The following is a 72,089-nucleotide window of genomic DNA, read 5'->3' as shown; positions in this document are numbered from 1 at the left end:
AGAAAGTTAATCTTGGGTTCTTGGTTGATGTGATTAGATTGACTTTTCTAAGAGTGAGGTTCATCTGGCCTTGGCTTCATCTTTTTTGCAGAGTGACTGAGAGTAGTGGGGAAATGTGGTGGTGTGGTGCTACTACATTGTCCTCACATATTTTGAAGATTCTAGGAGTTTCCATATCTCATCTACATTTTTTAATAGGCTTTTGGATCCTCCATAATCACTTGTTCTAGAGCTTTGTAGGTCATCTCCTTTTGTGGCACTTTTATCACTTATGGTTTTTGCAAGGTTTGGTGATCATGGTCATATTTATAGCTCAAACTTGAAGCACAAAGATTTGTTTTCTTCAACACATTGTCTAGACCTATTTTTGAGCTACTATCGTGGCAATGCATTAACATTTTGTGACCTATTTTTTAGTTGTTTTGGACTTGCTACTATAGTAGTAATGCATTAACATTTTGTGACCAAATTTTTAGTTGTTTTGGACTTGCTACTACAATAGCACATTAAAATTTCATGCATAATCACTAATCTATCTTTAGTAGGCCAATATAGTTTCTCACTTTTTGGAGCTATTTATGATGTTTTTTAATTGAGAAAAATCTCTTTGGTAGCTATTTTAGTAGGTACAAAAGCAAAGTACTATTATTGCCTACAAAAATGGGTTTATTCACAAACTCTCTTAATAGTTCCTAGACCTACTGCTTGGAGTACAATGGATGCCTACTAATTGCATGTATTTGGATCATAAATTGCAAAAAAATTTTGGGGATTTGTTCTAATTATACTTCATTGTAGTCCATCTTACCCACATGAATTTGTCACATGAAGGTACTTGCACTCATATTTTGGTGCATTCATAGTAAACCTTTGGGTAGTGAGCTTTTGGTCTTGTTGTTCACTTTATAGTCGATGCTTGCACTTAGCTGGATAGTTGGATAGCCAATGGTTGCACTCATCTAGATAGTCAATGGTTGCACTCAGCTAGATAGTTGGCTTAAAATGCAATAAATATTTCTAGGGTGCCATCTAAGGAGGACAAGCTAGATGGTGTCAACTACTCCTTATCAATTTTTATGGTATGCAACTTATTGGTTGCCAAAAATTTGTGGGGTTGTCAAAGGGGATGATCCTTATCCTACATATTTTGCACCTAGTGCTCAAAGTAGAGGTCCTTAGCAAGCTGTAAGATGCATTGTTGTAACTCAAGGGGAAAAAATATGGGATTCATGTGATACCCAAGCCATCTCTTTGATCTTTGTTGGTCAACCACTCCTCACATTTGGTCATGCAATAAAACACAACATGCATGGGATGTTCTTAGAACCATTTATCAAGCAAATAAGGATGCAGGAATTGCATACCTCAAGAAGGACCTTGAGAAATTAGAGAATCATGCTAGTGATAGTATTGCCAATCATTGTATGTAGGTCTAGGAAGATGTTGCTAAATATTCACGAGGTCATACTGGAAAAGGAACATATATCAAAGACACTATAGTCATTACCAAAGTACTACACTTCACTTACTTTTTCTTTAAGTATTAACCAAATTCCCTTGCAATTTGAGGAGTTGGTGCGTTTTTTGTTACAAAAGGAGCAGCCAAGGAAGAATAAATCTTCCATCATGTGTGGTAGTGATCAAGCATATATTGCTAAGGATAAGGGAAAAGGCAAAGCCAAGAGTGCCTGTATCAGACTAAGGCTAATTCTAGATATCCATTTAGCAAAGGAAAAAGATGTGCATCAACTTAAGAAGAAATTTCAAATGTGATTATTGAAAAAAGACAAGGAATTACATTCTTGAATGCTAGAAGGGACTAGATGGGCATGGGCTAGTTGTAAAACTTCTAGAGAACATGTAGATTTTTGTTGCATGAACATTGTTTATGATAGTGATGAGCTAGACTCTTATGAGGCATCTCAAGAGGGCAAGCCCTAACAAGAACCCATGCAAAGAACCATAAAATAATTGCACATGGGATCTTGTGGACTTACTCATGGCAAGAATCCAATAGATAAAAAGTGGGTTGATAAGATTAAGAGAAATTCTAATGGCAGCCTTGATAGGTTAAAGGGTAGACTTGCTAGCCAAATGCTATCACAAGAAAAAAGTGTAATTCTAATGAGACTTCTACACCTACTTCATAGCTATCTACTATCAGATGTTTGTTCCCTTAGCAAGGCATCGATTGGAGATCTTTTCTCAATGGGACTTCGTAGTAAGAAATTTATGTGGATTAGCCTACTAGTTTTTTGGTGCTTGGTAAAAGGCAAAGTAAGTTTGTTTTAGAAGCTTGTATATGGTATCAAACAAGCTCCTAGAGACTAGTATGAGTAGATATACTCTTATTAGGTTTCAAAAATTGTCCAATTGAGAGAATCCAAACCCTCGCTTTTTTAGAAATAGTCCTATTAAGAGAACCCTCTTCATGATTTCAAACAAGATCCTAGATCATAATATGAGAAGCATACTCTTATTGGACAACCACAGTTTCAAAAGTAGTTCAACTAAGAGAACCATATAGTTAAAGAGAACAATGAGGATGACATTTAGAGAACCAACATCAGGCCTTTCATGTGCTCTTACTTTATGGGGATGGCATAATATTGTTGATTGGGAATGGTAAGGATAAAAATTTTTATATCAAGGCTGAGTTAAAGACCTCATTTGATATGTTAGATCTAGATCTCTTACACTATTATTTGGTCATACAGTTTCTACAAGAGGATGAAGGAATAATATTAATTTAGTCCAAGGATATTGTGAAACTCCTTCATAAGTTTCTTTTTCAATATTGTAAGCTTGTTTCTACCCCTCTAGTCTTAAATTGAGCAAGTATGATGATTTATCAAAATAGTATCTCGTTTATGCTAGCTTAATTTCTAACAGAAACCATTTCTCCATTCATGTTGGCCAACGTTGTTGAATATAAAACATAATTTCTAAGAATATAAAACAGAAACCATTTCCCCTTTTGTTTTGGAGAACAGGGTTGAATATAAGACAGGAACATAAAACAGAAACTATCTCTGAGAACTCCTTTTATTTTGTGGACAATGAGATTGAAAATTAAACGAGGCCATGTTTGCAATGAATGTACCAAGAGAAGGGATTTGATGGAGTCAAGGGCATCTTTGTCTCGGCTCTCTGTTTTGCTCAACAACACATCCAAAAAATCCTGTGTTGATGACGGTTGGCCTCCTTCTTCCCTTCTCAAACGCTCCTCCACAATTGCACTCAACGATTTGTCCAGACACTCGTGCATTCGATGCATCCTATGCTTCATCATCACATCCATCCATCCCAGCTTATGAAAGTAGTCTCCTATCAACATCGACAGTGCTATCCTGTTCGATTCCAACACTATCTCGTGTAATTCGTTGCTTGCTCCCGTCTCCCAGTCCACCAACCTTCTCGACATTACCAGCAAATGCATGAGTAATGTACAACCAAAAAATTCATTTTCTTGTATAGCTACAAAATTCATTATCTTGTATACCTATGCAACCTAGAACTAGATATTGAGTTTGATGCTTCCTAGGCCAAAAAGTTATGCACCATCCAAGTCAAAAGGATTTCCAAGAAATTATGCAATGATCTATTATCTTTAGGATAACCTTGGATCTTGGTGGATCCCCGTCTATTCTCAAATGGATTTATGCATATAGTGGTCCAGCAGACTAGGATAGAGATTATGATACTCGAAAATCCACGTGTGGGAATTGCCTTTTTCTTAGCTCTTCATGTATATCTTGTTAAATTTTTAAAAAAGCCCTCTATTCCCACATCTACTTGTGAAGTTGAATGTAGAGAAGCTTTCAATACTATGTTAGATTATGACACATAATTTGGGAACTTAATTCTAGTCACTTATTAGAGTCAAAAGAACAAGAGGGAAAGGAAAATAGACAAATCAAAGCAAGATAAAGATATAAACATCAAAGGTGAGATCATAGTTCAACATGGGAAAGAGGAAAGGTTGAGGGGAAGCATTGATTTCTGTCAAGAGTTTGGCACCGAATGTAAGAGCAAGCCTCTATTGGAAGAAAATTTTCATACTAAGAACTACATGGATGGAAGTGAAGGGCCTGAATTGGTCTGGCTCATTCTAACGTATGGGGTTGTTGGGTCGCATCATTTTGATAAAGCTCAACACAAGAGAACCCACAATTATTGGAAATAAAAATACAGCTCTACGATAGCATGGGAATAGCTCTTCCTTTGACCCTCAAAAGAACACACGCTTGTAGGGTTTGAAAATACAAGAATGTTGACATATAGTTCACAAAAAATGGAACAAGAGATGAGAAGTTAGGACCATTTTAGTAACAGACTCCAAAACTATCCCAAATCCAAGTCTACCATGTTCTACACACTGTAACATTTTCTCAATAAATCAAAACATGGAAGTAAAGACATAAATGGATAGAGCTCAAAGAGATGAATATTTTGATATAGGTTTCGACCAAAACGGAGTAGGGAGCAAAATGTTATGGTCGTTTTATGACACGGTACCAAAACAGTCCAGGAGCAACTTGAGCAATAGGAAAAGGCAATGATTTCTCTTACTGAAGGGGTTGCTTCCATAGTACATATTGGAATGAGGTCGCCCTTAAGGGCAGAGAATCCCCTCAGAACTTATCCCAAAACAAGCCATACATGAGCACCAACGGAGCTCCCGGGCGAAGAGGGAAAAAATATGAGAAAATGGGAAAAGAAGGGAAGATCTTGGTTCTGGAAGCCAGGATAGCTTCCCAATGGGAGAGAACTACAAAGAAGAGAAGGGATAAGGATCAAGGGAAAGGAGAGGCATAGAAGGATCTAGATACAAGGCAATGGCAAGGCTCCAAGGAGAAAATGAGATGCTTGAGAGAGAGGGGAGGGGCTTCTTTTATAGTGCAATTCTCACCTTCCTTCACCCTGTTACATTTGCTGGTTGTAGATTCTTTCACCTCTTCGTGACATAAGGGCATGGGTCACCATCAATTGTCCTTTTAGGAGGATTTTGACAAGTGTCCCATCAGAAGATGCTTCCTTATCCTTTTGAGTACAAAAATCAATAGTCCTCCCACATGGAGCCCAAGAGGACCCTCCTCTTTTCCACATGTCAACATCCTTCACATTCCACATAAGAATCCTAGAAGGATTCCTTTTGACTCCACACTCCTCCATACTTTTCCACATGCCCTCCAAATGTTCTCCATGTGCACTCCCTATTATTTTAGTACATTATTGAGTCAGTGTAGGCTTTTGGCCCACTCTAAATATGTGACTCATTTCTAGTTCCCAATTACAAATCAAATAACATATCTCCCAAACCATTCTATCCCTATACCAAGGTATTTATAATTCATACCCATGGTATTTACAATGATGCACTCCACTCATAATCACATTTGCAATCATTTTCACTAATTATTCTAATTAGTGTCAAACCCACATTAATGAGATTACATGAAATAAAGTAGTCGACATCAAAAGATTGACAAGCCGCAACAAGAGTAGCCCGCAAAGAGCCATCTCTCACCACCAATTTCTCCATCACGCTTCTTGGTTCTTTGTCTCTGTGGCTAGCTTTTGTCACCTTGCGGACCCCACAAATCCTCCCATAGGTTTCAAAACAAAATATCATTTTTTGTTGTCACATGTTTCCCCCCCAGCAGATCCCTGTGTTTAGCATGGGGGTCTGTTGGCCATGGTATCCGCAGATAAAGCACTTTTAACCAATACTCATTGGCACGTCCAGGGACCTCTTGACCATTTGCAACTTCCAAAAGATAAGTGTTATTTTTGAACTTTTTCTTCACCCTGAAGAGACCTTCCCAGCGCCAAAGGAGTTTCTTGTCTAGCCGCTTCTCCACACAACCATCAAACTTCATGAGCAAGCTCCCTTCTTTAAGTTCTGGCTTCTTCTTCTTCTTGGTAAGAGCATCATGCCTTGCTTTGCAACATTGTTGTGCTACCTCCAAATGTTGAAGTGCTTGAAGCCGCTTCTCATCCAAGGTCTCCAGCTATACTAGACGTTGTGCATGTGTTTCTTCTTCATTGCACAATCGAGAAAAAGTCATGCGAAGGCTTGAGATTTCCAATTCTATTGGCAAGATGGCCTCCACTCCATAAACTAGCTGAAAAGGTGTGCAACCAAGGGAGAGCTTATGAGTGGTTCATAAGCCCATAAAACCTCTGGTATATGCACATCCCACTTCCTTTTCATGGTGTCTACTAGCTTAGACAAGGACCCACAAAGCAAACCATTAGTTTTTTCCACAAGACCATTGCATTGGGGATAATATGGAGTTGATATGACATGATTTATTTTCAATTTGTGCACCAAAGATTCAAGTCATTTCTAAAAGACCTCCCTCCATCTGTAAGAATTTCCAAAGGGCAACCAAAATGGGCACATATAAACTCCTTGAGAAATGATGCCACCATCATTGCTTTGTTGTTGACAGTAGCTTTTGCTTCTGCCCATTAGTTGCATAATCAGTTGTAGCTAATATATAATACTTCCCTTGTGAAGAACGAGGAAGGGGGCCAACAAAATCCAAACCCCACCTCTCAAATGGACCATATGCTGGAATGGGATTCAAGGGCCCAGGAACCAATTGCTTGCATCCATATGCTTGGCATACCTCACAACTTCGGCACCACTCATGGACATCTTTGTTGAGTCAGCACCAATGAGTCGGGGCCAATAATACCCTGTGTTAAGGATCTTTCGAGTAGTGCTAGCTGAAGCAAAGTGACCTAAACATTCATGACATAGCTCCATAATCCTTTTACATTCTTCCAAGCTCACTACCCTCCTAAGAACCTTATCTTTACCTTGCTTGTATAGAACATCCCCAAGGATTATATAACGATGAGCCTTCCTTGTGAGCCTCTACTTTTGTTGAGGGGTCAATCCATGAGGAAAATGTCCATCTAAATAATATTGAACATCTTGGAGCTCTAGCCAACCTGTATCTATCAATGCAAGAGTAGCTTCAGTGAAAGAAGCCATAGCTTTAGTAACCATCTCATCAACTTGATGATTATCTTTTCTTTGAATATGCACAAACTTGCAAAACTCAAAAACTTCCTTTAACTCCATCGCTCTTTTATAAAGATATTGTAGATTAGGACTCCGTGCCTTATAAACACCTTTCATTTACCTAATGACTAGTTGAGAGTCCCCTTTAACCTCTACCTCTTTCACTCCTTCCTTTAGGCAATCTTCTAATCCACAAATCAATGCATTGTACTCGGCCACATTATTTGATATTGCTTCAAGAAACTACCTACCCTTGGCCCATACCTGTTCTCCTTCTGGATCAAATAGAATTATCCCCCCAGCCCCACATTTCCTAGAAGGGCTAAAGGCTCCATCAAAATGCAGCTTGAAAGCTATTAGCGGGTCTCCAACTCTTCATCTAAGTCTTCCTTTGCCTTTGTTACTTTTTCTTCCTTCTTACCTATAAGCAAATCTGCAAGAGAAGTTCTAATGGTGCTTTTTGTAATAAAAGTGAAAGAGAACTCTTGAAGCTCACAAATACACTTAGCAAACTTTCCAGTAGGATTGGGTTTGTGAACCAAAAATTGTAAAGCAGGTTGAGATGTAAGGAAGAAAAAAGGGCAAGGCAGCAAGTATGACCTAAACTTCTTCACTGCAAAGACCAAAGATAAACCTTCTTTCTCCATTTCACCATACCTCTCCTCAGCCTTCGTGAGTTGCTGGCTTGCATAATACACTGGTTGCATGCATCCTTGCTCACCCTTTTAAAGTAGTATAGCTCCCACTGAATGAGTTGACACACTTGGATTCACATAGAAATCATCCTCCCACCTAGGAGGTTGCATAATTGGCCTTTGGCTCATGCATTTCTTAAGAAAACAAAATGCCTTATCTTGCTCTAGTCCCCATTGGAAAGATACATTTTTCTTTGTCAATAAATTTATAGGATACATTTTTTCAGAAAACATATCAACAAAGCGTTGGTAATACTTTATTTTACCCAAAATGCCCCTCACCTCTCTGACATTACTAGGTGGTGAAAGGGCCATGATTGCTTGTACCTTCTCAGGATCCATTTCTATACCTTCCTCCAAGATAACATGTCCTAACAAAGCCACCTTCTTCCTAGCCAAACGGCATTTTGCAGGATTAAGGCAACCTTTTGCATCATCAATACTTTTCAATGCAATCCTCAACTTTTCCAAGTGATCCACACGGCTTGAATAAATGCAAAAATCATCCAAAAACACTCTTATGAACTTTCCCAACAAGTAGATTGCAAATACATGGCTCATAAAACATTGGAAAGTTGCTAATGCATTAGTTAAACCAAATGGCATCACCCTATATGTATACACCCCCCATGGTGTAACAAATAAATTCTTCCTTTGATCTTCCTCACAAATCCGAATTTGGAAGTATCCGAAGTACCATCACATACTGAATATATTTCATGGCCTGCAACTTGATCCAATATCTCATCCTAAAATGGTAGAGGAAAATAATCCCTCTTTGTGCATGCATTCAGAGGGCGAAAGTCCACATAAACACACCATTTCTTTCCTTTCTTGGGAGTACCCACCACTGGAGAAACCCACTCTGAATTCCCAACTGGAAAAATAAATCTATCTTGGAGCAAGTTAGTTACCTCCTTCCTGAGCACTTTTACTTGTACCACTCCCAACTATCTAAGCCATTGCACCACTGGCTTGCTTTGAGGCTTCAAGTCAATTTTGTGCTCCATCAAGGTAACTTGGCGCACCTGTGAGTAACTATTTGCAAACAGATTAGGAAACCCATCAAGCATTTCTAGGTATTCATCTCTTTTAATACCTATTATAGTGTCATCAAGAAGAATCTCATTTTGTTGGCAAAGACTAGTGTGATCCACCACTTCCTCATACATGGTTGAAGATGATTCTCCTTCTGAAGCTCCATTTCCTTGATTGTCCCCCCAATCAACACCAAGGCAAAGACCAAACACCACTCCTTCCACCTCTCCTTCTGAGATGGACTCCTTGGAGGTGCCACTTGTCTCGTGATGACTCAGACTCTGAGCTCTCAAAAGTTGAAGTTTCCTCCTTTACCACCTTCTTGTGTGGTGACTCTTGATGTTGTAGGCGGACCTTCCTATTCCCTCCTTGGAGAATAAGATCACCTGTCTCCCACTTCTGTACTGCCTTCACTTGATGGAGCCGAGGCCTTCCCAAGATCAATGGGTAAGCCCTAGCATCTGGTTTTGTAGGAATAACCTGAAATGTTGTAGGTATAGAAATTCCACACATATCCACTGCCAAATTCTTCATCACTCCTAGAGTTTTCACTCTAGTATTATCAACCAACTTAATACAATAAAGAGAGTTTAGAGAAGATAACTTTAAATCAGCATCTTTCATTGTCTTTTCACTCATGACATTTATCGATGCACCCCATCAATGTATGCATTAGAAATAGTCTAGCCATCTATGATAACATCAACAACAAGTACATCATCTATGTCTACCTTTTGTGCCATAGCTGTCCCATTATCCTTTTTCTTAGACTCCCTAGTGCTAGCCAATTTACTCCATTCCTTCCTAAGTTTTGGAGAGAGTGCCAAAAGCTGCCCAAATGTGATCTATGCAGTCTTCTCTCTAAGGTATGTCAATAGATCATAACTAAGAGTCCCTTGTCTAAGAGGAAAATCAGATTGTCCAATCTTTCTTTGGGATGACTTTTTCTTCTTATGTTTCTGTTCTTTCTCTCCCTCCTCTTCCTCGTCACTCCTAGATTTATGACTTCTTGTCATCAATGGCATCAAAGTTTCTTCCTCATCTTCCTCCTCTGAACATGTTCTTTCTAATAGTACTACACTCTTGTCTTCTTTTTTTTTCAATTTTGGACATTCAGGACGATAGTGTCCCTTCTCTTGACATTCATAACAAGTAACATTGCTTTTATCCCTAGGCTTATCCTCAGTTTGTAGAGCCCTAGGTGGCTTGGCATTCACTAAGTGCAACTTTAAATCAGCAAATTTTGCCATCAATTATGCAATATTATGATCCAGTGAGGGAGCAGATACTTGGGATGTTGAGACTACCTCTACTCGATGTGCCAGAGTCATGACACTTGTAGATGGCTAAAATGTGGACTCAATTTGATGGGCCGCCTCCTTCAAAGCAATGCGAAGAGCCTCTTTGAAATTACTGGGATTTTTGCTTAGAACCTTTCCAGACAAGGTAGAATCCAAACCATAAACAAATTTGCTCAACTTCAGATGTTCCATTGCCAATGAACCTTTAGAATCTCTCGTAGAAGATGCAGAAGACTCAACCACATGCAAAGAAGCTTGTTGGTACTTGATGAATAAATCCTTATACCTCATAGTGAAAGTCGAAACTGACTCTCCTTCCTTTTCGGAAATCTTCTCCAACTGCAATAACAAGGAATTTGGTGACTCCAATGTCCCAAATCTCTCCTTCATTGCCTTGACCAAGCTTTCCCAATCATCCTTGGTATCTTTTGGCAAGGCCTCGTACCAAGTTAAGGCCACACCCTCCAAGAAATCTGGAAGTATCTCAGCACGTTTCTTCATAGACCAACCAGTCAAGTGGCATGCTCGATTTAATTCCTGAAGGTAACTCCTCAAGTCTTCTCCTTCTGATCCACGGAACACTGGAATGTTGTACATCTTGCACAAAAAATGAGCACAAAGAAGAAAGTCTTTGCTTGTAAACAAGATGAGATCGTGACATTATGATAGGAAAATCCCAGGCAAAACCTACCCGGCATCTCCATCAAAAGATGTGACACAAAATTTGGGGGCTTACTTCTAGTCACTTCTTAGAGTCAAAAGAACAAGAGGGAAAGGAAAATAGACGAATCAAAGCAAGATAAAGATATAAACATCAAAGGTGAGATCATAGTTCAACATGGGAAAGAGGAAAGGTTGAGGGGAAGCATTGATTTCTGCCAACAAGCGTTCAGTGCCGAATGTAAGAGCAAGCCTCTGTTGGAAGAAAATTTTCATACTAAGAACTACATGGATGGAAGTGAAGGGGCTGAATTGGTAGGGCTCATTCTAACGTATGGGGTTGTTGGGTCACATCATTTTGATAAAGCTCAACACAAGAGAACCCACAATTATTGGAAATAAAAATATAGCTCTATGATAGCATGGGAATAGCTCTTCCTTTGACCCTCAAAACCCAAAACAAAGAACACATGCTTGTAGGGTTTGAAAAGACAAGAATGTTGACATATAGTTCACGAAAAATGGAACAAGAGATGAGAAGTTAGGACCATTTTAGTAACAGACTCCAAAACTATCCCAAATCCAAGTCTACCCTATTCTGCACACTAACATTTTTTCAATAAATCAGAACATGGAAATAAAGACATAAATGGATAGAGCTCAAAGAGATGAAGACTTTGATATAGTTTCGACCAAAATGGAGTAGGGAGCAAAAAGTTATGGCCATTTTACGACAGGGTACCAAAACAGTCCAGGAGTGACTTGAGCAATAGGAAAAGGCAATGATTTCTCTTACTGAAGGGGTTGCTTCCACAGTACATATTGGAATGAGGTCGCCCTAAAGGGTAGAGAATCCCCTCAGAACAGATCCCAAAACAAGCCATACATGAGCCCAACGGAGCTCCCGAGCGAAGAGGGAAAAAATATGAGAAAATGGGAAAAGAACGGAAAATCTTGGTTCTGGAAGCCAGGAAAGCTTCCCAATGGGAGAGAACTACAAAGAAGAGAGAGGCTAAGGCTCAAGGGAAAGGAGAGGCATAGAAAGAGCTAAATACAAGGCAACGGCAAGGCTCCAAGGAGAAAATGAGATGCTTGAGAGAGAGGGGAGAGGCTTCTTTTATAGTGAAATTCTCACGTTCCTTCACCCTATTACATTTGCTGGTAGTAGATTCTTTCACTTCTTCATGACATAAGGGCATGGGTCACCATCAATTGTCCTTTTAGGAGGATTTTGACAAGTGTCCCATCACAAGATGCTTCTTTATCCTTCTAAGTAGAAAAATCAATAGTCCTCCCACATGGAGCCCAAGAGGACCCTCCTCTTTTCCACATGTCAACATCCTCCACATTCCACATAAGAATCCTAGAAGGATTCCTTTTGACTCCACACTCCTCCACACTTTTCCACATGCCCTCCACATGCTCTCCATGTGCACTCCCTATTATTTTAGTACATTATTGAGTCCATGTAGCTTTTTGCCCACTCTAATTATTTCTATTTCCCAATTACAAAGCAAATAATATATCTCTCAAACCATTCTATCCCTATACCAAGTATTTATAATTCATACCCATGGTATTTACAATGATGCACTCCACTCACAATCACATTTGTAATCATTTTCACTAATTATTCTAATTAGTGTCAAACCCACATTAATGATTACATGAAATAAAGTAGTTGACATCAAAAGATTGACAAGCAGCAATGAGAGTAACCGCAAAGAGCCATCCCTCGCCACCAACTTCTCCATCACGCTTCTTGGTTTGTTGTCTCCATGGCTAGCTTTTGTCACCTTGTAGGCTTTACAAATCCTCCCACAGGTTTCAAAACAAAATATCATTTTTTGTTGTCACAATAGTGGCACAACATTGATTCTTTCATTCCTACACCAATCACATAGAGATATGTTATCATTATGTTAAAGAGAGATTGTGTGTCAGGGATATTAGTTTATCTTGTTTCCCTACATAGGATAATGTTGTAGATTTTTTTACAAAGGCATTGCCTTGAGATAAAAGCCTTTTGCAAAGCTTTAGTCTTACTTCTTTAGAGAGAGTGATTGGCTATGTTATAAAATCTCACACTAGAAGGGGGAATTTGATGGTGTGTGGATATTATAGTAGTGCTTAGTGTTAACAAGAGCTTATAAAGGGCCCTTTTTCCATAAGATCTTTACTTTTGGACATCAAAGGTATAAGATACCTTATCTTATTTTTATTTTTGGCCAAGGGACACATAACACATCTTGGTTGACCTCTACCTTCATTTAGGACTTCTACCATGTCTTCTTTCCCCAACAATTGTGACAATGAATTGTCTTGGTAACAAGAGCTTATCCAAAGAATAAGGATAGTTTTAGGCTATGGAAGGGATGTATGTAGTACGACAAGCATATTGTGAGAAAACATGTGTGCCTCAGCATCGATGGAGTGCTCTAAGGTGGATGGAACCTATGTGGAGACATAATGAAGAGAGTGCTCATGACATGTACCTCAAGTCAATTAGGTTCCAAGATAGAGTAGCTTGGACTCATAAACAGAATCTTGAGTGCATTTCTCCCTACTCAACAATACATGATAGGCCTCTTATATAGAGTGCCCTTTGAATAGTCAACATCTGTGGGATCCTCTGATCCACATCTCTCCTTATGGATATCCTCAATCCACATCCTCACATCATGTAGTCCACATCCTAGGGTAGCTACTTTGATTCTTTCCTTAGCACATACCTTAGCCTTTAATCTATGTGCTCATGGCACCACAACTCTCAACACCTCCCCTTGGTGCCATGATCCTTTGGCTACTGCAAGGTAGTCAGATGTGACTTACATTCCATCACCTCCCCTTAGTGCATACATTGCTACTTAAGGTAGTCAAGTGTGGGTATTTCAAGATCAAATCCTCCCCTGGATGCTTACATGGCTATTCTCAGGTGGTCAGGTTTGATAACAACCATGTGGGCTGAAGGTGGCAAGGATGTTGCTTCTCAATGCTTCATGTCGATGGCATTTGCATCTTCACTCGATGTAGCTTGATGCATGATGCTTTGTTCTTCCATGTTCCTTAATGCTTTATGTGTGGATGCCATGCTTTGTGCTATGGTCGTCTCATGCACTTGTGCTTTTGGCATGCTTATGACATCGATGTGTGCATTCATGCATTGCTTTTCCATTTGTTGCAAAGGTCTTACCAATTGATTTCTTTCAATATTGGTAGTGTCTAATTGCTAAAAATGATTCTGACTTGACATGTCATAGAGCTCAAAAAGACGATGACTTTTCCTTTTTGGAGCACATGCCAATTCCTCTTGGATTGCAAGTTATGCCTTGTTGAAGTTTTTGTGAAGAAGAGGGGCAATTGATGATGTGGAAGAGGCTGTTCATATGCTACATTTCCGAACTGTGCTTCATAAGGGCTTCTATGTGCTTAAGTGGCGCTATGCTGACATGGCATTTTTACCTAACCCTAGACCTAACCATGGCATAGTGGGTTGACGAGATTCATTGTGGTTGGATTAACTTAACCACAGTTAGGTCTTATCCTTGCCACATGGCTTTTCCTAAGGTCTGAGACCTTGGAAGAAGCTAAGATCAAAATGGCGATCTCTTTGCGAGCTCCACACATCTGGCCATTTCTCTGTCACTCAAATTAGCACCTGCACCCTCACTCTCACCGGGTTGGTTCTTCCTGAAGCTTGTCCTCCACTAGTGCTCTTCTTCAGTCGATTGATTGCGACCTCCACTGCCAAGAAGATAATCACGCATCTGCTTGTTGCCTTTATCATCGTCTCCATCAACCAATCCTCCTCCTCTGGTGAATTATCTGATCCTCCTCGTTGTCCTGGCTAAGGCTAGAGAGATCACTTGAAGGCGTTCGCTGTGTGGAAGGCTGTTGAAGGCAGTTGAAGGTTCAAAGCTTTGGGCTAAGGTTTTGAGGCACTGTAGGAGCGTACATGTTGGCTGTCAAGCTTGGCTGAGATGCTAGCTTGTGGCTTTAGATGGAGGCTTTAGATGGAGCTTCTCATTTACAGCAACTGGCGGTGACACCTAATCGATGGCCAACATAAGAGGCATCTTTCCATCATTGTTCCATTTTCCCAACAATTCACTGATCATCGGCCTCTTCACTATCAAAAACTCTCGCAAAACACTATTGTCATGCCCAAGATGTAAGGCAGTGTTGCCTCGTCCATCTTTAATATCTAGCTTCACTCCTTCCCGTCCCAATAAGAGTGCACAATCCCCAGCATCGTCTTTCCATGCTGCAAGCATCAATGGTGTTCGACGACCTCATCACCCTCGAAAGTCATTGAAGTTGAGACTCAATCCGATGAGTTCTATATAGGGCTCTAGCTGCTCTTTCTCCCCAATAACAATAGTAGTCTCCAGCTTCTATGTTGCTGTCTGTAGCTTGGCGGCTACTATTGTTTATCCAGGTGCCATATGTTGTGTAGAAGGGCTTGGTTTAGATCTAGCGAGGTCGATGAAACTATGGAGTGTGACACTCATTGATAGATAGATAGGTTGTAGATAGAGGAGCCTTTCTCCCTCATAGTAGAGTAAGGTCTAGGATATCTGTCTAGCTCATAAGAACAATGGATGGAACATATGAATCTCTCTAAATGATTCTAAGGAGTTGGAAAAGAATGGACTCTCTCTATCTCTCTCTCAAGGAACTAAATCTCTAATCTCTTGAAGAGTAGAAGAGACCTCTCAAATCTCTCAAATGAAGGATGGCGCCTTAACTAAAGATACAACCATGCTCTGATACCATGAGAAAACATATGTGCCTTAGCATCGATGGAGCGCTCTAATGTGGATGGAACCTATGTGGAGACATAATGAAGAGAGTGCTCATGACATGTACCTCAAGTCAATTAGGTTCCAAGATAGATTAGCTTGGACTCATAAACAGAATCTTGAGTGCATTTCTCCCTACTCAACAATACATGATCGGCTTCTTATATAGAGAGTGCCCTTTGAATAGTCAACATCTGTGGGATCCTTTGATCCACATCTCTCCTTGTGGATATCCTCAATCCACATCCTCACATCATGTAGTCCACATCATAGGGTGGGTACTTTGATTCTTTCCTTAGCACATACCTTAGCCTTTAATCTATGTGTTCATGGCACCACAACTCTCAACATATCATACACATGCTGGTTTCTTTTCATTAGACTTTTGTGAGCTTGAACGAAGACACAAAGAGCTTGAAGGAAGAGAGAGAGAGAGAGAGAGAGTATTATTTTGCAAGTCACAATCCTAGCTACGGTCTAAATAACAAGCCACTCATATTTATAACAGTAATCCCCTTAGCAAACTATGCTGGCGGTTGGAATGCCAAGCTAATTGGACAACCAACCTAGTGGCTATAACTAGCTTGTTGGTTTTAACCAGCCCACTGGTTGAAAGAGATTGCTTGCTGACCCTATTTAGGCAACTAGTGGTAGTCAAAACAATAAGTATTGTGGTTTTCCTTATAATTAGCTATTTTTCTTAAGCTTACTTGCCTAGTCTAGCTAGCCCATGATTTAGGCACACGCTTCTTTGTAAAAACAATAAGCTTACCAGCTTGATGAGTATATTTCCCATGTATTTTGGTTTTTCTTATAGTGAACCTATTTAGGCACTAGCTTGGTAGTTAAAACAATAAGTATTGTGGTCTTCCTTATTATTAGCTATTTTTCTTAAGCTTACTTGCCTAGTCTAGCTAGCCCATGATTTAGGCACACGCTTCTTTGTAAAAACAATAAGCTTACTAGCTTGATGAGTATATTTCCCAAGTATTTTGGTTTTTCTTATAGTGAACTTATTTCCTTATTGTATTGGAATGTTCATTTCCCTTGAGGTTGAACATAATTCAAACAAGGACTTTGTGAACACAATAAATGTTTTAACTTTTGTCAGATGATAAGATAGAGCTTTACATAATCTTTATGGCAAAGTATCTTAACATAAAAATTGGGTCAAAGATCTTTGAGTATTGTGAATTCTGGTGTGTCAAGAGACTCAAAGATAGGAATTTGTGTTGCTATAAAACCCACATAGAATTTGACCTAAATTGTTCCACTTTGAATGACTTGAGATATGGTCATCATGGAAGATATGGTCATGATGGAACTTTGTTGCATGGATATAGATGCTCATGTCTCCTCCTAGGTGAATGCCCTATCTATCATCCACATACATCCTCATTGTGTGTTGCAAGTTTGACAGTTGTGTGAGTTGTCCAATGAGACATTATTAGTGCAACCACATTGAATGCAGTTGTGGCAAATGTCGATGGTGTGGTGTGAAGGAGGAGCAACTTGTTTGCCCAAATAAATCTAGGATAGATAAACCTATTGGTGTAAAATGGAAAATATTTGAAATTGTTGACATTGAAGGATGAGAGAAAAAGAGACGGCTATTTGCTATAAAAGACCAATCAACCATAGGAGCTTATAGATCACTTCATTCAATCCATCCCAAATTATGTGCTTCACAATTATATAGCTCACTAGCAAGACAAGAAATTCAAGATGTTGCTAACCCATTCCCCTAGGGACATAATTAACTTTGTGATTGATTTTTCCAAAGAATAATCATTTGAAGCACAAAATGAAATACAAAGTGCACATTGTTATAACAAGTAGACTACAATTTTAGTGCATATAACCTACAACCTTCTAGCTGATTCTACAAGAGTGACTTTAAGGAGTTGAATAAACTGTAGCATATTTAGCATTTCTACATTTTAGATGATAGGTAACTGGACACCTTGTTTGTCCAACATGCTTTTCTATCACATTTAGATTGGTTAACCAAAGATGATCCCCAAGTATAGGAAATAATGAAACAACATTTGCTGTAGCCAAATGGTCTTCCCTTCAATTTAAATCAACATGTGACTTCCACTTTTTCTTAAGGTTTAATTCTCTAGTTGCACTAAACATGGTGTGGAATTTATTTGGGTCTAGCCATGGTAAGGGGAAACATGATGGAGGGTGTTCCATAATTAACTAAGTAGTTTGTTAACATCAACAACATCCCCTCAATGTAGGCTACAAAATGCCCATGATATACCAACACTGCTTGCATCAAGCCTCTTTATAGGAGTCTAAATCACCATTCACTAAATAGATCCTTAACAATAGTTTAGTGCATAGAGTGTTCCATGAGCTGAAAGTGGATGAATTATAAAGGTGAATAGATATGACAATGACAACAATGAGGGAAAACCAAATTGTTGCTTTGAAACCAACCACCCTTTTCTCAAACACAATAGCTTCCTTACCTTTTTAATGCATGCATCATGAGTGATCATGACAACTATGAGGACATTGCAGCTTTGAAATAATGGGAGTTATGCCATTTTTTCCCTCTACATGGAGACTACATCAGAGATATAGAAAATGATCCATAGTTTGGGGAGTACTTTAATGACCTTAGTGATGCATTGTAAGAGGGTAATAACTTCATAGCTCTTTCTAACTCTAAGGAGAATGAGGAAAATGACCCATACTTTGTGTCTTAGTGTAGAAAATCCAAACATCAGATTGAGGAATCATTTCAAGACCATGAGAAGTGGATTGTAGTAGGTGGAGGTATCTAGTACAAAAAAACATCCAAGAAATCCCATAGATATAGAGTTCTATGTAAGAGTCTTTAGGCATTTGTCTACTCTCATTCGTTAGAGCTACAAAATTTCAATGCAAGCTATTCCTAGAGGAAAAAAGTGTGATAGGGACTTCAAAATGGATGTAGACATGAGTAAGTACATCATGGTTGAGCCTTGGAGTCATTGAGGACTTAGCTAGCTATAATGACCAAACAGCATTGAAATGGGTGCATTAATTGAGCAACAACGAACTTATGCAACTTTATTCAACAATTTTTATCAATGTCAAGGGTGATGAATCTCTTCTACATCCTAATATCTTGTAAAATTCAATGTAAAAAATATGTGAAATTGAGAGGTATTCAGCACTAATTAGTAATATATTAGCCTACTCTATATTTGACAATGATTCAGTACTAATTAGTAATATATTGAGACTACTCTATATTCGACAATGATTAAGCACTAATTAGGAATATATTGAGCCTACTCTATATTCAAAAATGATCCAGCAATGGTGGATGTTGAACAATATTAAGTAGAGTTATAGTTTACGTTCAACTCAAGTCTAATAATTCTATTATATATATGATATTTTTTTCATTTCAAGATCTCACCCTACTTTGAGCAATCTTTTGAGTCCTCTACCTATTTTCAACCCTTCTTTAATTTTTATGAAATATCCAAGTAGGCACTAACAAGAGAGTCAGTCTACGTCAGACTTCAACAAGAGAGTCACTCTACTTACCACTTTAAAAAGTTTGGAGATCTATCTCTCCAAATTATTGAGAGATTTAGCAAGATCTTTACAATGGAATTGTATTGGATTTGTAGAACCTTCTATGTAGCATGCAAGACTTATAAGGATGAAGACTAAGGTGTAGAGGTTATAGTGAAAAACAATGAGGTGCAAGGGCTTACAAGTAAGAAGAGAACTCAAGAGTACTATGTGTAAGACTTTTGGGAGAGAAGACCAAGGTGCAAATCTTGTAAGGAAAGAAGATGAAATTTCATGACTTGTAAGGAAAGGCTTGAGTGTAAGTCTGGAAAGGTTGTTGGCCACTAGGCTTACATGCTCTAATTAGTTTGGGAGTTCTAAATAGATGTATGATCAAGACAATCTAATTCTAGACAATCTGATGGTGGTTGAGGTAGTCCATCATTGTGGAGGGGTGCTTATATTTTGTGAGCTTTTAGTGTGAGCTTTTTCAAAAAATTGCGAGCTTTTGGCGCAAGCTTTTTTCCTGAAGATTCATCCACTCGACGTAAGAGATTGGATCTAGATTTCTATGGAAATCCCATTGAGAGATATTAGGCAGAGATGCTCACATGGAAGATATCCTCAGTCACACCTTGTGCACATGGGATGCCAATCAATGAGGAAACACCAATGGGGGATCTTGCTTGATGTTGGACACTCTTGAACAAGATCTCATCCTCACGTACATTTAAATATAGGCTCCATCCATTTTGATTCCTTGTACATCCTTTAGCCTCAATGCAACCTTACTCATGTGGTCTCTTATCCCTTTCACTCCTATATTTCTACTCTCCCACTTCCTTAAGGCCCCATGGTGTCTCTCTCCCTCCCCTTAAGGATACATTACCCCTTAAGGCTCCATTGAGTGCCGAAGGGTCACTTGTTCATATTATGATAATAATAACAGGTACAACAAATCATTTTTTAAGGGATATCTGCAAAAGAAATGTGATGTTGGCCTATTGATAGAAGAGGATAAGAATAGGATTATATGTCATTATTGTAGAAAGCCTGCCTTTTGTGTTGCCACTTGTGTCAATTGTACTCTGTCATGCCTCACATGCTAGCCATGACAAGATTAATGGTTCATGTTGGTGATCATAAGCAAGAAGTGCAACCTGGCACTTCCAAGAATCAGATATAGAAGACGAGACAACTAGTTGCAAATGTTCTCAAGGTTGATAGGAATGCTAGACCAAGAAATGTGCAAATGTGTGTTGCAAAGGACCTAATGTTGAAGAGGATACAACAGAGGATGATTCTCCAATTGGGGTATTTGAGCTTTCAAATTTCCTTGAGGAGCTTGGCCCACTTGTTGAAAATCAAAGGTGCAAGAGTGTTTTATTTATAAAAATACTTCTAAGCTCTATTGAATACAGCATAGTGAACTATTGTTTTGCTATGACAGGTTTACGGAGGAAAAAAAAGCAATGATGCCAATGGGTGAAGGCTATGATAGCTTGTTGTCACTCAAAAAAAGATCCATGTATGCCTTTTTTCATGGGTCTCATTTTCCAGGGCAAGGTACACTTAAGGATCGATGTTTTGTATTCAAGATGTCCACAAAAGGGCTTGCTTCGAGTGTGGATCTAGTAAATAGAATGAAAAGGCATCCTCTAGGGTTGGTTAATAGTCTTACCTTGGGTGAAGGCCACTTCTACTAAGCATTGTATTTTCTTTTTCCATGTCTTTTAGAGTGTGCAAGAGCTCATGACTATTGCAACATGCGAGATGAAAGAAGCCAAGTTCTTTTTTGGGACATGCTGAAAATACAATGCGGCAATGTGGATTTGAAAATGCAAATTTCTATGGGTGCATGGCAGACGAAGCATAAGCAAATTGGAGAGCCCTAAGGTCTATTTACAATTGGGGACCCAAAAATATAATAGTTGATCGAGAAAGGTCATGTATATTTCATTGGGCTCAAAGCTTGCAATAGCACACTAGGAAACACATCAAGAAGGATTTGGGTGATGAGTTGGTTTGCAGGAGAAGGCTACAAGTCAAAGATCAACTTGTATGATGCATGTGTGACAGACATGGAAAATGCCTTGTTACAAAGTGCAAAGCAACATGCATACTTAACTAGTAAGCATGTGGGAGATGGACCAAGCTTGGAAGCATTGATAAATAGAGCCAAGGATAGGAACACACCAACTCCACCACAAGTGAGCTATGTTTTCCACAATTCTATTGCTGGGACTCCCATATATGAAGACACTAACAAAAATCATGGAGATAGAGAGACAGTGTAGAGAAGGAGGCATTGCAATGACAGTGTTGACATTGAGAAGAATAGCTCACATCGACTAGGATTTGTAATGGAAAATAGAGAGAGAAAGCAAAGGGGCTGACCAACAAAGTTGAGATTTGGTTTTGGCCCTTTGGGCAAAGGAAGTAATAATGGAGAAAGTGCATAACAACAAACAATGATGCAATCTCAGGTGTACATATGTAGGAACATGTGCACAAGACTCTTTGGGCCATACACAGAACTTCTAGGAACTCAACAATAAAATGCCTTTGTTGGATAGAAAGGAAGGTAAATTGTAATCGTCACATTCAAAGTTCTTCCACACGTGTTGTGGCTCCTTCGTTCTACTTGGAGAGAAAACATCCAGGTCCTGGAGGTCAAAAGGCAAAGATGATATGGTTTTGCAATGATGACATTACTGACACTTGGCATCCTAATCGCAATATCACACATGCTCTAGAGCTTCCAAGGATTTGGATTGTGGACAAGGGTACACAGATTACCAAAGAAGAGACTGAAAAGCTTGTGGCAAGTGGCTTTGTCCTCAAGGAGAGTGGTGCAAACGTGGTGCAAAGAGCTCCAACAGAAGCACTGGGTGTGGCTTATGAATCAGGTCAGACCCCTGAAACACCCAATTTGCAACGGACATGATGGAGAGGTCCTATATCTAAAGAGGCAAGCAAAAGGATTGTGAATGCAGAATTGCAATTATTGAGGTGAAAGATGAGACAGTTGTGGAACCATCAAAACACATTATCTTTCACATGGTGTCTAAAAGTACTTCAGATGAAGGTGTGCAGTATGACATGCATTTGAAAGAGCAGTCTTTTGGCACTTGCAAGGACTTCCAAAAAAGAGCGACAAGAAACAAGACATGTTTGTCTTGCAAGCACATCTACTTCATATTCTTGCATGTGCTGGGGCTAAACCAAGAGATAACATGTTCATGCATTAACTAAGTATCTCTACAAGTGACCTGTCAAGAGTTCTTAGCTACCATAGGTGATGACACTAAAGAATGTTCCTCCTAAATAGCATGGCCTTTTTAAAATCCTTCTCCATGTAGGAAAAGCTGTATGGCTTATAAGCTCTTTATTGTAATTGTTCTTTGTAATGGAATAGATATGGATATCTCCCCACACTATTTTTGTCCAAAAGTTTCATTCAATGGAGTTACTTAGAAAATTTAGTGCAAAAAGCTCTTCACAAGATAATTTTGCACTTAAAATTTACAAAAAAGCTCACAAATCAAACAAGAAAGCTTGCAAATAAATATCCACCAACACAAATGAGAAGTACACTAATTTCTAGCTCTCACACTCCCCATCTTGTATAATGGTTTCATGTAAATAATATTAGTGTATGCAATGTGTATGCAATCATGAACTTAAACACCATTGACTCGTCTGTGATCTAGTATCACCAACATCTGAAAATAAAGAAGTATCTCTTGACAACTCCCCATATGCTTGCACATGATGCATGAGACATATGGGGCTCATGTTGAACTTGCTGCTTGCAACATATGTAAGGACAAGGCAGCCTCTCCCTATGCCACTCCAAGCTTTGGGACATTGGTCCTTCATTTAATGAGGTTCCACTCATCCTATCCATTTGCACACCTACAAAACCAAGTCACAGATCAAAATCAAAAACCAAAAAGATCACACTTTGAACCCAATCAATAAGTACTCTATTGCATTGTATAGGCTATACTGATGACCATACTGACTTTGTGCTTTTCCACATACTAACATAAATACCGATAGTATGTGAACAACTAAAAAATCTGAAATGTAGTTTGCCTCATTCTAAATCTGCTTCATCTTACTTTGTGCTATTCTCTCCGTCTTGCTTCATCTCCTTTGTGGACCCTCCCTCCTCCTTGTGCTATTCTCTCCGTCTTGCTTCATCTCCTTTGTGGACCCTCCCTCCTCCTTGCTCCCTCTACACCAAGCTCCCTCTCCACCTTGCTTCCTCTCCACCAAGGTCTATCTCCACTTTGTTTGCTCTCCACAAAGCTTCTTCTTCAAGATCTTTCAAGGTAAGTGATTCTTTCATCCTACTTTGTATTCTAAGTGTTTAGATTTTGTTTTTGTTTCTTTGCTAAGCCTCTAAATATATTCCCCTCTACTTTTTAGCGTTCATGAAAGAAAAAACAAGATTCCTTAGAAAAATGATGCTCCATCTTGCAACAAGCAATAAGAAGAATACCTCTTGCTTGTTTTGCTCCTTTTCCTTGGTTTGCTTGCTCTCCTTTCATTGCTTCTCACTGGTTATATGGTGTGTTTTTTTATTTGGAGGCATCCACAAGCAACCCTAATCTCTTTCTTTTTAGCATCTGAGCTCCATGTAAGAAACTCCTCTTTTTTGTTCATGTTATATTTTATATATTCGCCATTTGCAATGCCATAAGCGTTAGCAAATGAGATGGGCATAGGTTTTCCCTTTTCTCTGTCCCTCATCCTCTTCTCTTTCCCCTCTTTCCCTTTTTCTTCCTCTTTCTCCCTCCCCCTTTCCCTCTCTTTTTCTTCTTATTCCCTCTCTTTTCTTCATCCCTTTCGTTTCTATCTCTTTTCCCTTCTCTTTTCTCTTTCGCTTTCTTTTCTTTTCCTTTCCCCTTCTCTCCTTTCCCTCTCATTTTACCTCTCTTTCACCTTCTCTTATCTTCATCCGCTTTGTTTTCCCTTCTCTTTTCTTCATTGTCTCTCTTCCCCTTCCCCTTCCCCTTCTCATTTTTTTCCCTTTTTCAACTCTTTTTCTTCTCTTTCCCTCTCTTTTCTTCTTTTCTTCTTTTCTTCATCCCTTCTCCTTTCCCCTCTCTTTCCCTTCTCCTGTCCCCTCTCTTTCCCTTCTCCTTTCCCCTTTCTTTCACTCTTGTTTCCTTCTCTTTTCTTCATTCCCTCTCATTTTCTTCTCTTTTCATGCCTTTCCTCTCCTTTCCCTTCTCTTTCCCTATCTTTGCCCTCTCTTTTCCATTCTCTTTTCTTCTTTCCATATCTTTTCCCTTATTTTTTCCCTTCTATTTCTTCTCTTTCACTCTCTTTTCTTCTCTTTCCCCTTCTCTTTTCTTCTCCTTTTCTTTTCTTTCCCTTCTCCATAGTCACCCCTATATTTGGCAACCCAGGCCCATCTAGACACTTTTGATGTCCCCCAGATGAAGACTTGTATTATAATATCCATAACTAAATGGAAATCATCGAGTATGACAAAAGGGGTTGAGGTAATAGCTCTCATGAGGTGGCTTATGAGTGTCATGTTTGACTCAAACATAATGGATAAATGGTGCAAAAAAGATGCACAAAAAAATAGTATGTCATAGACAGGCTCAAGCAAGAGTATCCAAAGCCATGTAAATATGAGTTGATACTCAATACATGCTTAGACGCATGGACGATGCACTCAAACATCACGCGATGATGCTGTGAGGGTAGGTAAGTCGAAGCCACCACATGTAGATAAGCCAAATTGGAAGAGGGCCCAACAATAGCTTAAAGGCAATCTAGATAGATGGGATAATTAGTGGAAGGCATGCATGTGGACCATAAGTGCTTCAAACCTTGGGAGTAGCCACGTACTAAGGTATGGGTTGTAAATATATATGTACTATAACATACTTATTTTGGAATTCTTAGTTTGGTTTGAATACATTATCTTGCTCATAGCACTTCATTTGATGTTTTTAATTTAGGCCCACAAGCTTGCTAGGATTGGTCAATTGCCTATGAATAAGGGATATATATATCATATAGGCATGGAACGAAGTCTCCCTTTAAGAAGTTGGAGTCAGAGGGAGTAGCCATCAATTGGATTGTAGTGGCAAGTCGTCATGTATGTCTCCAGTCCTCCTTGTTCTCAATCATGTTTGACATTTCCATTCTCACAATACTTATATTTTCTAGATTGTTTCATTCTTGAGGTGGCATGCTCAAACCAAGCAAGGACATAGGAGAGGGAGGAGATGAGATCAGAAGCAAAGCATTTTTGTACTACCCTCTTTAGAAGGAAACTTTTGCAATAATACATGATGTGAGAGTTTGAGGCAAATTTGAAATTTTGTAGCTCAGATGGCATGTATTTATTTTTGTATTAATGTGTAATAAAAGATATATAGTGGGATAGGATGGATTGTGGGGCTGAAACAAGCCCCATTATGCCCCTTAAATTTTTTTTTTGAAAACACAGTTAGTATAGCCGAGGGCTAGTAGCTACACTGATGCTGGTGTCGTCACCCGATGGCCGTGGTGGAGGAAGAATTTAAAGTGCTCAACCTAATACAGATTATAGAGTTGAATGCATGCAACCTAGCTTAGGTGGATGAGTGCTTGAACCGTCTGAGGCGTTACTGCTCCTCCTGAGTTTCCCTTCATCTATATATATTTCTTTCTGAGAATGAGGTGTCGATCAAAGGGCTATGCCACATGGCATCTTCCTCTCTTCTCTTGCCCTTTTGTGCCACACTTACTTGGCTTAGCAAAGGGTTGGACTGCACACATCGCAAGTTTGGAGCATCACAATAAGTTTGGAACTCGGGTAAGATATTTTTATTTTTTTCCACACCCGCAAAAGTGTGGCATCACAATAAGTTTGGAACTCGGGTAAGGTATTTTTATTTTTTCCACACCCGCAAAACCACACTTGGGTGGGGAATGGGTTCACACTCAGAGAGATCACACACCCACACCCAAGACCTTGGGTTGGATTCATCTTGTTGGATTATGCTTGTACTCCCATCGCCATCGCCATCGCCATCGCCATCGCCGGAGGAGCTCGGAGACGATCACGATGCGCAACACATCGTAGAGCAGCCCGCTTCATCCGCTTCTGCTTTGGTTTCTTCAGCCTTCAGTTCTTTTCTGTCCCAGTTCAGTCGCCCTCCCACATCGCACCTCAGGCGTGAGGTTTTTCAACTCGTAGTAGCCCCCGCCTTTGCGCATTTGGGCGCTGATATCATTGTCGTTTCAAGAGATTTGTGTAAGTTGACTTACTCGTTGTCATTGCCAATTTTCGATATGCGTCTCCCTTCAGTTCCCGATCGACTAATGCTGCGCAGAACTTAGGCAAAGGATAGTTGGTTTTGGTATCTTTCCTTCGCAAGAGGTGGTCTCTGGAGTTTTCTTTGTAGCGCATCAATATTTCAATTCCCCAGTTCGTGTTCTCTCTTATAAGGCGGCATATAAGAAACTAGATGATCTGTACGCTTAGGAACTGGAAGAATTTATGCAGCATCTGGATATACATGGGGATGTACGTGGGACTTAGCTTGAAGAGCTGCGTGACAACCCTTACTTTATGTCACGACTTCATTTTGTCGGGATTCAGATCTCCATCTTGCTTAGATACCTCGTTTCAGTCTCTTGTACATGTGCAAGTTAGGAAAAATCCAATAAACGTCCCTGTCAAGTCTGAACTTCTAAGGAAGGGCACAACCTGAAGGAGAAAGGAGAGAGAGAGAGTAGTAGAAGGAGAGCTAGAAAGAAAGAAAGAAAGGTTTATTAACGTCAAGCACCCCATCTAGGGGAAGTGGAGGTGCCTATGAATACGTGGGGAACTAGAGTGTGTAGCACATCTCTAGGTGTAATGTAAGCTAACAAGGTGAATGATATTCAATTATTCATAAGGCCTACCCAAGATAAATAAAGTAAACAAAAAGAATCTATTGGAAATGGTGTGGAGGAAGACTTGAGGGGATAAAGGGGAGAGAGAGAGAGAGAGAGAGAGAGAGAGAGAGAGAGAGAGGGGGGGGGGTGGGAGAAAAGGTGGAGATAGTGTGTAAGAAGAAGGGAGATAAAGAAGGGGGGAGAGAGAGAGAGAGAGAGAGAGAGAGAGAGAGAGAGAGAAAGTCAACCAGTTTAAAGTCTGCATTCAAGTCCAATGAAGAAGAGCCAATAGGAAAAATGCACTTCCAAAAATTCAAGAAATGCCTAATTTCTGCTTTGCCCAAATTTCATTGTTGCTAAGGCTACCTAGAGGGCAAGCCAAAAAGCTGAAAGTAGAGCTGAAATAGATGGAAGAAGCCAAGGACCTTGGCTTGTCTATGTGTGTGTAGATCTCATGTAGATGGACCCTACCTATAATCTGTCATGAGAGATCAGAATTCAGCATGAGCATGGCTGGTCCTAGAGAAATCATGGTGTCTCTGGAGTATGTCAGAGATTTGCTGCTGTCATCCCTTGGTCATGTGGCTGTCGTGCTAGTATGTTGTCCATGAACACCATACTAGCATGGTGTCCATTTGTCGTCATGCTAGTATGGTGTCCATGGAGAGCAGTTTTTCAAGGCCATGTGCCTTCCGGTGTCCATTTCGTGTGGGCTCCTCTCGCATGTAGTGCTTTGTGATTTTCTATTATCTAGCCCCTTGGTCGGCTATTGGTCACATGAGTTTGCTATTGTGTCTTGTGATGTTTGACACGAAGAGAGTCACATGACGTGGAACCTTTGCTTGAAAACCTTGGATTTCATATTATTTGGGACACCTGAATCCTCACCTCATGCATGCCACATAGGGTATTATAGACTCTTAGCTCATGGTGTCTTTTGGTTGTAACTTCTTGCTTTGTTTCAATGTGGAATTTGTGGAATAACGTTGGGAGTTGGCCATAGCTATCTATAGAAGGTTGATTGTAGATATCTAGGTGGTGCTCGAATGAAGCCTTCCATAGCCATTTTTGGTGGCATGTTGCTGTCTCAGGGACACCTTGATCTAGTGAATGTATGCATGCCATAGGTCTTCTCTGATAGTTGTAGATATGGTAAGTGTGTGAGCAAGTACAAGAGTCGAGATTGATAGGCCGTCACGTCAACTAGACTGAAGAAATGAAAGTACAAGGTACATAAAGATAGATCCTAGGACTAAGTGTCCTAGGTGTCACATAGGACTAAATGTCCTATGTGGCATAAAAGGCACTAAAACACTAAAGTGCCTATAACTATGCCTACAAGGCACATACCAGGGCCCATAGGGCATCACTACGACCGGCAGAAGATGGCCTACAAACCCCCCTCTATGGTATGGGCTGAAGTATTCTGGAAACGTCTCAGAATACTTTGTATTATCTGATCATGGTGGCACATGTTCATCCAAAAGGATATAGCCACCTATGGATGTACAAGGTATGTCAGATTATGTAACAAAGGGAACCAAGTGTAAAGCCTATTGGAAGATTCGAACTTGGGACGAGGAAGTGCCTTTGTAAACATATCTGCTATGTTGTCCTCTGTGGGAAGGTAGGACAACTCTATGTCTCTTGCTGACAATTGCTCTCGAACGCATGCTTGCCGGGAGGGAGATCTACTAATTCCCATGTGTCATTTTTGGCAATGGATTGTAACTCAGCTCTCATTGCATCCATCCACTCTTTGCTGTCAAAAGCATCTTTATGGCATGAAGGCTCTTCATTGCAAGCTGTAGCAAGGAGTGCAAACTCAAGAAAGTGACCATGCATCTGTCTATTCCTTGATCTTGTTCGGGCAGCAAGAGGTTGATCTTGTTTGCTGTCCCTCAATGTGTCATGAAGCCATTTGGGAACTTGCCTTTGCTGTCTATTGACAGCTCTTTCTTCAATCATTGCATCATGAATAGTGGGATCATTTTGTGCTGGAAGAGAAACCTGCAAATTAGCATGGGGTACTGGATGATTATTGCTTGTTGGAGGGCCTGCAGGAGGTTCATGTTGCTGGTCAAAGTCTCCTTCTGAGGGAAGCAGAGGTAACCAAGAGTCAAAGGCATCCAACATGTCAATTTCTGGCTTAGCTTTGCAGTCCACAAGAGGAGAAGCCGAATGTTCAGCAAAGATTACATCTCTATTGACAACAATCGTCCCAGTATTTGGTTGGTATAACCGATACCCTCTGCTCTCTTGGCTGTAACCAATAAATATGTATTTGATTGTCTTGTCATCAAGCTTATGTCTCAGCTGAGATGGTGCATGAACATATGCAAGAGACCCAAAAACTCTCATGTGTGAAAGTGAAGGCTTCCTGTCTTTCCATGCTTCATAAGGTGTAACAGTCCTCAATGTCCTTGTAGGTGATCTATTCAGCACATAGTTGGCACACATCACTGCATCAAGCCAAAATTTATTAGGCAAGGACTTGGCCTTAAGCATGCATCTGGCCATCTCCATATAGACCCGTTCTTCCTCTCAGGAACAGGATTATGCTGAGGAGTGTAAGGAGTAGTGCATGAGTGAACAATGCCCCGTGAAGACAAGAATGCATCAAACTCCTTTGACATATACTCCCCCTCAGATTTGGCTTTTAAAGCATATACCCAGCAATATCTTATGAAGTCATCAATGAGAGTCATGAAATATTTGTACCCCCCAATGGCATTTGTCCTCATTGGGCCACAGACATCATAGTGCACTAGCTACAATTTCCTTTGTGAGAGTTTTGGACAATTCTTTTGAAAAGGAAACCGATGCATCTTACCCAAAAGACAACCCTCACATACATGTTTGGAAACTGTGTGAGTTTGAGGTACATCATTTGCCATGTCTTGTGAATGTAACTTGGCAAGAGCTCTATAATTGAGATGACCCATTCTCTCATGCCAAAGATGAGTTTCAGCAAGCTGTGAATCTGAAATAGCAAATGCTTCAATAGAGAGTGCAGCTGAGTGATCATCAAGGTGATAAAGCCCCTTTTTCAAAGTGCCAGTGAGAACTATGGCATTGCCATCATGAAGATCATATACTAGGCATCTGTATCCATCAAAAATCACTCTGAAACCTGAAGTGGCAATTGCGGAAATTGAAATCAAGTTGACTTTAATTCCGGGCACAAAAAGAACATTAGTCAGAGTGACAGGATGGCTTGAAATGCATGTGAGCTGCACATCTCCAATTCCTTTTACAGCATAGGAGGCATTATTAGCACATGTGACAGTCCCCCCTCGAGGTGCATTAGCTAAGGAATGAAACAACTGTCTGCAAGATGTGATGTGCTTGGAAGCACCACTATCAAAATACCAAGACTGAGCATCATTGCAGTAAAGAATGCATCAACTTGGGAGGGATCAAAGGAGCAATGGACAGCCCATGCCCAATCATCCTGGAGAGCATGTGCATTTGAGGCATATGCTGGCTCGTGGGATTCAATTGCATGTGAGGCATTAACTATCAATCCTGCTTTCTTTTTCTCTGAAGCAATGCGCTTCCTGCATTCTGAAATTTCATGCTCGGGCTTGCGACAATAGTTGCATCTTTTCTTCTTTGTCTTATCTGCTGTATTTTTAGATGCATTGGATGAATTGCCACTGTTAGGCGCATATTTAGGCTTGCCCATAGGCTTGGAACCCTTGCCTTTTCCTGTCTGCTGTGAAGCAAATGCATGATTAGGAATAATAGCTTGTCTATTAGCACGACTTTGCTCTTCCTGCAGAAGCAAAGTGACTAGCTGATCAAAAGAGTAGTGGTTTGGATTACCCATGGCCACTAATCGAAGGGTTGTAGCAAACCCTTGATATGTATCTGGCGGTCCATTCAATGTGGTACTGACAAGCTGAGAATTTGGCACCACCTCATTAATATTGGCAAGTTGTTCCATGAGGTCCTTGATCTTTGTCAGGTATGCATCCATAGAGTCATCTTCATTCATACTGACTTCCTGCAATTGCCTTCTTAAATATGCAACAGGTGCCTCATTGCGAATCTGATAAAGAGAAGCCAATTTGTCCCAAGCATCCTTTGCTGTCCTGCAAGACCGGATGTGTGGAATAATGATTCTCTTGCATGATAAAGCAATACAGGAATGTGCATTTGCATCTCTTGCATCCCATCTTGTTTGTTCCTAAGTTGGAGGAGCAGCAACAAGAGTGCTAGAGGATAAAGCATCATGAGGGGTACCCTCTGCAGAGGGACCAGCAGTAGGGATAGCCACTGTAGCATTTGCTGGCCTCAAGTCAACCCCAAAAACAATATTCCAAAAGTGCCTCGCAACAAGAATATGTTTCATGAGATAAGACCACATCGGATAGTTGGTGCCATCCAACTTATCATCTTCACGAAGAATGCCAAATAAGTCGTGATTGTTCCCAGCCATTGCAAATAGTACAAGTAGAAATGCACTGACAAAGTGACCAAAGAATAGCCTCAAGGCTTTCAACTGCAAAAATATATCTTGCTGTCCCAAATACCAGCTGAAATTGAGCTCCCAACACAAAAGCCCCAAATTTGGAAACCCTGAGTGATGACGTGGCACAATGTGACAGTCCTGAACCTGAACTTGACTGAAAACTTCAATTTTTGGAAGGATTTCAGTTGCCAAGCTTGTCCAAAGTGTTGTATTGACAAGTTGAACGTCCAAATGTCAAAAGCCCTAAATTTTCCTATTGGAAATTAGGGTTTGACAGTCAAAAACTGTCAAAATGCAGTAGGTTCAGCAAAGGGGGCTGAAACTTAGCAGATCTTTTTGAGAACAGGCTGGACAACCCGAGAGAGACTCCTAGAGAACTCGCGTGGAATAGATGCCTGCTATAGATGAGGATTCGTCACTTGGAGGTGCCACGAGGTAGAGCTTTGGGCAGATTGCGAGCTGGAATAGTGTATCCAGCTAGTCGCCTAGCTAGGAGAGGTACCTAGGGTCTCCAGAAGGGCAGCAGCAGCAAGTCGAGATGAAGGAACAGCTACAGGGTGGCTGGAACTGCCTCAAAAGGCTTCGAACTAAAGATGTAGCTGCTGGAGAACCTTGGAGAGTGCACTAGACAGGTCGCGATTTGCATACGCTTGCTGTAGAAGTGACCCGAGGTGAAAGGACAGCCGTACAAGGCCTAAACCAGCTGATGAAGATCTTCAAAGTGCTGTAAACAGCCGCCTGTGAAGTCGCCTATCAAGAGAAAGATGGAGAAGCCAAGTTACTGCGATGAAAAGCTCCTGGAAGTCCCTAGAACTGCTTACGAACCCAGAAACGAGCTATTGAAACAGTCGACCAGCAAGTGACTAGCTCCCAAAGAGCAATGGAGGGGCTGGGGAAGTTCGACCGGAGTCACGGTGGCTCTGGTCTTGCGTCGAGCCTCGTCCAGGAGATTGAGACGCACAACACCCCTTGACGGGCGCCATTGTCCCATCACCGGCTATGCACCAGCTAGGGCGACATGACATACGGAGGATTTCGCTCCGCTCCAGTCCTTTTCTTTTCATTGCTACATCCAGTTGTATTTGATTATGTATGATCAGAGATAGGATTCAGCACGGGTGATGATGCTCGTTTCAGTAGCTCCACCCTTTCTGTGATTTGTATCAGCTTTTATTTTAGTCTCATAGACCCATCGGTCTTCCGAAGACTCTGATAAAATTTCTTTTGTTCTTTCGTTTCCCCCTGCCTTCTCCCTCCCCGCCTCTTTCTTCTTGCCTCACCTCCCTTGCACCATTTCTGTCTTTCCCTCGCCTTTTCTTTTCCGACCTCTTCTAACCTCCCTCTCTGCGTCTTTTTTGTGCCTTTTCTGTCCTCTTCTGTCCTGCCTTTGCCTCTTGGTCTTGAGGCATGTGGGTGGTGATTCATCGCTGCCCACAGCGCCCCCGTGTACCTAGGAGCAGCACCTATCCTTTGGCGCTGCTTTAGTGAGCAGCCCACACTGCTCATAGCCCATTTGTTGGCTACTAGCTAGGTTGTTTCTAGCATAGATTTTCAAACACCATGGGATGCCTAAGTTGATTGTTAGTGATCGAGACCCCAGAATGACTAGTTTGTTTTGACGAGTATTGTTTGATAACATGGGTACGAAGTTGGATTTCTCATCTCCATTCTATCCTCACACAGATGGACAAAGTGAGAATGCCAATTCTACGGTATTGGATCTTCTCAAGTGTTATGTGTCCGAGCAAAAGACCGAATGGGAAAAGTCTCTTCCTCTTGTGGAATTTGCATACAAGAATACTATATACAACTCCCTGGCCACAACACATAACACTTAATTCATTAATTTTGGACTCATATGTCTACATTTGGACTATTCCTAAAACTCCTTCCCAAATGAAAAGTTTACTTTATGAAAATGTTGTTTGAGAATCAAAAGTTTACTTTTTGGCACTATCATTTCCACGTAATAAATTTTAGAATATCTCTCTATAATGTTGCACTTAATAACAATTTAAATTAATAATTTAATAAAAAATAATAGTTTAATTACACTTAATTAATAAAAGCAATTTAAATGTATGCATGCATGTATGTATGTATGCATGCATGCATGCATGTATGTATGTATGCATGTATGTATGGCCCAAGAGACTCCGCGGGTCTTTAGAAACCCAGCATAGCTGCTTATGCTTGGGCACTGATGACGACATAAGTGTTGCTTTGCTTGCTAAGTATGTCTTTCTTTTGTTTTTCATAAAAGTTTTTGTTTACCTGTTTTTTCTTCTCTTTCATTTTCTCTTTTATTTTCTTTGTAGATTTTTGATCTTTAGAACAACAAAAATTCTAAATTTGTATGATTGGACTTATTCTAGTCTTACAAAGGTATATGTATGGCCCATGCATGACATTAATTTACCATAAGAGTCCTCTAAAATCTTTGCAAGAAAAGCTTCCGTTCGAACTTCGAAGTCATTTATGGAAGAGTGATTCTGCCACCTATCCTTAGAATAAAGGACGAGATATTTGCAGCTGATCAGTATGTTCGAGACTTGGATACAGCTTGCTCCCAGGTTTAGACAACAATTGAAAGATCTCAAGAGAAACAAAAGAAGGCTGTAGATAAGCATTGAAGGGAGATGAATCTCCAAGGAGATTGGGTGTTACTCAAGTTTGAAAAAGCACACCTTAGAAAGATGAAGGGAAAAGAAAAAGTATACTCAAAGTTGTCTCCTAGATACTGTGGGCCTTTCTAGGTCATTGACTCATAAGCGAAGTCGTATACCAACTGGAGCTACCTGAGACATGGAAGATTCACAATGCCTTTCATATGAGTCCAAGAATGTAACATGCCACTGTTTATCTGATTGTGTAATCACAGCAAGACCTTCTTTAAACCTTATTGCGAGGAGTTATTATGCAACATAGAGAAACAAAGAAAGAAAGAAAGTTTATTCAAGTCTTTAGAAGACTGATGGGTCTATGAGATTGTGAAACCCTGGTACAATCAAGCTGCGAGGGTGGAGCTACTAAACGAGCATCCACACCAATACATAATGTAAAAAAATAAAGCAGAATGATAGTACTAAGTACTAAGTACAACATAGTCATGCTGGTGACCGAGCTACAAGTCAGTCACATCAACATCATCATCCTCATCAGATCGGGGGAGGACGAGGCACTGGATGCAGGAAATCAGCAATAGAGTGCTGTTGGCCACTAAGAGAGAAGAATAGAGTGCTGTCGGCCACTAAGAGAGAAGGAGATTAGGGTAAAGAGAGAATAGAGACAACAATCGATTGGGTCCCTGTACCCACTGAGGCCCCCCTCCCCAATCAGGGAAGAATTTGCTTTATACTTGGAGAAGTGAGAAATACAAATAACACTCTTCGAGAGAGCATGGAAACATGCTTCTAAAGAGTTTAGTGTGCACACGTATTGCAGACCCAATGTCTTGAGAGGCAACTCCAACCAACACTGACACCTTATGCTGTCTACATTGACGACGTAGGGCACTTCTGCAAGGCAAGGAAGAGGCTTGTGCTGTCGATGGGGATGCAGGGTTACTACGTGAGTGAGAGAGAGAAAGCTGAGAGTAATGGAAGCTGAGAGAGAGCTGGCTGAGAGCGAACCGTGCAAACTGCAAAAGAGAGCTAAGAAAGAGCTGATGAAACAATGTCCAAATCTTACTCCTTTCGCTGATGGCCAAGCGACTGAGGCTAGAGCAGGGCCAGATCTGGTGTGTTCAGGGCTGCAAAAGGGAGCTGGAGTGGAGCTGCAGGAGAGGCTGAAGGCAGGAGCATTGAATGGTTCGAAGAGGGGAGCAAGGGCCCCTTTTATGGGGGCTGGTTTGAGCCAACCAGCAGCTGTAACCACCGACTGCAGTCGGCTGTTTTACAGACTGCTGGTGCCCTTGCTGCCTATAAAAGCCCCCTCTAGGCTTATTTCACAGGGATTTTTGGGCAGCCTTTAAAGGGCTGCTTTCCCTGCTTGAGTCTGGTCCATTGGTCAGCCTTTGGGGGCCCCTCTGGGGCTCCTATCCTAGGCTAAGACCTAGACCTAACTAAACCCTAAGATGAAAATACTAACCTAGTGAGTACTGACTTGACCTAAGGCTGAGAGACTGACCTACGTAGCTTGTGCTTGAGTGTCCCTGGACAAGGGCTCACAACATATGACAAAATCTCCTATTTGAGAACTATAATGCACTTGTTCGATGTAGCCAGTGTGTCACATTGCACCCAAGTGCAGGGGTGCATGTGACATGCCCTCCTTAACTTGGCGGTAGGTTCATTGCCAAGTAGGCCACCAAAATATGTGGGAACTCTTGGAAAAAATCTTCGTCCAATCACACTGCTTCATGGGTACTTCGATCTTGGAACTTGGTATAAAATTCCCGGAATCCTGTGTCCTGACCCATGCTTCCATTTTTGAGAGAGAATCTGCTCTAGCTGCAAAACTTCAGTTTCATCAAGGATTTCAGGTTGTTGCTCGTCGGGAATCTCAGTAAGAGGAGGTTCAAAATACGGCTTTAACCAAGCTACATGGAAAACATTATGCATTATCCAACTGTCCGGTAGTCATAACTTCATGGAGACATAATTGATCTTTTTGATAATAGGGAATGCTCCAACGCTCCTGAAAGACAGCTTAGGGCATCGCGTGCCCACCTGCTTCAATCTCTGCTTGATGATTGGTAAATATGCCCATTGACCCTCTTTATATTGGACATCTCGTATTGCTCCCTCCTCCCGCTAGTTGCTGCTCCTCCACCCTCCTCTCCATCTCCTCTGCTCTACCCCCTCCTCCGCCTCCATGCCCCCCTTCGCCCTCCGCCTGCCGCCTTGCTATTCTCCGCCCTTCCCACCTCTGCTCTACCCCCTCCTCCGCCTCCATGCCCCCCTTCCCCCTCCGCCTGCCGCCTTGCTATTCTCCGCCCTTCCCACCATCTCCTCCACTGCCCCCCCTTGTCTACCCCCTCCCCCCTGTGCTTGCCCCCCTCGTTGTCCTCCGCCTCCATGCCCTGCCCCTCCCGCTTGGCTGCCCTGCGTGCCACCTGTGTCTGTTGGTGCCTTTGCCTCTGCCTGGCTGTCTTGCACACCATCAGCCTCCGTTGCCTTGCCGCCCTATGCTGTTGCTGTCGCTGTTGCTTGGCCTCGGTTGCTCACAGTCGAGTGTTGGCTGCCTGGTTGCGCCTGAGCTGCCCGCGGGCACAGCAGCTCTAAGGCAAGGCTAGAGCTGCCTTGCCGCGGCTGCCTACGTAGCTTGTCGGCATTGTTTGGGCTGCCAAGGGCAGCGTCGACATTGCCTAGCGGCAGCATGCCGCTGCCACAAGGCGCTTCCCGCCCTCGACCCGACGCTTCCCACTCTCAGTACGGACGGATATCGGCGCAACCTCGCTCTCGGCGCTAGCCTACCCTTCCAGCGGTGCTAGCTCCTCGGATCATGTCACTACCAGGGGCTCACCGACCCCCTCGGCTCTGGGGTTATCTTTTGAGACCAATCGAGGCACTAGGCTCCCAGTGATTAGCCACCGCCCCCCCCCTTCCCCTTTTTCCTTTGGCACCCCGCCTCTTCCCTCCACTTTTTTCTTCCAAGCAGCAGTGCGTTAATTGTTTTTTCGAGGCGTAAGCAATCTTGAAGGCGACATTTGTCTAGCCTGAAGGGCTCCAATCGCAGCACCTTGGACTCCCACAGCCGTCAAGGTTGTCCTATCTCCCCAAGACAAACAACAGGTTAAGCAAGCGGTTCAATCACTCACAGATAGAGCAGTGGTTGGCAGGATAGTGGGGCTCACCCCTTCTCGGCATGAGGTTCGTGATTGGCTCCAGGCGAGTCTAGCACTAGAGGGTGATCACATAGAGGAGGTCACCATCTATGGATGGGGAGTATTCCTCCTCCAGCTTCGCTCCCTAGAGACCACTCAGGCGCTAGTCGAGTAGAGCCCGATTTACCTCGGCCCACATTTGGTGTTTCTCCTCCCCAGGTGCCATGGATTCACGGTGGAGGACATGGACTTGGCCCACCATGTCCTACGCTTTCCAGTGACACTACAGTTTCCAAGGCTCCCCCGTGATTACAAGCCCATCCTACCTTCCATTGGCAGGGTCTTTGGTACATTCCTAGAGTCCGCGACAGAGTCAGCTGCGACTGTAGTGGCAAATGAGGGAGTCCCCAGACTTAGATTAGTGGTGGAGGACTAGGCATCTCTTTCGGAGTGGATACTCCTAAAGACTCTTGAGGGAGGAGAGCTCTGCTAGAGGATTGAGATTTCCGGATTACCAGGATAGTGCCTCTGTTGGAGAGAGCATGGACATCTTGCCCAGGATTGCCCTCGAGGACAGAGACGCCATGCTCCTTCCTAGGACCGACAGGATGCTCCTCAGTCAGACAGACGGAGACGCCATCCTCCTCCGAACGATTGGTAGGAGTGGAGAACAAGAAACCCACTCTTCAACACAGACGTCAACGCACTCGCCTCCGCGAGCGGGAGACGGCAGCCATGAAGGAGACTTCTTCCCCTCAGGGCAATCAGGCCATGGAGGAGGCAATCACCTCCCCTGCAGCCCCCAGGGGTGGGGTGGTACAGGGAGAGGAGCCCCTCCCCTCGCAGCAGCCTAACCTAGCAGGGACAGGTGCTTCCAGCTCCCAGCGCGCTAGCCGATCCCCCGGAAGGGTGCAGGTACCCAGGACCGCTACTCGAGACATCCTTCGCGTCCTCTAGACGCCTCTTCTCCACCAAGGACCTCGGGCAGTTCCCCTCCCCTCGTCCCACCACCTCTGCCAGAGCCTTTCCTCCCCCCCGCCCCACCACCTCCGCCAAAGCCCTCTCCGCCCCCCACCCCACCACCTCCGCTAGAGCTTTCTCCCCCCCTCCGACACTTCATCCCCCCCCCACCATGATTATCCTCACCACCCGCCCCTCTCCTTCCCCACCCGGTCCAGCTCCGGCCCCTCCCCCCACTGCACCCCCATCCACCCCTCCCCCAGCCAGCGCATAGGCGCAGCCCGAGCACCCTTCCCTGATGAGAGAAAAGGGCGGACCCCCGCAAAGGGAAGCTACTGTCCCTGCTCCTTCGACGGCTAGGCCAGCGTCTTCGTTGAGCACGGCTCTTCCACATCAGCCACCGCAGGAGCCGACTCCGGCCTCCTCATCCACGAGCGCGCCCATAGACAGTAGCTCCCCTGTCAGGTCGGGCCCCTCTAGCTTCTTCCAAGTCGCCCTCTGTCGAGGGAGTTTTGGAGGTTAGGGCCCTGGGACTACCTTCAGATTTCGAACAGCTATCCTCTACCACTGGAGATGACTCTTATGATCTTGCAGCCCCTCAAAGGGGGGACAATCAGTCTAGTCGGCTCCTGGACACATCTGGCGTGGAGCTTCCCATTTGCTTCCACTGGGAGGGAGCACTGGATGCCAGAGGTCTTTGAGGAGAGGATTAGGTACTTCGCATGGTGGATGAGTGGCTAGGTTTGCGGGGACTCGACCTCTGGCTTGCCCATAGCGATGAGGTCCGGGTCCAGATGTGTGTCACACCTGATCAGCCACTGATAGGCATGGCCACTGTGGTGATCAGATTGCCTCATGAGGTGAAATTGGACCATGCACACTATTGGTCACTCCATAAGTGTGTGGAGATCTTTGGAGTAGAGGTCTCACCCATGATGAAGTGGGCTTGGAAGGTGGGTATCGAACTAGTAGCTCCCTTGGTTCGCAAACGGACAGATACCGACTACTCCCCTTCCAAGCCCCCAGCCAAGTCACAGAAGGTAGTTTTTCTCGAGCAGGGCGGGCCTTTCCACCCCCACCCCGCCATGAGTTGGACCATGGTAAGTTGGAATGTGCACGGACTCCATGACTGTCCCCGCAGCCAGCCACAGTACCTGATTTTTCGCCAAAAGCTACAACGTGGAGTAGTTGGCCATTCAGTGGACTTTCTACTCATTTAGGCGCCATCATCTTCTACCAGGCTGTGGCCCAGAGGTATGGTCTCCGGCAGTAGGTAGAAGTGGGGGTGTCTGCATCTCAGTCTCTCAGTTAGTAGCATCGGAGGTTTTTGATTAGGGGGAGCTCATAGCCGGGCGCGCGGTCTGGATGGGCGTGAGAGCTGAGAATCTCGCATTGGGATCCTCAATGTTTATGCGCCAGCTTGCCGCCAGCATCGCCTTTTGGAGACGACTTTCGGAGTGCCTTCCAGAGGTGGACTCTCAGGCCTTGCTACAATGACGTGACTTACAAGAGAGAGCGGGCCTTGCGGTGGGACCTAGGTCTCTTGAGTGCCTTATAGAGCAGGAGCCGAACTGGTCGTGGCTCAGGGATCGCCACGAGATGGCGTGACTCACCCTTCAAGGCATGGAGATACGTAGGGTCGAGTACAGCTATCACTCATCCAGGGCCATATGGGTCTAGCAGGGGGATCGGATGATGCGGCAGTTCTTCCTGTCTACAGGCCCACGTTCGGCAGGTGCTCAGTTATAGAGGTTGAGGAACTTAGAGGGGCGGATACACTCGGACCCCCAGGAGATCCTGGAGCTGATGGCAGACTTCTACACGCAGTTGTTCCAGATCGAGATGTTGACAAAGGAGGCCCTTATCGCTCGAGAGGCGGTATGGGACCAGGTGCCCTGAGTGGTCCCACCTGGCCTTTGCAATGCATTGGAGGCCCCTTTCTCAGATCAGGAGCTCCTTGAGGCCCTTCAGGCACTTCCCACCCAGAAGTGTCTGTTGGAAAGGTCACCTCCCCATCTGTAAGCCCCCATATGAGGAGAGCATGGGGGAGGGAGACCTAGGGCAGTACCCCACAGAAAAAGAAAGAAAGGGGCTGCCACATGGACAGCATCATGGCTGTCATGTGGGCAGCACATCTAGAGAAGGTGAGGAGTGGCTGCATGATGGTGACACATGGCAGCTGACCTCAGCAGCAGTACGGATGTGTACGGCGCTGCACACGTGGCTGGAGATAGCCTGGCAGAGGGCAGAACCAGCACGACAGTAGGGCGGGGCAGACCAGCAGATTGGGTCGGCCACATGGAGGCCAGGTGGAGCAGCAAATGGGGCTGCTAGTAGGCAGTGGCATGCCTTATATAGGGCTGGGACCTTGTCTTAATTGGAGGGCCAAAGGCCCTAGAAGTTTGGGCCAAAGGGCCCCGGTTTTAGAGCCCTTAAAGGGCTGGACCAGCAGCAGACTGGTCGGCCAGTATGAAGCAAGCTGGTCGTTTTTTATGACAGGCCCCTGGGCGTATAAAAGGAGGGCCTCCAGCCCTCATTCATCATCCACCAGTTCAGCAAAAGCAGGAGCAGACAGGAGCAGCCAGGAGCCACTCCCTTGGGCCTCACACTGGGGGTGAAGGAGAGTTGAAGGTGAGCTGCAGACTGAGTTCCTAGAGGCTGGACCTTGGCTGTCTTCTAGGGCAGCAAGGTGTTGTGATCACATTCTCTGGAGCAGCCCTCTGACAGGAGATAGGAGCAGCAAGAAGGCAAGCCTTGGGCCTATACACAGAAAGTGAAGGTGACCCTGAAGGAGCTGCAGACTGAGCTTGAGTGGCAACCCACCTAGGCTGGTTTCCAGACAGCAAGGTGGAGAGGATCGTTCTGGATGGAAAGTCTACAGACGCTCGAGGTGGAGCACGCGGGCTCGAGTCTAGAGATAACTGGCAGATAGGAGAAGGACCTTGTGGTAAGATCAGAGGACCACACCATTGGTGGGACTTTGGATCTATCTCTTTTGTATTGAGAAATTTGTGATTCCACACTCCACACCCACAATGTGTGAGCTCATTACTATCAGTCTTCCGCTATGCGTACCCTCTGCTGGGTCATTTCTAACAGTGTCTTGGCGAGGATGGCCTCTCCCTGACCTTCTTGTGCCTTTGGGAGCTCATCAGTGTCCCCTTCCGCCTCGCTTGTCAGGAGAGCTTTGACTTTGGCTCCCTCCCGCAGTCTATGAGGAGAGGATGGGTCTACTTGATTCCGAAAGGGGGCGACCGATCCGACATCTGCAAGTGGAGACCCATCATGCTTGTGGATCTTAGCCAAGGTCTTGAGCTTGCGGCTTTGCCCCCACCTCTTGGACCTCATCCACGACACACAGATAGGTTTTGTCCAAGATAGAAGCATCTTGGACAACATCTTCACTTTTTGGGAGGCAGTAGATTGGGTGAGGGAGGAATCCCAGCCTCTCACGATCCTTCTCTTGGATTTCAAGCCTATGACAAAGTGGAGTGGTCCTTCCTGGAGGGGACGATGAGGAGGATGGGCTTCTCAGATAGATGGATCCGAGGGACAGTAGGTCTCTATGCAGGGAGCTTTAGCCAGATGGTCATCGGTGGACACACAGGGGACTCCTCATTGACGAGGTCCGTTCGGTAGGGATGTCCGCTTGCCCCTTCCTATTCGTGTTTGTAGTAGAGGCTCTGGGCTACTTTCTCTGCTCCAGGACAGCGGGCCTTACAGGGATGCGCCTTCCTATGAGATAGGAGGAGGAGGTTCTAGACTCAAAGTTCGCTGATGACATAGCCATCTTTGTTGAGGGATCCATGGCGAGCCTAGAGGCTGTTCGTGGGCCTCTCTCGATCTATTGTGAGGCCTCCGGCACCTGCATCAACTAGTCCAAATCAGTTGGCTTTCTCACGAGTCCAGGCGAGACCCCAGAGGTGGAGGCTTGGGGGAGCGACTTTGGCTTTCATTGGGTCCCAGCAGGGCAGACTGCGAGATACTTGGGTTATCAGGTCGGGATTGGCATATCCTTAGAGCAGCATATTGCCCCAGTAAAAGTGTTTGGTGCAAGCTATTATACAGGAGCTCGGCCAAACTCTCTTTAGCAGGTAGAGCACTGGCGGTGAACCAGGTGCTCCTCGCCACCGCTTGGTACATCGCCTCGTGTTGGTGTTTCCATCAGGGATGCATGGGGCAGTTGAGGCGCTTGGTGTGGAATTTTCTTTGGGCAGGATCGGACGGCACGCATAATACTAGAGCTAGAGTTGCCTGGCAGGCGGTGATTCAGCCCCAGGCCATGGGCGGATTGGGTATCATAGATCTGGAGATGCAAAGACACGCCCTCCTAGGCCTTGGCGTGATCCTTCGGGTCCTGGCGACGGTTGTCCCAGGGAGAGTCCGATAGACTACAGGCGCTCTCTCACTTGCGAGGGACGGAGGCCAGGATGACAGAGATAGAGGCGACGATTCCGACATCTTGGTGGGAGGGATTGCGCACCCCTGTTGGTCTACATTGTTGGGCTGTGCATTTCTCATGCATAGGAGTACCTCTCAGGGTTCGTTTCTTTCAGAAGATCCTCACTTCCTTTCGGCGGCGTTACTACAGAGTGGGCCCAAGAGGTCTCCTGCAGGATGAGACTGGGTAGGGGGACGGAGCACGAGGCGACGCCTTAGGCATGGAGTCGCAGTTGATCAGGGTGGTGGGCCGCCTTGGCAAGCTTTGGCATATTGATCTTGACAGAGTGCTCTTAGGGCTAGAGGGCTCGGTCTGGTGGCTCTGGTTATGGGAGGGCCGTCCTCTCCGTGAGTTGCAGTGGGATCCAGGGGAGTGGCTATGGCCAGCTCGAGTTGGAGAGACGGACGGGACAGAGGAGGTTCCCTTCTTCTCTTACACCACACAAATCGGCCGACGGATTCACATTGAGGCGTTGGCGTGGTCCCCATCATAGAAGTGTCATTGACTCGAGCAGGGGTGCCCGGCGCGGTCATCTCACGCTTCTAGCCGTGACTATGGACCAGCATGCGTCCATGGAAGATCTCTTACTTCTTCTGGTTGGTGGCTCATGGGGGCTTACCTGTCGGCCCGTGGCTGGAGCAGATGCGAGTAGATGGCGGATGTTAGAGATGTACAGACGGTGTGCTTGAGATGATCCCACACTGTCTTTGGGGTCACACAGAGGCACAATGGATTTGGACAGCGGCCCTCAGGATAGTCGCTCGCACGTAGCGGATGCATTGTGACTTCACGTGGGCGATGGTTGCATGGCTCACAGAGGGGGGGCATGCCTTCTCCATTGATACAGTCTCACCTGTCTATTGGAAACATGGAGAGTAGGTCTCCCTGATCGAGACCTTTGAGGCGGTGCCACCCTCCCGTTCACGTCTTGCATACACGCCAGAGGACAGCGTCTGGGAGACAGTGGCCAGCATCACTACTTGGAACATATGGGTTGCCCGCTACAGCCAGTTGATGGGAGGACAGAGGACATCTTCGACGGCTACCTTGGTAGCCATCTGGTAGAACATTATCCCTGCGCGCCACTTGGGAGCGCGGGACTCTAGGTTTGAGAGCTACCGCCGAAAGGTGGGACTGATTCTGCTAGGCTTGGTGTGTACGATGCTTGAGCTTTGGTGATGCGGGCTTTAAGTGACTCCGTAATCTCTGCCATAGATTTTGTGGTTTTGTTGGCTTCAAGAGATGGAGACACCACCCTGGTGAGGAGTGATGTAAATCGCCTTCCAAATGCTGCTTCATAAGGTGTGCGACCAATGCTTGAAGAATAGGTATCGTTCAAATGGCCTACACAAGCGGAAGAAACTGCTCCCACTTTCCCTGAGCATCATGATTTTAAAATATCAAACGCCACACCATTGTACTTTTCTGTCCCTCCATTTGATTGCGGATGGAATGCACTAGACGTCTGCAGCTTAGTACCAAAATTATCAAACAGAGCTTGGAAAAAATTTGACATGAATTTGGAATCCTTGTCTGATGTGATGGCCCTTTTGGCAACCCTCCAATGGGATACCAATGCTTTATGAACAAACGAGCTACATCTTCAGCGCTGTGGCCATTTGATTGCAGGGAATAAGCATACATAATTTACTAAAGCGACAAACAACAGTAAGACATTGAGTGTTATGAGTATCTACAGACGCTGGAAGTGGGCCCACGAAGTGTCTTGGAAAGGACAGTCTAGTATTGGCAATGGCATAAGTAAGCCAGCCGCCTTCTGGTGCAAATCTTGACCTTTTGGCATATCTGACAATTCTGAATATGGCCATATACATCCTTCTGTATCTTTGGCCAATAAAATAGTATGCTCTAACTTCTCCAAAGTGCCATTGATACCTCTTTGACTGCTTGTACAGGCGTCATGGGCATCGTGAGAAGTAATTGCCGTTTGTCTTTGATCATAGATAACCTTTTCTCCTCAAGCCAGCCGTCCTCTAATGAGTAATGGCCTGAGCAAGAGTCATGGCTAACTAGAACTGTGCTGAGTCCATGTATTGTGCCTTCATACTATCAAGATCATTTCCCTGTATTTCGAGCACAGTGGTCTTCTCAATGGTCTGGATTGAACCTTTCCGGCTCGGAGGATTGGCTACGGGGCTATTTTTGTCGGGAACGTACTCGATCATTTCCCCAAACTGCTGGAATATTTAGCTCCACTGTTGCTCCCAATCACTCCACTGTGAGCTAGGCATTGTCTGAAGCCACGTCAGGGCTTGGTAATCTATTTTGACGATGAAATTCCGTCCGTAGAGGAAAGGCTTCCAATGCTTTAATGCCTGAATTACACCGAGCAACTCCCTATCATAAGCTGAATAATTTTTCTTGGCATTATTGAGTTTCGTGCTATAGTTTGCCACGGGCCTATCCTCTAGCTGTAAAACTGCCCAATGGCTACTGCTTGCATCTGTGATTACTAAAAATGGACTATCTTTATGATTCGTGCTGTTGTAGCCAATCATTGCAAATCATGAAAAGAGGGCTGCGTATGTTGAGAACCCATCCATATGCAAGCTGTAGGTTTGACGTAAACCTACAAAGGATTGGATCTCTTGAGCCATCGTAGGGACAGCCCAACTGGTTATAGCTTGAATCTTCTCTGGATCTAATCGAATACCTTGAGCACTAAGGATGCAGCCCAGATACTGGATTTCCATCAGCCCAGACTCACTCTTTTTTGCGTTGAGATAGAGATGATTATTGCGCAAGAGCTGTAGGGCACTTCGTACATCTTGAATATGCTGCTCTGTTGTAGCTGAATAATAAGGATATCATCTGGAAAAATGAACATGCACTTTCCAATAATCTGCAAATACCCGAGACATCATCTTGTTGAAAGTGGGTGGTGCATTCTTCAGACCAAATGGCATGACCCGAAACTCGCAATGAGCTCGCTCTGTCTGGAAAGCTGTCTTTGGTATATTAGCTTCGAAAATCCGGACCTGATGGTAGCCACTCTTGAGACCGATTTTTGAGAAGTACTTTGCAACATGGAGTCTTTCCAAGATATACTCGATGCAGAGCATGGGAAACTTGTTACCTACTGTAAGTTTGTTGGGTGCTTTGTAGTCAACACATAATCATGCTTACTTATCCTTTTGAACAAAGAGAATAGGCGCAGCGAATGGCGAAGTTGACGATCTTATAAACCCTGCGTGGAGTAACCGAGATAACTGCTGTTTTAACTCCTTCTCCATAGACTTGGAAAGTCGCTAAGGAAACTTACTCGGAGGTGTGGAGTCCAGAATCAAATCGATGCAATGGTCCTCTGGTCTAGGTGGAGGTAGCTGAGGTGGCAAATCATCACAGAGAATAATGTCTTGAAACTCTTGGAGTAAATCAAGCATTGCTTGCCCCATCGGGAGAGCGGCTTAAACTGAATTTATCTGGCAATGGACATAAACAAGTGCACACACGACACCCTTGCGGACGGCACGACTTGCTTGGATATGAGATATTAAAGGAATCCCTAATATGCTTCAATCCCTATGGCTTACGGTTGGCTCAGGTAAACCTTCCACAATCTTGAACGTATCTAGCTGCCAATCAGGAGTCCGTACATGCTCATGAAACCACTGAATCCCAAGGATCCTATCGCACCCCATCAAAGGTGTCAAGATAAAATCTCGCATAAAAACGGCCTTCTAAACTGAAAAAGTAAATTGCACGTCCTTATGCGTGATGTGTGTGCACAAGCCGGGTGTGAACCCATCCACCACAAGCTTGTGAGGCACCAAAGTGCCCCATTGTCTTGGCAAGTTGAGGAGAGATGGCATCTTCTGAACTCCCCATATCGAACATGACAATGAATTGATGCCCTTGAGGTGTGCCATATGCTCGAATAAGAGCCTTCTTTTGCTCTGAGAGGTCACCCTCCTTACCTTGAAAGACCACCGAGGGAACGGTGTTCAAAGCAAGCAAGATTGCGTTAGTAGCTGACCTGGGGGCGAGGTTTGAAGAGCCTGTAGTGGCGATGGTAGAAGTGGGTGCTTTCGCAGCCTTTTCGGCAAGCCACTTAGGACAATCTTTCTTGCCGTGTCTAGCAATATGGTGGCAATGAAAGCAACGGTGTTCTTGGTGATACCTCTTATGTTAATCGGGCTGTAAGTAGCCTCCTGTAATGCGTGCTTTAGTCTTTTTATGTGGAGTCATCTTAGGCTTGGACTCCTTTTGACTAGAAGACTGCTCGTCTTTGTTTTGGTATTGGTTGTCCTTCTTTTGATCCTTATCCGTTGGGTTGGTTGACTGCTGTTGCAGGGCCTTGGAATCCTTCTGGACCTACTCGGGCTTTCCCCTGTTCAACATCATTTCTTGATTCTGTCAGTTGCCCGCTCGTAATCTGGTGGGTCGAAATTGCGGACAGAAAAACAAATGTTAGTATCCAATCCCCTAATGAATTGCTTCATCTTATTGCTTTCAGACACGCCTAATTGCTGCGTCAGTGTGATGACCTTGTTACTGTAAGTCAACACAAGCAAACCATTTTGGGCGAGACGAGAAAACTCATCCTCTAGGTTAAGCATATATTGTGGTGGTAGAAAATAAGCTTTGAGATCAGTAGGAAATGTTGCCCATACGAAATTCGTTTTCTGAGTTATTGGGTTAGTATGCTTACTAGCCCAATGTTGCCACCAAGTAACCTCCTCACCTGTAAGATGAGGGTTTGCTAGGTGGACTTTATCTTGCTCGTCTTGAATTCGTGCTAACAGACAGTGAGCTATGAACTGATGAATAATTTGAAGGATAGCTGAATGGTCATCATCCCCAGATATGCATTTGATGAAACTATCTCAATAGGTGACCCATCAAACGTGGACAGCTCCTGGCGCACGATGGCTCGAGATGTATTGAAGATCATAACCTTGGTTTTACCCAGATTGACCTTCAAATCATGGGAGTCACAAAAATATTGAAGTGCGTCAAGGTGTCTCTGAAGTCCCTCTGTAGAGGAAGATAGAAGAGCCATGTCATCTGCATAAAGCAATATCCGGATCAACGTGCTAGCCAGAGAGCAACCAGCCCCCCCCGTGCTTGCATCATTGTCTCGAGCTTGTCTATGTACATGTCAAATAAGGTGGGTGATAAAAGACACCCTTGTTTGATCCCAATAGTTCTCATGATCTCATCTGTCCACCCAACCCGTGCTCGGACTTTGCTTGCAACTCTCTCATAAAGTGCCATGACAACCCAAATGATCTTTTGGTCGTACCCCAAATCGTGTAGGCAGCGTATAAGGTGGGCTCTCGGGACTGTGCCAAATGCCTTGTGGAAATCCACAAAGCAATAATAGACCCTCTGTTTCCATGCCATCGCCTTCTTAATGACACACATGAGCATGAGAATGTGCTCCATGGTGCCATGATCACGTCGGAATCCAGCCTATCCTGCTGCTCTAAGTCCTCGATACTTTGCAAATCTGTTGACCTCATAATCAAGCACTGATGCATAGATCTTGGACATCACATGTTCAATTATAATGGTACTATAATTCTCCGGGCTCATGGGATCCCGTGCCTTGTGGATGGGTGAAATAATGTTAATAGTCCAGGTGCGTGGAACCCCCAAACAGATAGCTTCATTAAAGAGCTTCGCTAGGATTGGAGCCAAGAGGTTAATCCCATATGGAATGAACTCAGTGCATAGTCCCTCATGATCCTTCGCTCGGCCATTATGAAGCTTCATTATGGCATCCCTCACCCCCCTGCAGTGAAGAGGGTGCAGGATGTGGGACGTGGCATATGTGAGAGGTTAGGGGCTGAATGGTTTTGGATGTCATGTAATGTGCATGCATAATCATACCAGACGTGAGTGTTGGTGATTGGTAAGGGGGACCGTCCCTCTAGGAATCTCTGCCAGAAGTCTTTAGAGTTATTACTGAACATAATGTTTAATAGATCCTCCTGGTTCCGACGAATGAAATCTAGTTTCTTCCTATGTACCAGTCTACGATACTCGCGTAGCGTCTCTGGTTCGTTGCTTCGAATCTGAGTTGACGGCATAAAGCCTTACACTCTTCATCGTACCAATTATTACAGGGTACGGTCCCAGGAGGTGGTGGACGAGTGGAGCGAGTGGTGTGAGGCAAAGCATGAAGGACAGCCTCGTGTAGTGAGCGGGTGATCAAGGTAGCTCGGTCCTCTAATAGGGGTATGAAGTCTAAACTGATGGCTAAGGGACTGAGGCGCCAGATCTGGTGTGTTCAGGTCTGCACAATGGAGCTGGAGTGGAGCTGCAGGCGAGGCTGAAGGCAGGAGCACTGAATGGCCCAAAGAGGGGAGCAAGGGTCCCTTTTATAGAGGCTGGTTTGAGCCAACCAGCAGCTGTAACCACTGACTGCAGTCGGCTGTTTTACAGACTGCTGGTGCCCTTGCTGCCTATAAAAACTCCCTTTGGGCTCATTTCATAGGGATTTTGGGGCAGCCTCTAAAGGGCTGCCTTCCCTGCTTGAGTCTGGTCCATTGGTCAGCCTTTGGGGGCCCCTCTGGGGCTCCTATCCTAGGCCAAGACCTAGACCTAAGTAAACTCTAAGATGGAAATACTGACCTACTGTTCTCCAGTGGGTACCAGTGAACAAGGACTGACTTGACCTAAGGCTGAGCGACTGACCTATGTAGCTTGTGCCTGATTGTCTCTAGACAAGGGCTCACAAAGGGGTCACAGGATACGGCAAAATCTCCTATCTGGAAACTATTATGCACTTGTTTGATGTAGCCAGTGTGTCACATTGCACCCAAATGCTTTTGCTTTGCATTGGTAAAAGAGAACTGTGGGGACGTCCACAAGGGGCCAGGATTAGTCCAAGAACTAGGAATGCATGCGTTTCGCTAACCTTTAATGGGTTAAGTGTTGGAGTTTGTGTAGGACTTGGAAGAGTGCTAAAGGCTAAAAAAGATGGAGCAAGTGGCAAAAAACAAGTCCCACAAGGCAAGAAGCACCCGGGAGATGGAGCCATTATAGATGGACCCACGGGGTTCTAAAAAGAGCATAAAAGATGCCCCGTTGTTGGTGGGCAAGAAGCAACAAAGTCTCCCGATTCTTGCCGATGGTTTATCTTCCGAGAGAGGAGTAGATCATAAGGTAGATATAATTCATGGATCTACCCTTGTTTGTAAACCCCCATATAGATTAAGTTACAATAAACTGAATATCTTGGGAAGGGTTAAATTCAACGAAGTAGCTCACGTTGGTTTGTACTAGTTTTACTGGTAAAGAAAAAGGATGGTGCTATGCGTTTATGCATAGGTTACCGAGCATTAATAAAATCACTATAAAAAATAAGTATCCCATGCCTCGCATTGATGAACTCTTTGATCAATTGCAAGGAGGAAAATATGTTACTAAAATTGATTTAAGACCAGGATATCACCAAGTGTGAATTAGAGAAGAGGATGTCCCTAAGACATCATTTTGTACTGGGTACGGGCATTATCACTTTAGAGTAATGCCATTCGGTTGACAAATGTCATATATTAGAGTAATGCCATTTGGTTAACAAACGCTCCAACAACTTTTGTGATACTTATGGATAGTGTCTTGAGGCCATATTTAGGAAAATTTATTGTAGTATTCTTAGATGATATCCTTATCTTAGGAAAATAAGGAAAAAGCATATTGAACATTTGCGAAAAGTGTTCTTGTACTCTCTTTTTGCTAAAGAATCCAAGTGTGAATTCTTTGCAAAAGAAGTGAAGTACTTGAGACATATTATATCCCAAGAAGAGATTCGTATGGATCTTGAAAAGATAAGGGTCATATTGGAATGTCCACATCCTACAAATCTAGAGGAAATCGGATGAGACAGGATGGATAGAGAGCATTCCACACAACAAATGGATCTGCACTTTATGTAAATATTGGAGACCGAGACAGAGTAGCACTTTGCATTCAGATGCTATGTGCACTATGAGATCTACAGATGGCATCATTGTCTATTCAAGAGAGTTTTTTTGCCCTCTCGGAGATTTCTTGGGACACCTTGATTAGCGACATGTGGCCATCATCCTTCTAGAGTCCCAACGACATAGAGATCAGCTCTTGTGAGTGTAGAAGAGAGAATGGGAGGAACCATCAAAGCCCATCAAAGGACGAGCATGGATTTTTTATCTGGTGACCATATTCAAGAATGAGACATAGTACAGACCTGAAGAGCATGACTCGGCATACCCAGCCTCAAGTGGACTCTCAACGACGACCACATATATCTCCTCTCTACTATTTAATGCAGAGAGATAGACCATTGAAGTGATGGTAGCACTTGTTAGATGAAGAGCTGCCGCTCGGAGATTATAGAGGATGGAGGGAATTGAACAAACTAGTTATGTTGAGCATGAGCAACGTTCCATTACTAACTCCCTTCCTTGATGACGCTAGCCCTCTCCAGATCAAGAGCCATTGTCGGATGAGCTCATCTTGTCTATCCTCAACTGCTCGATAGAGTTGGTCGAATAGACATCATACACAGGTCCCATCACTCGGATGGATAGTTGATCAAGTGGCCGATGGCCGATGGCCAGGGATATCCTTTTTTGTATTTGGCTTTGGGTCTCTCTCTCTCTCTCTCATGCATATGTAGACAACACAATGTATTTACTTTCTCGTATCAGACATCAGCCTGTGGCTTGGGTGCCCGTTTAGTAGCCCCACTCCTTAGCTTTCATTGTATTTGGGTTTTTAAAAGTCTTATAGACCCTTCAGTCTTTTGTAGACGTTAATAACTTACTCTCTCTCTCTCACCCACTCACTCACTCACACGCGCACACTTTTTTTGGGTGAAATCTTTGATTGATTATATTATATGAGTAGCAACCTCAAAATAAGGTGCTACAATTACATTAACTGAAAATTTCAGTATATGCCAAAAAGACCTCATGATCTATGCAGTGGGTCTGCAAGCAATCAAAGAAAGATTGCTTGCAGAGAACGCCTAAAAAAGCCAAACAGAGAGAAAGTAGGATCACCAAAGACTTTACAATCCCTATATGTCCATAAAGTCCATAGTGCCCAGTAGCGAACCCAAACGAAGAAAAGATGAAACTCCGGTCTGGATGGATGAAACCCAAATAGCCAGAAGAACTTCCCAAACGGAACAGATGGGAATCTCGTTCACAGGCGCTGTCAAAGCAGATCAAAAAACTCACGAGAGCACGGACAATGCAAAACAAGAGAGGCACAGTCTCTGAAGAAGCAGAACATCTGTGGCAAAGTGTAGGAGCAATGTGTTGATGAGCTAATAGCTGTCCAGATGGAAACACTCCCAAATGAACTCGCCAAAAGAAAACCTGTTGCCGAAGCGGTACTTTATAGGCCCAAAGTTGCTGTAATCTTTTCCTCCACCACTTGGCTGGGCGATGCATTCGCCAAACAGAATCACCTCTCTCTGAAACCCAAGGTTGAGGCAAAAGGATGTAATACAATGCAGGAACAGTAATCTGAGATAGCCTCAAAGGACGAGAAGAGGACCCTGGAGAAGTCAAAGTTCAATCTTCCAGCCAGTCCTGGAGTTCCAAGGGAGGAATCGGAACAAAAGGCGAAAGCATAGAAGTAATTTGTCCCGCAAAGGACGATAATGAGAGCCCAATCCATATGTAGTAGTTGCTAGAGAAAAGGGGAGCACAGTATGAGCATTATCTATAACATCAGCAATCAAGGTGATGCTTTTAAATGAGACACAGTAGGAACGTTGAGGTTCCTGTAAAGCCAAGGGAGGCTGAAAGACTTTCGACCAGTTAATGCTTTTAGCTCTCAAAGAATTCCCAAGCAAAGATTGCCGTTAATTTCATTCCAGATGAGAAAGAACATGCTTCCAATCAAAAAGCAAGCGTGAGACAAAAGGATAGCCAAGCAAAGTGCCATCAGTGCAGCCAAAAAAGAAATCCCAGTGATTGAGTTGCCAATGACCAAATGCAGAAATATTGATATGAGTGACCAGAGTCCTAATCATAAGAGCCCAAGGTGTAGGATCGTTAAACGAAAGAGAGAGTGCAAGGTACAAAGAGTCGATAGATGAACAGCCGTCACGTCAACTAGTGTTATGAAAAAGAAGTAAATAGTACTTGTACCTAGACCCTAGGACTAAGTGTCCTATGTGGCATAAAAGGCACAAAATAAACTAAGTGCCTATACCTATGCCTACAAGGCACATACCAGGGCCCATAGGGCATCACTAGAACTGGGAGAAGATGGCCTACAAGCCCCCCTCCATGGTATGGGCTGAAGTATTCTGGAAACGTCTTAGGATACTTGGTATTTTCTGATCATGGTGGCACATGTTCATCCAAAAGGATATAGCCACCTATGAATGTACAAGGTATGTCAGATCACGTAACAAAGGGAACCAAGTGTAAAGCTTGGCGGAAGACTTTGAACTTGGGACGAGGAAGTGCCTTTGTAAACAGATCTGCTATGTTGTCCTCTGTGGAAAGATAGGACAACTCTATGTCTCCTACTAACAACTGCTCTCGAACATAATGATAATGAACTTCAATGTGCTTAGTACGCGCATGAAACACTCGGTTACGCGCAATGGCCAAGGCACTCTGGCTGTTAGTGTAGACCATAGTGGAGGATGTCTGCCGAATACCAAGATCTGTAAGTAACTGTCGAAGCCAAACACACTCTACTGTAGCGGTGAAAGCTGCCCTGTACTGAGCCGCACAGCTAGATGTGGCAATTGTTGGTTGCTTCTTGCTAAGCCAAGAGATACATGAATTGCCAAGCAAAAAACAATTGCCAGTATGTGACACTCTGGTGTCAGAACATCCTGCCCAGTCACTATCCATGTAAGCATGCATGGTAAGTGAGCCCTGATCACCATAGAAGAGGGCTAAATTCTGAGTGCCTTTGAGATATCTGAAAACTTCCTTCACTGCCTGCCAATGCTGTGAGCTGGGCATGTGCATGAATCTGGTGAGCTGAGATACTGCATACGGTAAGTCAGGTCTGGTGTGACATAAATAAATAAGACATCCAGCAGCTTGCTGGTAAAGAGTGATATCACATGGTGGGCTCCTCATTAGCTGAAAATTTGAAGCCAGGGTGCACTGGAGTAGAGATTGGCTTGCAATCCTCGAACTGAAAACGATCAAGGAGCTGTCCAATATACTTGGACTGTGACATCATGATACCCCCCTCAACATGAGCAAACTGAATGCCCAAATAATAGTGGAGCTGTCCCATGTTTGACATTTCAAAAACCTGCTGCAAATCAGCCTTGAAAGCTGCAATATGCTGAGTATCTGGGCCCGCGATGAGCATATCATCCACATATAAAATCAGCACTAAAAAATCAGATCCACTCCCACGGACATAAAGAGTGGGTTCTGTGGGGCTATTCTGAAAACCAAGAGATAGTAAGTGTGCATGAATTTTGGCATACCATGCCCTGGGTGTTTGCTTCAAACCATAATGGGCTTTTCTAAGCCGACATACCTTGTTTTCAGAATGAGCAACCTCAAAGCCAGGAGGTTGTGTGACATAGACTTCTTCCTGCAGATCCCCATGAAGAAAAGCAATGGCATGCTTGCCGGGGGGGAGATCTACTAATTCCCATGTGTCATTTTTGGCAATGGATTGTAACTCAGCTCTCATTGCATCCATCCACTCTTTGCTGTCAAAAGCATCTTTATGGCACAAAGGCTCTTCATTGCAAGCTGTAGCAAGGAGTGCAAACTCTAGAAAGTGAGCATGCATCTTTCTATTCCCTGATCTTGTTTGCTGTCCCTCAATGTATCAAGAAGCCATCTGGAAACTTGCCTTTGCTGTCTATTGACAGCTCTTTCTTCAATCATTGCATCATGAATAGTGGGATCACTTTGTGCTGGAAGAGAAATCTGCAAATCAGCATGGGGTACTGGCTGATCATTGCTTGTTGAAGGGCCTGCAGGAGGCTCATGTTGCTGGTGAAAGTCCTCTTCTGAGGATGGCAGAGGTAACCAAGAGTCAAAGGCATCAAACATGTCAACTTCTGGCTTAGCTTTGCAGTCCACAAGAGGAGAAGCCGAATGTTCAGCAAAGATTACATCTCTATGTTGGAATATGGAAGCAAGAACTAGAAATAGAAACTGGAAATGAAATAACAAGACTGAAAGACTAGAAATACCTTGAGAAGAGTGTAGACAAGACACAAGCTAGACTGATGGATTACAATGATGTGACCCATTAGACTGAGAGACAAGATAGAAAACATGACAGACAAATATTCCTGAGACACCCCTCCTCAAGTGATATCCTCATATGGGTCCACAAGGGTAAGGACAAGATGGATCTAAAACACAGTCAGATTGATAGACAAATAGACAGACAGACAAGACTAGATAGATAGAAGACTGACTGTAGACAAATAGAAAGACCAAGACACTAGAACCCCTTGACCTACATCATCGGTGGTCAAGGTGGTAGACAAGACATAGAAGTAATCAGAAAGCCCACTTCTCATCATGTGAGGAAGGAACAACAGGATCAGCTGATGGAGATGTTGCAGCAACATGGGCTGAGGTAGATGCAGGAGCTGATGTAGAGGTTTTGGAGTAGCAGTCCCTCTCCCGATGATTATCACGGCCACAAATGGTGCATGGATGAGCCTTGAATTAGTCCTTCTCCACATGATTGGTTTTGCCACAATGGGTGCAAGGCTTTCTTACCTTAGAACTTCCTTTCTTTGCTAAAAATGCAGTGTCATTTACCTTTCGTTGTTGAGTTCTTTCTTCCTCTTGGAGAGCATTGATGATACCCTCAAGAGAAGGATTATTATGATACTTGAAGGTAGTGACAAGAGTAGCATAGGAGTCAGGTAAGCTTTTGAGAAGCACAACAATGCAATATCTTCGGAGATGGGAGACTTGACTGACGCAAGCTGAACCACAAGACTGCGAAGATAATTGACATGAGAGGCTATAGTAGCTCCTTCCTGCATATGTAGATCAAAGAATGAGATCATAAGTGCAATCTTAGAGTTTTTAGATCGTGCTCCAAAAAGAGTATCCAAAGTGATCCATGCTTGAGGAGCAGACTGTATGTCGGAGATGTGATGAATGTAATCATCTCCAAGGCCGAGCAATATGATAGCATAGGCTTTGTCGTTCTTGGCAGCGACAACTTGCTCGGATGGACCTTCGGGAGCATCACGGTGAACAATGTCCCAAAGGCCTTCTTTCATAAGATGGCACTTGACTTTGATCTGCCAAGTATGAAAGTTGGACCCATTGAATTTTTCGATAGATATGAGAGAATGAGAGGAAGATTCCATGTGGGAAGGTCTTACCTCTTGCTAGGATGCAAGGGCAGTGTCTATTCCCTTACAATATTGCAGAAATAAATGAGAGGAAGAGATCCCAGAAGCCGGTTCTCTCACCACTTTGTCAGGGCCATAGCATATGACAGCCCATCGAAGCAGGAGGAACCAGCAAAAAAGGAGAGACTGTTCAGCAAACTGAAAGAGGCAAATCTTAGTACCTTAATCCCGGGCAGAGATAAAGGTGAAAAAGGGATGCAGATCTTCGTGAAGATGGAGCTGGAGAAGTCAGCCTGTGCAGGTACGGAGAAGTCGAAGAAGTCAGCCTGTGCAGGTACGGATTCCGTACAGTCGTACGGACTGCTGACGATGTACGGACGGCGAGCGGAGTACGGAGGGCGTACGGACGGCGGACGGCGGCGTACGGATGACGTACGGAATACGGGCGACGCTGTACGGATAGCAGATACGACAGCAGGTGCAGAAGTGATAGCAGATTTACGCAGATCTGGCACTACAGCAGAGAGTTGCGCAGATCTGGCGTGACAGCAGATCTGGCGCTCAGATCTGTGGCTGAGCTGCACAGATCTGAAGCGCAGATCTGGCGCAGAGATCTGGAGCAGGCGCAGAGATTGGAGCGGAATGGCGGGGCAGAAAGAGGGCAGATCTGCAGCGGGGGAGAGAAGAGGCAGATCTGAGGGGGGGGCAGATCTGTATCTGAGGACAGACTTGAGAAGAGAGAAGAGGGATCAACCTAGCTCTGATACCATGTTGGAATATGGAAGCAAGAACTAGAAATAGAAACTGGAAATGAAATAACAAGACTGAAAGACTAGAAATACCTTGAGAAGAGTGTAGACAAGACACAAGCTAGACTGATGGATTACAATGATGTGACCCATTGAATATATGGGCCAAAGTACAAGACATAAAGCAAGAGTGCTCATGGGATAATTGTAGAAGTGCCATATGGCACACACTAAAGACTAGACTTAGACTTAGACAAATGTAGACTAGGAAATAGTACACTTAGTGTGCACTTATCTCCAACACTCTACTGACAATAATCTTCCCAGTATTTGGTTGGTATAACCTATACCCTCTACTCTCCTGGCTGTAACCAATAAATATGCATTTGATTGTCTTGTCATCAAGCTTATGTCTCAGTTGAGATGGTACATGAACATATGCAAGAGACCCAAAAACTCTCATGTGTGAAAGTGAAGGCTTCCTGCCTTTCTATGCTTCATAAGGTGTAACAGTTTGCAATGCCCTTGTAGGTGATCTATTCAGCACATAGTTGGCACACATCACTGCATCAAGCCACAATTTATTGGGTAAGGACTTGGCCTTAAGCATGCATCTGGCCATCTCCATAGTGGACCTGTTCTTCCTTTCAGGAATAGGATTATGCTGAGGAGTGTAAGAAGTAGTGCATGAGTGAGCAATCCGCCGTGAAGACAAAAATGCATCAAACTCCTTTGACATATACTCTCCCCCCCTATCTGTGTTAAGGGTGACAAGCTTGCATCCTGATTCATTCTCAACCATATTCAGCCACGTCTGAAAGCATAAGAACACTTCAGATTTGGCTTTTAAAGGATATACCCAGCAATATCTTGTAAAGTCATCAATGAGAGTCATGAAATATTTGTATCCTCCATTGGAAGCTGTCTTCATTGGGCCACAGACATCCCTATGTACTAGCTGGAATTTCCTTTGTGAATGTTTTGGACAATTCTTTTGAAAAGGAAACCGATGCATCTTACCCAAAAGACAACCCTCACACACATGTTTGGAAAGTGTGTGAGTTTGAGGTACATCATTTGCCATCTGCTGTGAATGTAGCTTTGCAAGAGCTTTATAATTGAGATGACCCATTCTCTCATGCCAAAGATGAGTTTCAGCAAGCTGTGAATCTGAAATAGCAAATGCTTCAATAGAAAGTGCAGTTGAGCGATGATCAAGGTGATAAAGTCCCTTTTGCAAAGTGCCAGTGAGAACTATGGCATTGTCATCACGAAGATCATATACTAGGCATCTGTATCTATCAAAAATCACTCTGAATCGTGAAGTGGCAATTGCTGAAATTGAAATCAAGTTGACTTCAATTCCAGGCACAAAAAGAACATTTGTCAAAGTGACAGGATGGTTTGAAATGGATGTGAGCTGCACATCTCCAATTCCTTTCACAGCATAGGAAGCATTATTAGCACATGTGACAGTCCATTATTCATGTCTGCTGTGAAGCAAATGCATGATCAAGAATAATGGCTTGTCTATTAGCACGACTTTGCTCTTCCTGCAAAAGCAAGGTAACTAGCTGATCAAAAGAGTAGTGGTTTGGATTACCCATGGCCGATATGAATCTGGCAATCCATTCAATGTGGTACTGACAAGCTGAGAATTTGGCACCAGCTCATCAATATTGGCAAGTTGTTCCATGAGGTCCTTCACCTTTGTTAGATATGCATCCATAGAATCACCTTCATTCATACTGACTTCCTGCAGCTGTCTTCTTAAAAATGCAACACGTGCCTCATTGCGAATCTGATAAAGAGAAGCCAATTTGTCCCAAGTATCCTTTGCTGTCTTGCAAGACCGGATGTGTGGAATAATGATTCTCTTGCATGATAAAGCAATACAGGAATGTGCATTTGCATCTCTTGCATCCCATCTTGATTGTTCCTGAGTTGGGGGATCAGCAATAGAGGTGCTAGAAGATAAGGCAACAGGAGGAGTACCCTCTGCAGAGGGACCAGCAGTAGAGGCAACCATTGTAGCATTGACTGGCCTCAGATCAACCCCAGAAACAATATTCCAGAAATGCCTTGCAACAAGAAGATGTTTCATGAGATAAGACCACATCGGATAGTTGGTGCCATCCAACTTATCATCTTCATGAAGGATGCCCAATAGATCATGATTGTTCCCAGCCATTGCAAATGTGATACCTTGAAAAAGACCTGAAAACCCAAAAGCCTCAAGGCTATCACTGCAAAGAGGTGGCTGTCCTAAAATCGCAGCACATATCTGCAAATAAATATTCTGCAAATTTCCAACCCAAATCAGATATCCCCAGAAAGAATGCAAGCTGCATTGCTATCTCTGTAAAGCCAGTAAATAACCTGCTGCATTTTTGGTTTAAACCCCAAAGCTCGCATAGTTTGTGAGATGAAATCCCATTGAACTGTGTCACACACGCATGCGCGCACTCATGCACGTGCACACGAGACAATGTAGATCTGAATAGATAGCTACTAAACTTCTGAAATAGAACATTAGCCACGGCATGGATTGGGCTATGAGTATACCCACTTGCATCCTACCGTCTTCATTTCAATTGAAGGGTCGACGGGTTCACAAGTGTCATTCTTGACGATGGCCTCCATGTTGTGTTTGTAGCATTCTTCCAATCCACGTACTTATCTAAAGAGTCGAACTCTGAGGGTCATCATTACCCAACATATACATTATGAGGGTTGCATGGCACTCTTTCTTTGGCTGTGGTAGTTTGGTTGGTTTCCTCCTTTTGCTTCCCTCAAGAATGTCGTACAATATTACATGTCTTCAAGCACCATCTGAATAAGTTCTCAACGTTTTTATTGGGTGCTTTGGGTGGCTGCAGTGGTAATTGAGGGGTCCTGTTTTTCCATCTGTGCAGGCAAAATTAGGTTTCTTAGTGTGCTCACTTTTGGGTAAGAAAGCATCATTGTCCAGTTTGTCTTAATCTGGCTGCATTTTGGAGATAGCAGAGTGACTTCCTTTTCTCTAAAGATTACATTCTTGCTAATGATGTGGGGAAGGATCATCTTCCTTTTTCTCTTCATCATCTACCCCAAAGTCGAGTTGGATTTTGGAGATAGTGATTGATTATCTTGGAAGTTAAAGTAGCCACCCTTTGCGTTGCTTACTGTACCCAATGAAGAATTCTCGTCTTAGCTGTTTCATAACAAATACAACCAAAGGCTCTCAAATACATTACACTTACCTCTTCTTTGTTTGAACTTCTTGGGATGATATGTTTATCACACCTTCAGTAGGAGCATACTCCTGGCTGCCTCAACAAGGTGCTTGTTTTTCCTTTCTGTCACTCCGTTCTTTGAGGAGTGCAGAGATGCATTGTTTGCTGCTGCAAGCATCCCTGTTATACTCACCCTCTATCAGTTCTTAAAATCATGGTCTTCTTGCCACTACCTTAAGCTTTCCAATCATCTGAAAACGCTGTTTTTGTGACCCTTATTCGATGTTACTGTACCTTCAACCTATCTTGTATATACTCCCTCCCATCTGAGTGATTCCAGTAAATCATGCAAGCTAGGATTGGAAACCAGTTTTTGATGTTGATGTTGTTTAAAGACATGCATTCGATAACTTGAGTCCTAGTGTTTGTGGCATTCTGCATCTAGAGTTCGCCATATCCGAGTCTTCCCTTTACCCTGACAGTACTGACAGAAACTAAACATGAGGATGCATATGGAAATGTTTACGTATATTCACGATGGTCTGCCTTTACCTTCTGAGCACTAAGAGAGACTCAACATGAGTACCTCTGTATAGTGTGTGCATGTTGTGGAGATATGTATGTCGGTGCAATCTCATAGTAGCTAGTTTCTTCTTAATGGAGCTCATGGTTGTTGACCCTAAGCTACCCTGAGGTCAAATACAGCACGGGGTTTTCTTTAAAGGTTATATTGAGTGTGTCTTTGAATCTATATAGGTAGATCCTTGTCATTCTCTGATCTCCCTCAGATTTTCTGTTCATGGCCTCCTACTGCCATTACCTGGAGTCTAATGTGGTATAAATTTATGGATTTCAGGGATTTTAGTAGCATTGACTGAAATCTAATTCTTTCTCTCTCTATGTTTGCTTGATCAAATGCTGTTTATAGTGATGTATACAGACATGATTTCCTATGGGTATCTTGTTCTCCATTGATCATTAAGCTGCTCTGCGATGGCACCTTTTTATTCGGCACCATGTATAGCCGGTTAATCGCTATCGGCTTAGACCCTATGTTGGGTACATGCCGCCTTACCTCTTTCAAAACGAACCACAGAACAGGCCAGCTGTCAGTTGCACACGTATGGAAATAATAGAGCCACTGAATGACGCTCAGCCCGAGACGATGCGTATCCATGCTGAGATAACTGCAGTTCTTGAGGCATCCCATACTATCATTAGTCAGTATGCATGCAAGGCCATGCAACCCCTCTTCAAGCCTTTTATGCACAATTTTTTGCAGCGGCTCTTATTTATCTTTGTGCAGCTTCTCGCCATAAGCTACCTTCAGAATCCCCGAGCATACTTCCTTTTGCTTGTGCCCTTTGTTTATATCTCTACTGAAAATGTTAGTGGACCTTTCCTTGAGCCGAGCTTGCTGAACTAAGTAATAGTTCATGTTGTCAGCATGTTTCTGAGCTTAGTCACCTATTCTAGTGGCTTCTGAGGAGCATTTGACACTGCTTTGATTTTAATTTATTGAATATAGGGATCTACTTTTTGGCTGAAAGCATGGCTAGCACCAGTTTTGTTAAGAGGCTTCACGTTATCATTGTTAGATACATCCTTGTGATGCTGCTAATAAATGCGAGCTACAAGTAAAGAAGGGTACATCCTTTGTAATGTGTCCTAGGCTGCATTGACTCAGTATAGATATCTGGAATCATAAAACTTTTGAAAGTCCCCTGTAGATTCTCCCAAGTTTTCCTGCATAATTTGTGTTTCCCTTTTCAATTTTATATACTCCATTTGAATCAACTCATGTTAGGTCTGCATTAAAATGCTTTTGTATTAAGGTATTGCTTCAATTCATATACAGGGATGTCATCGGAGCACATCTAGCAGAGCCTGTTGGATGGAGTGCAAGATGTTCCTGGATATGCTTGCCTTTGACAGTATTTGAAGGTCTAGATTTGTGGACTCCTCACATAAATCGCTTATGCAACTATCCCACAAACTTGTTTTCAAATGAACCCTGGGGTACATTGTAAACTAGATGGCAGCTCTAATTGAAGGGTTACCAGATGCAGTGGCTTTACGGTGCCTAGCACGGGTGCCACTTAGTAGCCACCCCCACATGCGGGCTGTCAGCCGTGCTTGGCGATCAATTCTGCAGGGTACAGAGCTTTATAAGTTGAGGGAAGAGACAGGAAGCAGTGAAGAATGGCTGTATGTCTCTGCATACGAGCCTGATAAAGTGTGGCATGCCTTCAACCCTTCTTGTGAGCGCTGGTTCACATTGCCAGTGCTACCTTCCTCTGTAAAGCATTTGTCTAACTTTGGAACCGCAGCGCTTGGAGGAAAACTATATGTAATAGGTGGAGGCAGCGATGATGTGGATCCCATAACTGGAGACCGCGGAGGCATAGTTGCAACCAATGAAGTTTGGGTTTACGATCCTGTTCACATGGTGTGGTACCAAAGAGCTCCAATGCTTATGGCTCGTGCACAATTTGCTTGCTGTGTGCTAGATAAATGCATAGTTGTTGCAGGTGGTTTTACTACTACGAGGAAATTTGTAGCTACTGCAGAGATTTACAACCCACAAGATGACAAATGGGAACCCTTAGCTGATCTCTGTCAAACAATGAACTCCCCCTGTTCTGGTGTGGTTTTGGAAGGCAAAGTGTACGTGGTACATAAGGAAGTTCCGTTGACACAGGTCTTCGAGGCCTCAGAGAATAGGTGGAATGTAGTTGATTGTTTTGCATCACAAGGGCCAATGGGGGTAGTAAATGGCGAGCTCTACGTAATATTCAATGGTATTGTAAGCAGAGAGCACAAGGAGGCAGCTTTGAGAAGAACTATCTGTTCCTGGCCCTCGTGGTACCGTAGAGTTGGCTTTGGAGTAGCCGGTTTGGGTGGTGAATTATATGTAGTAGGGGGAGTGACATTGCCTCGACCGGGTGATCTCAACCTTGAACGCTTGAATGAAGTATGGATCTGCAGGGTTGATGGGGAGCGTCCCTTCTGGCGCAAAGGGGTGAGCATGGCAGTCTCAAAAGGTACCATATTAGGTTGTGTTGTTCTCAGGTTGTAGCTTGTGCATATAAAAAGATGTGCGATTTGAGATCTAAATATTGACACTTGCTGGAATTATGCTTCAGTTTTTGGAAGTTTTAGTGCTCCTAAGAAAACTCCCTCAACTCTTGAGACATCAAAATACCTGGCAATGTGGTGTTGCTCTAGAAGAGGTGAACATTTAACGTTTTTCTGGGTAAATCATGTCCAGCAGATGGTAGGGTTACTGTTTTCTTGCCTGTTCTATTCCTTGGACTTTGATTCAATCGGAGCAGACACAGCAGTCCTGTATTTCTTGTTTGAGCTTTTGTACACATTTGCAGTTGCAAGGGGGGTTTATGAGGTGAACAGAAGACTAAAAATTGCTGATGTTAGAAATGTGTTTATCCTTGAAACGTAATAGAGTCGAAAAAGAGATGTCATAACAAGTGCCCTGTTGTATGGGATATTGTCAATTTTTTATTAAACTTGGGATGTTGGCTAGAAAGTCTACTTGGGGCCTTTTCGTTGGTAGGATTGTCCGTGTTTTACAATGTGGCTGCAATATCTAAGCCTTGCAGGGTTTCTGGTTCGTACACTTCACAGAAATTAGAAATATAAGGATTTGTAACAAGCTTGGAACTTTACATAAAATATGATGCAAGAAAGAGCATGGGTCTTTGTAAAGTTTTTGGACATTTTTTGAGAAATTTCTCATCTTAAAGCAGGGTGATTAGCCCTGACCTATCTATTTCCTTGGCATGCTGTCAACGCATTTCAGTCTTCTATTAATCTATATTTGAAAAATCATGATTAGGAAACCTATGAACCTGTCTTCATTATCTTGTGTTATGAACCTGACTTGATATATCTTACCTAGTGATTCCTTGTAGGATGAAAGGAGAATTGGAAGTTTTTCTTTAAGCTCATGCTTTAAAGCTTTTATCTAAACTCCTCCCAACCCAACAATTGCACATATGCACTAAAAGAGGGTCTATGATCTCGGGCCTATTCTCTATCAGTGTTTGCTTCTTTACATCAGCAGAGGCCTCCTACAGTGGATAGGGCCATGTCTCTCATGAGAGTCATCGACAGTCCAAAGATCTTTGATGTTCCAAAGAAATCTGAGTTGCTGTTTCTCAAGGCATTCTGATTCCTGGCTAACCAATTCCATACAGGCATACTTCTTTCAACATTCTGATTCCTGGTTAACTATATTGCATATAGACATACTTCTTTTAACTAGTCCCAAACAGCTTGATTGGTGGAGTTAAGCCCGTACACATCCCCTAGAAGATGCATGTGTCCAGATGAGGACCGTATTGAATTCCTTCATGAGACTTGGCCTTTGGACTGTGAATCCACCCACGCCGGATAAAAAAATAACCATGGAAGTCTCTTTAGCTGCTTGGCATAAAGTGCACTTGGGATCAAGTGGCATGAACATGCTTTGTTCTCTTGTACCGCGGTAGCCACTGAGGCAACAATGGCCAAAACAACATTTAAACTTGGGGCAGCATTGAGAACTCCCTCGTGTTTCTATTTTTCCATGTTGTCAGGCTTTCTCATGTATTTCAAAAGTTGATATATCTCTTTACACTTGACATCTGCTTCTCAAAACCCTTAAACCAAGTGGCCACCTCCTTGAGTCCTTGAAGGCACCTTGATCCCGGCCACCACTTCATAGAATTTAGGGACATGTTGATCAGCCAATTATTTGCGACATTTAAGGACTCTACTTAGCATTGCGCAACAATTCTATATTAGTTGCAGATAGCTGAGAGGTCATGTTCAAGTCCTCAACACTTCCCAAGTAGCTGCTTTACAATCCCAGAGGTTCACCTAGACTTTAACTTCCTTTGCTGCTTGTGGTTGCATCTGAGCAAAGGGTGGGTCATGTGAGTTACACCACATAATCTAGTGATCCGAAATGGAATTCCCATGTAGCCCATTTTTGCCTTTCTAGGCCAAGGGAGAATAAAGCCTTTCCCAAGTAGGTGAGTTGTCAAATCTGAAGGTGAACTTTTCGCTGGCTAATGTGAGTAAAGTATGTCTCTCAAGACATGCATTTCCACAGCTGCATGTCTTTAGTGCCACAATTATCGTCTAGTCCACTCTTAAATGTAAGGGCTTGTCTTTCAAAGCTTGAAAGACAAGATTGGGGGAACAATCACCCAATTGCAATGAAGTGAGTGTGCCTTTTGCACTTCATCATGGCATAAGTCATCATTTGTAACTGTCATGATGTATATGAGATAGGCATCATTATTGTCCAGTTGCATGCTTTCTAATTGGCACGTTCTTGCTTTAACGAAAGTGTCCCATTGCTCCCTTTGTTGAGTAGCCCATGCTTTGCCAAAACTAGAGGCATGTTCATTGTGCTTCTTATCCTTGCATACCTTGATGGATTGGATCTGCTACTTTTGAGGTAGTATATCTCCATGTAAAATTGGCCTATGATTTGAAATTGTCAAGCATGAAATCTCACCACTGAGGGGAACCTTGCACTAGGTAGAGTATACATCGACAAAGTGACAAGACAACCACTCGATTCCTATTTTGGAGTCCATGTTTGTCTATGATTTGTAGGACCTTGATGATGATAATGACTTGAACCACGAAAAGAATGATAATTGCTTGATGGTCTACCAAGGCTATTAGAATAATTTCCTGTGGCTTAATTATTGTTTCTATTTGAATTCCTTCCTTTTACTCTTTAGGAACCTCTTCCTCTACTAGAATGCTTGTTCACGACTTCTAAAATTTGGAATAAGCCCAGCACGCTTTCCTAGGGTTTCTTAATTGATAATGTTTGAGCTAGAGCTTCTAGTCTTGCTTTCTTTTTTTTTTGGAGCTAGACTATTTTGTTCTTTTTCCTATGGTTGTCATTCAATTTTCTATTACCATAATTGTGAAGCTCATGTAGAACTACTAACTTTGAGTATGTGAAACCTTAAAAATGATGCTTTCATTGTATGAAAGATGTTGGTGAAGGCATGCTTGAAATCTTATTCAAAAGGGTCCAGATGGTGGGTGGAATAATGGTTCATTTTTGAGGTCTTTTGAGCTTGTGGGAGAGCATGAAGGAGGGTTATACACCTCCCACTTTTCCTTCTCTATCATATAGATCACGAAGCTTATTTTGGAGAGTTTTGATGTATCTTGTATTGTTTTCTTTTGCCTTTTGTATTATTTCAAAGGACCTTCCTACCAAGTTGTATCCTGTATTGTTTTCTTTTTGCTTTTGGAGAGTTTTGATGTATCCTATATTGTTTCCTTTTTGCTTTTGTATTAGTTGTAGTGTTCAAAGGGCCTTCCTACCAAGTTCTTTTTGGAATTTGTTGTATGCTTGGGTCTCAAGAAGATAGCCGTGAGAAAATTCTCATATTGTTTTTGAGAATCTCAAGTTCCCAAAACCTTTCTTTTTAATGATCTTATCAATTGGATGCATTCTTTGCTTGAGAATTTGTAGAATGTCTAGGAGATGCTCCCCATTCTATTGACTACTCCAAGTCATGTTAGGCAACATATAATCAAATATTCCACATTCTATGGATGTCTACAAATCTGCACCTCTAGCATTGTCAATCACTTGTCGTCCTGGTCTTCCATGTGATTCCTCATAATTATGATGGCAAGTAGCTTGCTTTTACCTTCTCATAAAACAACACATCACGGGAAGCAAACATTTAATGAGTTGCAGAAATAGTTGATCCAAACACTTTGGGATGTTAGACATTTGGCTTATGTACACTCCAGGCTTCCTCTAATGTCATATCAGGTAAAGCTTTAGTAGGGGATAGGTTCGACAAATAAATTGATGTGCAAACTGCTTCTGTCAGGCTTGCCCTTTTTTTGCATCAAGCTCCTTGCAAACTCAACAACGGTGCAATTCTTCCTTTTCACTACTCCATTCTATTGCTATGTTTTAGGAAATGAAAACTCTCTGTCTATTCCCCATTGCTTGCAAAACCCACCTAAAGTTCTAAGAGACATATTCTTCCCATTGTCGTATCTAAGGCATTACACGCGCGCGTGCAAACATATATGTCCAAATATCGGCTCGTAAAAACATGAGACCACAACCCACGAAGGTCACCAGACCCCCCCATGGGGACGGGCCATGGTGCCCACCAATTGCAAAATTTGCTACCACCATCATGCCATAAGTTACGTATACAAATTTTATGTCCACTATCGAGTAAAATCTGACATTGTCTTGTTAACCAATATGTATATAACTTTGATGTGGCTAGCGCATTGTTTGGTGCCTTGAGTAACAACTCCCATATGTGACCTTAATTTGTATATGAATTTCATGTGGTCAGTGCATTGTTTGGTGGTCAATGCATTGTCTGGACTTTATTTGTCATAGAGAGTTGTAGAGGGAGAAGATTCTAACAATCGTATTTCAATGAAATCAAGTGACTATGGAATAGCTATATGAATATGTATACATATTTGTAATGATTGCCAAAAATGCCATGACACCCATGGTAGGTGTCAGTAGATTATCATTATTTTCATTTTTTACCAAGTCATAATCCTAGTCACAGTAGTGCACATTACAAGAATAAAGGACGTTTATGTTGTGGATGGTAGGTACTACATAAGATAAAAACTATCCCCCTTGTCCATCCAACGAGACATGGACATCCCCACTTTTAACTTCGACAAAAATAGACAAATACACCAATGAATCACATAATAGACAAGACAAAGTACACCTAATGGTATAATCTTCCATTGTTAAGGAATATTAAATTTGACAAGTACTATAAAATGCAAATGATATAGGAGTACTATAAAATGATATAGAAGGAGCTCCACTCACCTTGTCAATTCACAACCAGCAAGATTTTCATACCTTGTAGGAAGTACATTGTTGCCCAAAAGCTTAAAGAATATTTCTCAAAAGCCGATTTCACATTGCAGTAGTTATTACAAGCGGCCTCTATATTGCTAAGAATTTCCACGAGATGTTCGCCACTGCAACTATGACAACTATATGTCAAAAATATAAATCACAAGCACACTTTCACTCCTTTATATACAAACCCACTTTGAATCCTTAATATACAAGCAAGTAGTCAATTCAACAACTAGTAGACCATCTATCTATACATCATAACTTTCAAAAAGGAACCTTTCTAATTCAACCTTATGTGATTGCATGTCATCTTTGAAGCCATTGCCATCACAAACACCCCTAGCATACAACAGTATGTAATCAAATAATTTGTTCTCATAATTCAAAATCCATCTCTTGTTAACACATATGCCCTTTGTCCATATAAGAATGCGTTTTCCCTTAAAGTGTTCATTATATTTGTCTCAGATCATCGAATAATATGTGTCTCATGTCACATAATGATTACACATGTGTATGGGTGTAAACAAGCTAACATGGTGCATAATAGCATGTCCATGGACATTGCTAACAAACACACTTTTGTTATTAGTCCCCTTGTGTTTTTGTAATTTCCCCCATGTCAAGGGAGCATCAAGATTAATGACATAAATCTATGGCCAAGACATCTAGTTTTGAACTGCCCACATCCATATTTTTTATGTACAACCACCTCTTGAATGCAATTCTCTCTCTCTCTCTCTCTCTCTCTCTCTCTCTCTCTCTCTCTCCTCTATGTGTGTGTGCACGCTTACACATGTACGTGTGCACGTATATGTGCATGTGCAAATGCCTTTGTCTCCATCTCAAAGCTTGTCAATATATAGGATTCATGTCCCCATCCCAAAGTAAGTACTATCATTCTCTATTTTTTCTCCATGTGCATCTTGAAAAAGTCATGGGATAGTTCTTCACAAAACCTTCTCAAGTGCCACCAGAATTTGGCGACCTGCAAAAGCTTACATTTTTATAGCTTTGAGAAACTATGCTTACAAGCAGATGTTTTCCCCCTCAATTATATTTTTGTCTCTTTCTGAGAGCATTCATATATTCTGGTTTGCAAAATTTAGTTAGCTACATTCATTATTTTCTTTCTCTTCCTATAATTTGTAGGTTTGTACTTTCTTCCATTTTTGTATGGTTTTTGTTGCTCATGGACAATAGTATAAGTCCAAAGCCTATGCACCAGACTCTTGTGCCATCATTAGTAGCATAAATATACAAAGAACCAAGAACATAAATAGACTAAAGAGATGCCAGGAAGAACACATGATGGTTGATGCTTTTGGTGAGCATATAAAAATGGAGGATGTGCATTGAAATGGTTAGGTCCTTCTGGAAGAGGACAGCAGACATGGGAGGGTATGCCAAGCAAAATATTTTTTATCACTTCATTCAACATCATCTAGTAATTTTGGGGCTCCAAGATAAATTAACATGGGAGCAATCAAAAGTTCAAGGTTCTCTGCTGATAGATCATATTCACAACATGTTGACCACTCTCAAGCAAGAAAATACTACGGATGAGCTATTTATGCAGACAAGCACATTATCCACCATGTTGATGAACTTAGACCCATTGGGATCTTGTAACATCACTATTGTAAAATCCTTGAGGGAACTCCAAGTTTCAAGGTACACTTTGTACTTGGTAAGATCTCCAATATATGCCAGGTCTTATGATGTCAGTGGATTGTTCTCATTGTCTACTTGTTGGAAGCAGCATTGGACTAGCCTAATCAAGGAAGGAAGGGATTTTATGTACTCCTTTTAGGGAATTAAGACACATGTATACCCCAACAAGAACGATACCTATCCAAATAGGATTGGAAGAAATAGTTTCATCAAGCACCCAATCCATCTACTTGACAAGCCACATGTATTGCCTCAAATGTAGTTTCACGATATATGGTATTAACAAAGATAAGTAACATTGAAATAGCACTTTCAATTCTATTATGAGGGTTAAGTGTCTCTTTCAACTCCATTGTGAGTCCTAAGATACACTTGCAATTTCATCGTGAGTGCTAAGTGGCAGTTTTCATTCCACTGTTAGTGCTAGCTAGCACTAATGGCTATATAGTGAGGATTGATTAGGACTTATAGTGCTCTATTCACATTGCTAAATAGTGTGTTAAGTGTGCTTAACACATTACCATGTGGATGTTAAATAGTACTAATGGCTATATAGTGAGTATTGATTAGGACTTATAGTTCTCTATTCACATTGCTAAATAGTGGGTAAATAGTGCTTACCATTACCATGTGGATGCTAAATAGTACTCACCACTCTAATTTGAATGCCAAGTTGGAGTTGAGAATTTCACAATGGGTGATAACTAGCACTAGCAACACCATTGTTATGCCAATGATCACATTTATTCCAATGATCACATTCATTCCTGTTGTGAGTTCTAAGCACCACTATGAATACTAAATAGCACTTGAAACTCTATTTGAAATGCCAATGATTACATTCATTCCTATTGTGAGTGCTAAGTAGCACTGGTGATGGCTATATAGCACTTGAAACTCTATTGTGAGTTCCAACTAGCACTTTCATTCGTATTGTTAGTGCTAAGTAGCACTAGAAGCTCCAATGTGAGTAATAACTTGCACTAGCAACACTATTGTTATTGTTGTGACTACCAATTTCTTCCTTGACTATTGTTATTGCTATCACTACCAACTTCTTCCTTGACTGAGAGTGCTAACTACAAGTTATAAGTCTAATTTTACTGCTAAAAAACAACACTTGAAGCACCACTATGACTACTAAATAATACTTGAAGCACCACTATGTCTACTAAATAACACTTGAATCTCTATTGTGAGTGTCAACTAGCATTCTCATTCTAATTGCCCCAAGTAGCACTAGCATCTCCAATGTTAAGTGATAACTAGCACTAGCAACACTACTAATATTGTTGACTACTAGTTGCTTGCTTGAGACTGAGAGTGCTAACTACTAGTTAAAAGTTTATTTTTACTTTAAATAGGACTTGGAGCACCATTGTGAGTGCTAAATAGCACTTGAAACTTTGTTGTGTGTGCAACTAGCACATTCAATCCTATTGTGAGTCCTAAATAGCATTATAGGCTCTAATATGAGTGATAACTAGCCCTAGAAGCTAGATTGAGAGTGATAACAACCAAATAGAACTCTATTTTTACTATTTAATAGCACTTGAAGCATCGTTGCGACTTTTAAATAGCACTTGAAACTCTATTGTGAGTCCTAACTAGCACTTTCATTTCTATTGTAAGTGCTAAGTAGCACTAGCATCTGCAATGTGAGTGATAAATATCACTTTTACCTCCTTTGTGAGTGCTAATTAGCTCTTTCACATCTATTCTGATGCCTAAGCAACACTTTCAATTTCCATTGTGAGTGCTAACTAGCGGTTGTGACTCCACTATGAGTGCTAAGTAGCACTAACGTTTGTATAGTGATGAGTATTTGGTAGCACTTAAGATTGTTTATTTAGAGTGCTAAATAGTGCTTACAACTCTATTATGGGTGCTAAATAGTACTTCATGCTCTATTGTCAGTTCTAACTTACAGTTGAGACTACATAGCCTGTGATAACTAGAACTAGCAACACGATTGTTATTGTTGAGTACCTATTCTTACTACAAAATGGCACTTTAAGCACCAATGTGAGTGCTAAATAGCACTTGAATCTTTATTGTGAGTGCTAACTAGTACTTTCATTCCTATTTTGAGTGCTAAGTAGCACTAAAAGCTCTAATGTGAGGAGTCATAAATGAACACTAGCAATACTTTCTTATGGTTGACAACGTGTTCTTACTGCTAAATAGCACTTTAAACACTATTATGAGCATTAAATAGCACTTGAAACTTTGTGTTGAGTGCCAACTGGAATTTCAATCCTATTGTGTGAGTGGTAAGTAGAACTTGTGACCTCAAATTAGGTGATAATAGCACTAGCAATAGCATTTCTATTGTTGATTGCCAATTGCTTCCTATAGAGTGCTAAGTGGCACTAACAAGACTCTTCTTAGTGAGAAAAAGCACTCCAAAAGATTGCCAATTGCTTCCTATAGAGTGCTAAGTGGCACTAACAAGACTCTTCTTAGTGAGAAAAAGCACTCCAAAAGCTCTAATGTGAGTGATAAATAGCACTTGCAACTCCATTGTGAGTGCAAACTAGCATTTTCACTTTTATGTTACTGCTAAGTACCATTTTCAAGTCTTTTGTAAGTGCTAAGTAGTAGTTGAAACTCCAATATGAGTAATAATTAGCACTTATTGCTATATCATTAGTGTTGA

General features: G+C 42.8%; 1 protein-coding gene across 2 annotated transcripts; it reads left to right on the top strand.

The window, feature by feature from the left end:
- Window positions 1-26,075: 26,075 nt before the first annotated feature.
- LOC147890796 (F-box/kelch-repeat protein SKIP30-like) lies at window positions 26,076-63,556 on the top strand. 2 transcript variants are annotated; one of them, XM_087390074.1, is made up of 2 exons: window positions 26,076-26,327; window positions 61,706-63,556. In XM_087390074.1, exon 2 carries the CDS (start codon window positions 61,883-61,885, stop codon window positions 62,924-62,926), a length of 1,044 nt encoding a protein of 347 aa, XP_087246200.1. In that variant the 5' UTR covers window positions 26,076-26,327; window positions 61,706-61,882; the 3' UTR covers window positions 62,927-63,556. The 2 variants fall into 2 exon arrangements, with proteins under 2 accessions (XP_087246200.1, XP_087246201.1); XM_087390075.1 differs by lacking the exon at window positions 26,076-26,327 and adding an exon at window positions 46,973-47,028.
- The last annotated feature ends 8,533 nt before the right edge of the window (window positions 63,557-72,089 follow it).

This window comes from Dipteris shenzhenensis, chromosome 18 (genome assembly GCF_047967505.1).
Source record: "Dipteris shenzhenensis isolate YYH24624 ecotype China chromosome 18, Dip_SZ_1.0, whole genome shotgun sequence".
In the NCBI taxonomy this organism is placed as follows: Eukaryota; Viridiplantae; Streptophyta; class Polypodiopsida; order Gleicheniales; family Dipteridaceae; genus Dipteris; species Dipteris shenzhenensis.
Note: the sequence above shows the minus strand (reverse complement) of the source record. Positions and strands in the feature narration are given on the sequence as shown.

Bases quoted from the DNA above. Each gene is read 5' to 3' on its own strand.
- LOC147890796 (XM_087390074.1), top strand. From the start codon at position 61,883: ATGGCAGCTCTAATTGAAGGGTTACCAGATGCAGTGGCTTTACGGTGC.